Source organism: Lynx canadensis, chromosome B1 (assembly GCF_007474595.2).
Source record: "Lynx canadensis isolate LIC74 chromosome B1, mLynCan4.pri.v2, whole genome shotgun sequence".
Taxonomy (NCBI): domain Eukaryota; kingdom Metazoa; phylum Chordata; class Mammalia; order Carnivora; family Felidae; genus Lynx; species Lynx canadensis.
Genome location: NC_044306.2, coordinates 127,402,103 through 127,463,050, shown reverse-complemented (window position 1 = coordinate 127,463,050; position 60,948 = coordinate 127,402,103). Strand labels below are relative to the sequence as shown.

General features: G+C 38.5%; 1 protein-coding gene and 1 non-coding gene across 2 annotated transcripts; both read right to left on the bottom strand.

The window, feature by feature from the left end:
• Positions 1 to 290: 290 nt before the first annotated feature.
• On the bottom strand, positions 291 to 28,752 carry HPGDS (hematopoietic prostaglandin D synthase). Its single transcript, XM_030313426.1, has 6 exons — positions 28,718 to 28,752; positions 19,729 to 19,870; positions 11,471 to 11,563; positions 10,780 to 10,889; positions 5,197 to 5,295; positions 291 to 602 (listed from the first exon to the last, which is right to left on the bottom strand). The coding sequence occupies exons 2-6, from the start codon at positions 19,859 to 19,861 to the stop codon at positions 438 to 440; spliced, it is 600 nt and encodes a 199-aa protein (XP_030169286.1). The 5' UTR covers positions 19,862 to 19,870; positions 28,718 to 28,752; the 3' UTR covers positions 291 to 437.
• An 8,932-nt stretch (positions 28,753 to 37,684) lies between these two features.
• LOC115513139 lies at positions 37,685 to 37,792 on the bottom strand. Its single transcript, XR_003968565.1, has one exon. It is a non-coding gene; the product is annotated as a U6 spliceosomal RNA (small nuclear RNA).
• Positions 37,793 to 60,948: the final 23,156 nt, after the last annotated feature.

Genomic DNA, 60,948 nt, shown 5'->3' with positions numbered 1-60,948 from the left:
CCTACATAGTGATTTGTGGACTGAAGAGTTAGCAGCAAACTTAATACCTTATGCAATTACAGCAGAAGTCCAACCCATTTGTTTGGGAAATGTGTTACTTAACCATTGTGACTGAAATCCAATGCTTGTTGAAACTGATGCAAAGTGAGCCCTGCCTGGATTGTAAACTCTTCTTTCTCAGTTGTAAATGATGTGAAGTTATTCTGGGGAAAAGAAAAAAAAATGGATACTGGAAACTAAATGCTCTCCACCCCCCCCACCCCACTCCCACCCCCGCTGCTCTTTTTTCCTTGTTTGTTTGCTTAAGCAGAATATGGAAAGAGTGAAAGTCTTGATGGAGCTGGGGAAGGGAGTGTGTGGGTTACATGGCTGCTGTAGCTTATCTGATGGAAGCGATGCTGTGAAGAACAGTAAAGCTTGGAGGTAGCAATTGTCACCTAGAGTTTGGTTTGGGGCCTTCGTTGTATCCAGTCAGCGATGGCAGGAATGGCTTGAACTTTCTTCCTTAATGTTACCAATCTAGGATGGTTATCCAGCAAGTCAGGTTTAAAGACCAAAAGTGTGGTGCTGCAAATTTCCCAGTAGAAATCTGCCCAAGTTACCTAGTTGAAACAAAAATTGCCATTTGAACATAAAAGGCATGACTTCTTAAATCAAAAATAGTTTCTTTTGGGGGCACCTGGGTGGCTCAGTCAATTAAAGTGTCTGACTTCAACTCAGGTCATGATCTCACGGTTCATGAGTTTGAGTCCCGCATCAGGCTCTCTGCTGTCAGCACAGAGCCCACTTCGGATTCTCTGTCTCGCTCTCTCTCTCTGCCCTTACCCTGCTTCTCTGCTCTTTCTCTATCAAAAATAAACAACAACAACAAAAAGTTTCTTTTTAATTTAAAGTTCTCTTTTACTATGAAAGTGGAATGAGTATATGATAGAAAATAACAGATAACACTATACTCCCAATACCTAGAGGTTGCTAATATTAACACCTCTGGGTATAAGATATTTGTGTGTGCGTGCCCCTTCCAAAATGAGATCTTACAGGGGCACCTACATGGCTCTGTGGGGTTAAGAGTCCGATTCTTGGTTTCAGCTCAGGCCATGATCTCACGGTTGTTGAGTTCTAGCTCCTTGTCAGGCTCTGGGCTGACAGTGCAGAGCCTGCTATGGTTCTCTCTCCCTCTCTCTGCCCCTCCCTGTTCACGCTCTCTTTCTCTCTCAAAAGAAATAAAAACTTTCTGAAAAACACAAAAGGAGATTTTACAGTACATATTCTTGTAACTTGATTCACTCTCCACCTCTCTGTGACAATACATCTTTATCTTATACCCAATCAATACTTTTCATCTCTTTCAAAAATGTCCCTTACAGGACACAGCAGACCCATTTCAGGACATGCGTTTCATCTGGTTATGCCACTTAACTCCCTTTTACTGAAGAGTTCACACTAGTCCTGAATAATGTCCTATCTTCAGGATTTGTGTGATTATTTTGTCCTGTCGTTGACCTTGTTCCTTTATTCTGCAGAGTAAGAAGGGATAGAGTGCACGTTATCCCTAGAGAGTTCATAGTTGCAAGTCAAATATTTTTCACTAACACATTATATTGCATCACATCAAAAGACATAATGGGTACCTGAGCATTAGTGGAACCCTTAGAGTGATGGCAGCCTGGTCCTACCCTTGTACACTTTTTCTTTGTACACTTCCCCCGCCCTGCCCCTTTGTGACTAGAAATTAATCCGGCTGACATTACTTTCGCTCCAGATGAATGTCAAAAAGTGAAGTTTAAATGTGGACTATCCTTAGTTTTCTTTTTGTATGGAATTTAATAATGCTAATTCTAGTGTTTTACGAACATGGATACTAAAACCCTGTCAGCCAGGAGAGTTTTATGGGTTAGAGGATTCAGAGTTCAGGCAACAAATATTTATGGAGTACCTATTGTGTGTGATGCGCAGGTTTAGGTGCTGTGATGGGCTGGAAAGCAAAATGTGCTGCAAGCCCTTTCCTGGATGCAGTTTTTATGTAAGAAGCAGGAAGACAAGGGGCGCCTGGGTGGCGCAGTCGGTTAAGCGTCCGACTTCAGCCAGGTCACAATCTCGCGGTCCGGGAGTTCGAGCCCCGCGTCAGGCTCTGGGCTGATGGCTCAGAGCCTGGAGCCTGTTTCTGATTCTGTGTCTCCCTCTCTCTCTGCCCCTCCCCCGTTCATGCTCTGTCTCTCTCTGTCCCAAAAATAAATAAACGTTGAAAAAAAATTTTTTTAAAAGAAGCAGGAAGACAAACAGGTAACTGATAGGGACAGTGAAGAAAAAGTGAAGGACTTTCAGGTGGTCATGGAGGGAAGACCTTTGGCAGGTGACATTTAAGCCAGGCTTACATGATGATAGGATCCAGACAGGAAACATGCCGGAAATGAAGCATTCTAAGCTGAGGGGCCAGCAAGCGTAAAGGCTCTTAGGTGGAAGTGAGATTTGTGTCTGAGGAACAAACAAAACACGAGTGTGTGTGGAACACTGTGAGGAAGGGAGAGAGTGCTAAGAGATGGGGTCAGGAGGTAGTTTACCGAAGAGCTTTAAGAGAAAACAAGGGGAGCACATTTTAAGTCTTTAGAAAGTGTTCATTCAATAGGGCAGGGAGAGGAACATTATAGGAAAGTCTACTGGGGAGTCCATGGGAGGAAATGAAGAGGCATGTGGTGAGTTGCAAGTTGAGAATAAAGATGCGACAAGCTTGCTTCTGTGTCACCCAGAAGGATTCAACACACTGTGACCAGACTAAGTCACCAGAGTGCTGCGAAAAGCAATCTGTGTCTTGTCTCCTAGAATGTAGTCTCCTTGAAGGACCCCAACGTACCCCAGTACATGAATCGTATTTAGATCTGAGTTTTTGTCCATAGTACTTTATAGATGCCACTGCGCTCCTCTGTCAGTAGTGGGGCTGTAATATCTCGTTGTCTCACTTTTTGTGACATTAACAATTATTATTAGTCAATGCCTAGGTCCATTCCAATTATCAGGGGTTGGAAAACGGTAACAGTTTGTTTTAATCCCCCTTTTTACTTACTAACTGGAATACTTTGGTGAAAACAAACTTGGCCCATCGATTTTTGTTATCTTGAGGTGCAATTGGCATAGGAAAGGCAAGGTAAATTCTTTATTCAAACCCCCCAACCTTTTAAAGACCGTTTTCAGAACAATAATTTGACTCCGCATCATCTAAAAGTAACCAATGAAGCTCTATTTGGTTTGGGGGTTTACGTGTACATGTTTGTGTTTGGTTGTGGTGGTAGTTGCCATCATGTCTTCATTTTGATTTGTTTCAATCCACTGCCAGTAATATTCTCAGTGAAGCTTGAATTGTCCCATCTTTGGCCACTGGAAGCCTCTTCAAGTTAACTTTTGAGTCCTTGTGACACAACCCCAGTTGTCTTTGATAATTCATTTGCTTCCGGTGTGATGTGGTATTCCCAGCTCGTCTCTTACGTTTCCCTGCCCGAATTGAGAATGAGCTATTTCTCCAAGAACCCCTCATTCCTTTTAATATTTAATATTAAACCCTTTAATACTTAGACCCAAAATCTGGGTCCTGCAGGTGCCCAGGACAATTGGATTGGTCACTGTGTCCAGAAAAAGGGATACAACATGCTTTTTTCTTTACCCTGAGATAAAGTTCATCATGACTTCAGATATAGTTCACTTTCAGGAATAGGATGTTTACTTAGCTTCACGGATCTGACATCTCTATCTTCTTTCTCCCACACTGAAGGTCCTGGTTCTCAGTGACATCTACATATTTTTGTATTGCTTAACCCCAAAATATGATATACTAATATTAGAAGAAAATAATATGACTATACCCAGTACCACCAACAATATAATTACAAGAACACTCACTTTACTGTACTTTGCTTTATTGCATGTTGCAGATACTGAGGGGTTTTTTTTATTATTTAAGAGACAGAGAGAGGGGTGTGTGTGTGTGTGTATTTGTGTGAGTGGGGGAGGGGCAGAGAGAGAATCCCAAGCAGGCTCCACACTGTCAGTGCAGAGCCCAGCATGGGGCTCGAATTCATGAACTGTGAGATCATGACCTGAGCCAAAATCAAGAGTTGGACGCTTAACCGACTGAGACCTAGGAGCCCCACATAAACTGTGTTTTTTACAAAGGTTTGTGGCAAACCTGTGTTGAGGAAATCTGTTTTGTACTATTTTTCCAAGAGCATTTGCTCACTTTGTGTGTCTGTGTCACATTTTGGTAACTCCTGCAACATTGCAAGCTTTTTCATTATTATGGTGTCTGTGATCAGTGATTGCAATGTGCTGAAAGCTCAGATGATGGTTAACGTTTTTTTAGCAACAAAGTATTTTTTTAAATTTTTTAATGTTTATTCATTTTTGAGAGAGACAGAGTGTGAGTGGGGGAGGGCCAGAGAGAGACGGAGACAGAATCTGAAGCAGGCTCCAGGCTCTGAGCTGTCAGCACAGAGCCCGACACAGAGCTCGAACCCACGAACTATGTGATCATGACCTGAGCTGAAGTCCGGTGTTTAACGGACTGAGCCACCCAGGCGCCCGCAACAAAGTATTTTTTAATTAAGATATGTATATTGTTTTGTTTTGTTTTAGACAATACCATTGCATGCTTACCAGATTACAGTACAGTGTAAACATAACTGTATACTGGGAAACCAAAAATTCATTTGCTGTGATATTCGCATTGTTGCAGTGGTCCGGAACCGATCCCACAATATCTCCGAGGTATGCCCCTACTAACAACGGTGTACAATTTCTATTTTTTGTCCTGAGAGAATATTTATAATAAGATGTATAGTCAAATTACTGTGTTTTACTGTGATATTTCTTAAAACAGTTCTACCTCACTAATAAAGTACTTAGGTACTTTACACACTTCATGCATCAATTTGACACAGGTTTATTTGTTTCACTTTGCTTTTACTTTGCAGTGTTAGCTTTTTAAAATATTTTTGTTGTTTTTATATAATTATATAAAATATTTTAGTTGATGCTTTCAAAGTTAAGTCCACTAAAAAAATTCATTCAGAGAAGTTTAGCTTTTATCCCTGCGCTCTAACCTACTCTCTCCCGATGGGTAACTTTTTTTTTTCTCAATGACTCTTTGTAAGTTTTTGGTTGGGTGTGAGTGTGCTTGCGTTTTTTTATGATGTAAAAGGTACTCACAGAGTTACCAATGAGCCACTCTTTTTCCCCTAAGTATGTGTCCAAATCTTGCAGAAGATGAGGTCCATCATATGTAAGAAGCTCATTAAACATCTGATCCTAGGAGAGAGAGAAAAAGCTCACTTTAAGGATAATAGGAAGAAAAATAAATAATATGATTGGGAGAGGAAGTAGATTTTTCCATATTTATCCTCCCGTATGAGTTGAGAAAGGAAGAGAAGTAGCTTATGTGTTGTTGGTGGGGGTGGTTGCTGTTTTCAAATGTGTGACACGGAGATTGGGGTCTGATTCTTTATACTTAGTCATCCCTTTGTTACTCATGGATTAAAAAATAACTGTCACCGGTTCTTACAGCTTCTTTGTATATGATGACTAAATATTTCACCCACAAAAACTTTTCATGATTTTTATCTTAATTTTTACTGAGAAAAAACGATTCCATTATGTTTTTACATTTTTAAAATTAATCTTTTTTCTTAGGCTCACTCTTTTTGAAGTGAAATGACATAACTGAGGCTAAAGAAATGAATTTTAGTTTGTAAGGCTAGGTTCCTTTTGTTTGGCAGTCTTTTATTTCCCCATTGCACTTAACAGAAGTAAACGCTTTTATGCGTTTTTTCTTGTTGGCTTGACATGGTGCCTTAGTATGAGCCTTGTCTGCCTTGAATATCATCTACAAAACCATCATCTAGGTGCACTCTTTTGATATATTATGTAAGCTAACATTACAAACCAAATGTTCTTAGAAGAGACCATGGCCTCTTTCTTGGTAAGAAGTGTTTGTTTATATATGAAAATTCTGTCTGGTGTGTATCTTGGATATGAAATGTAAGCCAATCTCAAAAATATTATAAAATATGTGTGTACATGTGTTATTTGCTAATGATAAATGATGTATAATAAAATCCAGCCTTTATTAAGACAGGTCAGGTAGTGGATTAACTCCCTCACCAACTTGCCGATTCCTTTGTTATTATTATAACTGCTAGGTAATAGAGATTACTGTAACATAATGCCTTAGGTTTGTAGAGCACAGTTTGCAAAAGCATCATTACATATTTACATACATTGGCCAGATTTTATAAATGAAACATGGGAAGTTTGTCATTATTTTGCCTTTTTATTTTTTCCACTGTTCTATGCTACCTTCATTCATAAGGTTCTCTCTCTATAGTTAATATGTTCATAGTTTACAATAAAACAGTGTGAGTTCTGCCTCTTACACATCATGTGCAAGCTGAGAAGTAATGGACCCAGATCTATGTGGCACTTCCCAGAGCCCAGCCCAGCTCAGCATCAGTTGGAAAGGAATAATGGCCAACTTGACTCTCCTAGAATAGCTAGAAATGGGAAGGAGTCAAATGGAACAAGAGGTAGCTGCTGGACAGGTTTCCAAAACTTTTGTATTCTCATCTACATAATTTTGTTCCTTCTTCTAATGTGCATTTGCCACAACTTAAGGTCAGGTACACTGATGCTTGTGCATATGCAATGCCAAATAAAAATCTTTTCTCTGCACTAAAAGAACCTTTTATTGCAGGTTCTCTTTATATGTTTGGTGAATCATCTCAGTGATTCATCTCCTCGAATGACATGTAAATTATAACCAGCATAATTATTAGTATTTAAGAATCATTTTGAAGAATACTCGCTAAAATAACACAAAGAAGATGAAATTTCATTACACATCCTTTTTTCCAGATGTGTACTTTTAAAAATGTATTTCCTGATAAACCCTAGATAGCCACTCGGTAGACTCAGAAATTTCCTTCTTCCTCCAGAGCATTGTAAGTCAGGAGGTTTTTGAACCTGAGAACTGATTGCTATAGTATTCTATCAGATGACTTTTAGAGGAATTCTATTTCTCCAAAGCATTTATCTTTAAATCCACACTTCCTCAATCATTTAGTATTGGAAATGGGCCACTGGCATTCCTTCAACCCTGCTCATCTTTCATCTTCCCATTCCCATTCTTTAGGGGGAAACTGAAACAGATATGTTGAATAACCAGGGAAACACAAGTGGTAAATTCGAGGATTCTCAGGGTGACTAATGTCCAGAAACATATTTTGCCTTATAAATTTAATTTTTTAAAAGTTGGAAGTGGAATTTTTTAGCAACCAATACTGTAACATTTATAATTATGTGTGTTTGATAGATCTTTAGGGCTCATACAGTAAGAGGGCTATTTTCACTGTCCGTCCATCTTCACTGTATCAATATTCTGCTCTTGAAAATGGTACCTGACCACAAGGTGGCAGCAGTGCAACCTACTGCCGGGAGACTAGGCAATGGAATATACTGCCACTTTTGCCTGTTCATTATATACTAGCCAGATCCTGCTTATTAATCAGATGGTATGTAGCCAATTGCAATATTTCTGTAACATGTCCTCCTTTCATATGATTTATTTATAAACTTGGATTATGTCCTGTGAATTTTGTTTTTTTTTTTTTTAGCTAGAAGGTATGTAAGAGCATGGTTATTCTAATACAAAGGTAGGTTACTCTAATCATAAACATCCAAAGAATATTTTCCTCTGGGAGTTAGCTTCTATTATGGAGCCTCGGCCACAGAAAAGTACAAAATAGAGAAATAGAGAAGAACAAGCCCATTGATTGATAGATTGCCAATCAGTGGGGTCTTTAGCACATCGAAGGAAAAGTTTTAGATACATTTCTCTAAATTGGATATTATGTATCTACTTGTCTCTGCACTTATAAGGATGTGTTAAATATAGATGGCCATGTCTGACAAAAGGAAAAACAATGAGCAATGAACTATATAAGCACTATTAATTATATATCATAGAATAATTATAATATCTAATATTTCTCAAAACATTGCTACCTTGTCATAGGTACTCATGCTAACTTTTCATTAATCCTGCCAACACACTTCAAAGTAGATTCTGTGGTATCCCTACTTTACAGACAAAGAATTTGAACTATTGATAGGCAGTTATGTGACAACTAGTAAGAAGGGAATCAGAATTCAAGCCTGGCAGTGTGACTCCAGAGCCTGAAGGTAATTGCTATGAATCAAAGCTGAGCTTTTATTTTAAACTTTGTGCTGGTTAGGCAGCCATTACATTCAAGTCAAGGAATCAGGAAATGTGAATACTTTGATGTTCCAAATATCTCTATTGAAATCAAAAGTTCCTAGTTAAGTAAGTTGTATTTAGCATAAATATGTTTAAGCAAATTGATAAGACTGTCATTTCATGCTGTAACTTTTGGATACAAACCGTAAGCGATAAGACATACATAGTGACCAGCTGCTGGCATTAAAACCAGCGGTTGAGAACATGGAGTCTGAGTCTGAGTGGCTGGGATTTGAATTCCTTGTGTACTACTTACTAGCTAAATAACCATATACAAGTTACTTATGCTACATGAACCTCAGTTTCTCCATCTGGAAAAATGAACATCATAGTTTCTCCCTAAGGGAGGCCCTGGGTGTTAGTCACTAATTTAAAAGAAAGAATGCACAGGTGATGAGGCAACTCCATAACCACTCTATCTCTTAGTGTCTTCATGTGCAGAGTGAGCATGGTGATAGAAAGCACTTATCTCACGGGTGGATTGGGGGGACTGGCTGAGACCACGTGTGTGAAGGGGCTGGAGCCACACCCGCACGTGGTGTTTGAGAAGTTCAGCTCTTGCTGTCTCTCACGCATCACATATGTAGTGCCTGCTAAGTGAGAGGTGCAGTGCTAGGTGTGGGAACATGAGTGAGTAGCACGGACATAATTACTACCCTCATGGGTGCTCTACTGGAGGAGACAAACAAGTAAATATATTTTAAAATACGATTGTAATGAGGCCCTACAGGACACCACTAGGGGGCTGTAATGGAGAATAACCAGCAAGGTCTATTTAGAATTCTGGATAAAGATGATGGATGTGACACACATACATATTTTTCATCCAAAAACCACAGTAAATACGTATTTTTGAAAAGACAGAGCCCACAAAGAGGTGGAAAACAGGAGACAAGACAAAACAAAATTTGAAACCGTAAAGAAAATGGTTGAATGGTATCTGCAAAGGTAAAGCTGAAAACTTTAATATCTATCTCATAACACCCTCAAATGGTTCAGGAAGAGGCAAGATATGTCGAGAATTGGGGGTCAGGGGGTAAGAGAGAGGATAATGTGAGGACTGGTGGAAAGCTGTGGAAGAAGTCATTTTAGCATGAGATTTCCTCCTTCATTTTACACTTGACACGTGCCTCTGCCCCATCGTTAGCAGAAGGCTCGAGAGGGTGAAATAGATGGTTTGTGGGTTGGGAGTTGTCATTCATAATGTATTCAAAATAGGAGATTAAATGAATATATGCACACTGAACTCTAAGTTCTGAGATTCTTAGCCCTCTCTTTGCTGATTGTTTCCCAGAACACTGGCAGCCACAACTTTATTTCCAGGCAAAAGACTGGAAGTCCTCTCTTGGGACTCTTTCTAGTCCCTAAAGATAGTGCTATGGGGAAATACTCTGCAAATGGCCTGGTGATGCTCAAAATCAACGAACCCTGTCCACATGCCGAGGGCTTTGGGTAAACTTTTTAATATTCCTATTCTTTATCATGGATTATAAAGGGTGGTCTGGCTTGTGGGGAAAGACAGAGACCAAAAAAAGAGGAAAATTAGGGTAATAAAGATTTCAGGATGACAACTGTGCACCAGGTGTTTAGGGTGACCAAACCAGACTGAAGCAGTGTGGCACACAAGACAGACATATCCATGCTGTCTGTCATCATCACACCTCTTGTCATCAAGCCTTCATTTTAACTTTTGGAATCCTGGAGGATGCACCCCAAATAAAGAAGTAAGTAAAAGAGATGGCATTCAGGAAACAATAGGACTCCACTCAGGAGAAAGACATCCCTGGGATGACAGTGAAGGGAAGTCTGGTGAAGACAGATGTGCAGAAACCTAGACAGTTCAGCAAAAGAGAGAGGATCTTGGCCAGGTATCTCCAAGAAAATAGGGGACATAATAGATTATCTGGTATCATTGACCTTGTGGAAAATCGTATTGGCAGGCTACTGGATGGTGTGGGAAGGTTTAGTAGTAAGTGTAAAAGCAATTAGGCAAATGAAGGAAAGGCAATTAGTAACTTCGAGGAGGTAAAGTGAGAAAGGAAATAAAGTATAGTACAATTCACAGTTCTGTATAATATTTGCCTAGGAATACAAATGTAACAACCAAATATCAATTTGAACAAAACATTTTAATATCATTAAAATTGGGAAGAAGGGAAGCAGAGGTGATGATTACATAAGAGATAAATTCTTATTACCATAGTAATAAGTCCAGAGAAACTATCTAAAATTAGTGAATCAAAGAAAGCCATATGTACTTGTCTTAAAGAACTAGCTAAACGAGGGTTATGTCTGAGGAGGGGTTAATGTGAAGAGGTAAAGCAGGAAATCGCTGTACTTTGTTTTAAATTTGTTAATGTAACTTGATATTTTAAAACTATAGGTATGTCTTATTTTGATAGAAAGGCGATTTTAAAGCAAGCCACCTAATGCCTGGCAAGTGGATATGATTAATAGTAACAACGAACTGATCACATTACTTTTATGTCTTGTTTTTTCTCTGCCCAAGGAAAACGTGACATGAAATCATCCAATGTGTCCACAATCGCATCAGCTTGACATTGTTCCAGTTCTGTTTTTCCAGCCAGATCTATAAAATAAGACCATTTTAAGCCCAGAAATACACTGGATTTGATTGACTATATTAAAATGTTAATTTTTTAATAGGCAATATATTCTTATAGTTCAAAAATTCAAAATATAAAACTGTATCCAATGAAGACTAACTTCCACCCCCACTCCCATCCTCTCATTGTGCTCCCTTACCTACCATTCCGTTCGGAAGGGGGGGCGGGGGTTGGTATTCTTCTATTATTTCTTTATGAAAATAAATCTATATATCCCACTCAATATAAGCATCCCCCATATATCCTACAGATCTTTCCTCACAAGTTTGTTAAGGGCATCTTTGCTCCTTTTTCAGCTACATAGAAGCACCACTGTCTAGCCTCTGCTGATTGGGTTTGTTTCTTTCATGTCTTTTACTAATATTACAATAAATAACTCGTACAATAAATAACCTGCTTTATCATTGATACTTCTCTGGCATTTAGTTTCATTCTTCTTTACACTATAATGTTCAATAATAAAATTGTTTAATGAGTAGCAAATATATGTCCTGTATTTTTTTTTTTCGGTTATCAAAACTCTTCAACACAATAAACATATTACCTGTGTTTTTGGTCAGGTATCTTGCTATTGCTAGGCTCTGGTGAAGGTTAAGTCCATCGACTTCCAAAATGGGTATTTTACCGAATGGAAGAGCTTAAAATAAAAGAAGCAACAATAAAAAAAAAATCAACTTCCGTACCAAAATCAGTAATAATTCTTCCATTTTTACTGATAATTACAGAAATAAATCATGATTTGAAAGTTATAAAATGTTTGAATATTTATTCTAAAAGGGACAGTAATCACCAGAATCTTCATAAGTTTTATATTTTTATTTAAAAAAAATTCTTAATGTTTACTTTTGAAGGAGAGAGAGACAGAGACCGAGCATCAATGGGGGAGGGGCAACGAGAGAGGGAGACACAGAATCAGAAGCAGGCTCCAGACTCTGAGCTGTTGGCACAGAGCCCCACGCAGGGCTCGAACCCACAAACCGTGAGATCATGACCTGAGCTGAAGTTGGAAGCTCAACTGACCGAACCACCCAGGCGCCCCTTGATAAGATTTTTTTTTTTTTTTAAGTTGTCAGAAGACCTACTACAGAGTTAGTGGCCGCAGCAGGTCGAAAACCCAGGTTTACAGTGACACTACATATTAACCTGTGTATTACCTCATATATTACATAACATTACTTATCTTTTCAAAAACCTTTCTTTTAAAGCTTCATTAATTTTTGTGGCTTCCGTGAGCAATAACGTGAGTTATTCTTTAAAACCATAATCTAAGGAAATGGAGAGTTTGATTTACCTATCGAGTTATGGTAAGAAATTTAGCCAATTTTGATGAGAGACTATGTGAAGTATATAGTAAGGTAGTAAGTAAGCAATTTGTACAAATATTAGGGCAGACTCCTAGCAGATGTGTTATTTTATCTGTAGATCCTACTTTGTTTTATCTCAATCTATTATGTTTTGTCAGAAAGAAATATGTTTTTATAGAAAAATTCTAAGTTGTAGATAAATAATAACAACCATATAATTACAGCTATTTGAGTATTTTAATTGCTTACTCATATGTATTTAAAAACAACATCATAATGTATTTATAAACCACTTTTTTTATTTGATAACCTCTTTTTGAAATCTTTCCAAATCAATGACACATCAGCTTTTTTAAAAAAATTGTTTTTGGGGCACCTGGGTGGCTCAGTAGGTTAAGCGTCCGACTTCAGCTCAGGTCATGATCTCGCGATCTCGCGGTCCGTGAGTTCGAGCCCCGCGTCGGGCTCTGGGCTGATGGCTCAGAGCCTGGAGCCTGCTTCCGATTCTGTGTCTCCCTCTCTCTCTGCTCCTCCCCCGTTCATGCTCTGTCTCTCTCTCTGTCTCAAAAATAAATAAACGTTAAAAAAATTTAAAAAAAATTGTTTTTAATGGTTATTTTTGATAGAGAGAGCACAGTGCCACCCAGGCACCCTGAAACATCCCTTTTTAATGGCTGCATTATATTTTGTCACATGTATTGATCACAATATTCCCAACCAGTGCCTTAGTTTGGGAAATATCATTATTTTGGAAAGGGAGGAAAGAATAAAGTGCCACTCATAATCCCATGACCCTAATGCAACTAGAATCAACCTAGAATCAGCCTTCAAGTGTCTTCCATATGCACATTAAATAAGTACAAGATGGATTACAGTTCACATCAGGAATAAAAACATCCTTGAGTACTTACCTAAGGAGTGTGCTAAGTACAATTCTAGGTGCCTGAGATACTGCAGTGAGCTAAACAAAGTCCCAAATAAAGCTGACACAAATCGCGATGCCTTATTCGGAGCAAAGTATGTGATTAGAAATTAACATGCTTAACATTTAGAGGGCTGCCCCCTTTATGCTAGGCAGTGTGCTAAATATTTCATGTACCCATTAGGTCCTCTGGTACTTACAACAATCTTGTGAAGTAGGTATTATCTCATTTTATAAATGAGGAGATGAGGTGAAGAGAGGTTGTGTCAAGAGTCCAGCTCACCTACTTGGTAGAGGCTCAAACTGAGTTCAGTTGGAAACTTTGCTCAGCTGTTTTGCTAGTTCTAAGAGCTATATTTTGTGAAATACATTAAAAATCAGAGCAAACCCAGAGGACAGTAGCCAAGTTAGAGAAGGGTCTGAAAACCACTTTTTATAAGGATTGGCTGAAAAACTTGGCACTCTTCACTGGGGAGAACAAAACAAACGAAGTGTAACCTAATGGCCACCTTCATATATGGCACGGCAATCAAAAGGATGAAAAATTGTACTTATCCTGACTATCTCTAAAACGCAGAACTGGAACTAAAAAGTAATTTAAAAAGGGCAGATATTAACTCAAAATGAAGCATAATTTTTTAGCATTGGAACTATTGATGATGGAATGTGTTTTCCTGCGAGATGGTAGGCTTTCAGCTACTGGCAGCATTTGAGCCAAGCTCGTGATAATTGCCAACAGTGGGAATAAAGAAATTTAAGAAGATAAGTGCCAAGGCCTTCATTTGGTTCCAGAAAAAAAATAACTTTGGGGTTGTTGGAGATGTAACTAATCAGGAGCATCTGTCAAAAAGCTTTAAGGAATTTAGTGACGCTGAGTATAAGGCTGTGTGATATGGCTGCCAAAGTAAGCACTGTGATCTTGGTAAAATGTCCTTGGAGAGTCTCTCGGACTTATGCTAAGAGTGGTGGTCCCATTGTGCTCTGTGCTCTTCTAATGCCTGGAACATTGTGTTTCCCCACAGGCACCATGCATTAAATGGTGGACATAATCTAACAGTAGCTTGTCCTTCTTCAGTAGTGAGGAAATCCAAACTAGGGGACATAAATGGAACCCTCCAGGAAGAGAAGAGAGTTGTCCCTTGGACCCCCACCTCATATAACCCATGGGAAGCAGCATATAAATCAAGAAGTAGAGTCAGGGCTAGAAAGTTTGGACTGAAATTCACAATGATGATCAGAGAAACAAGCAAGGAAGTTCTAAAAGTTGATATCTATAGGAACAGATGTATGAGTTAGCTGGGACTCAGTTCTGAACTCAGCCGGTGAGCTTTATCTGCACTCAGAGTATTATCATTGAACTGACTACCCAGCAATGTCTTTTTTTCTCTATGATCTTAAAGATACTAAATTTCCTCAAATAATTGGATGTAATAGAAGGAATAATCTATTCTCCACAGATTAAAATGATAAGTCCAAGGCCAATGTATGAAAACCATGAGGAGATAGATTCTAATTTTGTGTAAAGAAGAGTCTTTTAAAAGTTTTCCTCCTTCAAAAATAAACATTAAATTTTTTTTTAAAAAGAACAAAAATAAATAAACATTAAAAAAAATTAAAAAGGTTTTCCTCCTTTTCTGTTTTCTGTTCTCTCTTCCCAGAATTTCACTGAGACATTAGACATCTTCAACTTGATTCTCAATTTTTCTAATCTTTTTTCTCCATTTTTTTATTTCTTTTTCCTCCTGTGCCTTCTGGAGGAGTTCTTACTTTTTTTTTTATCATTTTATCAATTTGACTTGTTTTGTCTATATCAAATTTTTAGTTTCAACACCTTTTTTGTCTCTGAACATTCCTTTTTGTAGCATATTTGTTCACAATGTATAGCATATCTGTTCTCTTTGAGGATTTTCTATTTTTGAATTTTTTTTCTTGCTATATCATCCTGATGCCCTCAGTTGATTTTTCCCCCACTACTTCTTCGTGTAGGTCTGTTTCATATTAGAGGCCTTCTAACAAATATCTATTAAATTTTGGTTTGCCATTCCTGTTTTAAATAAGTGAAAGGCATAAAAGCTAATTGGAACCTCAGTGGACATGGGGAGGGCTTACAAACAGACTGAGCTGGGCTGTGTCACTGAGATGCCCACCCGTTCAGTGTCTGCTAGACATATCTCTTGGACTGACCAGCTTCCCTGGAGACAACACTTCACATTTCCTGCCCGAGGGATACTCATTTGGTTGCAGCATTCTGATTGTAGAGCAGGGGATAAGGGCTTTGGGTCTCACTATTTAGTTTCTAGATTTTCATTGAATCCTACCTATAGTATTGTGTCCTCAGACATGACTGGTGTCCTAGAATCCTCTGGGTCGTCCTTGATTGAGAGTAATCTCCATCCTTCTTCCAGCGTGGGAAAAAGATCTTGTGGTCATGCTGCTGCCTCACATTCTTCCAGTCAATCCTCTGTCAGTTCAGTTTTTAGGGTTCTCGGTTGCTTCCAATTCCTGAGAATTTGGCGGGATCCCTGGAGTGATTCAGCTTGCCTCCTCCTCCTCTAGGCTTATATTTGAGCATCAGTAGCCTACTAAGTCACCTTACCATTCTGTTTTTGTTAATGTTTATTTATTGATTTTGAAACAGGCGGGGAGGGGGGAGAAAGAGAGAGAGAGAGAACAAGCAGGGGAGGGGCAGAGAGAGAGAGAGAGAGAGAGAGAGAGTCCCAAGCAGCCTCCAAGCCGTCAGTGCAGAGCCTGACACGGGGGTGAACTCACAAACCGTGAGATCATGACATGAGCTGAGATCAAGAGTTGGTCACTTAACTGACCGAGCCACCTAGATGCCCCATCATCTTACCATTCTTGGACCTGTTTTCCAGCTTTGAGAATTTTGTACTATTATATTCAAGCTTGATTTCTTTGTCCTTGTAGGGCTTTGACTTTTTATTTTTTTAAGAAGTACTTCAATGTTATTTAAAGAGAAAAAAAATGTCAACACCTGTGCGCAGTTTACCAGGTTTGACTTGGGAGAACTTCTTAATGGAAATACCCAATGATATTCTAGGTTATCACAGAGGGCAGGTCATAGAAGATTTCAAACACCAGCGAGCATTCCTAAGTCAGATGGGAGATGAGGCCAGCTAAAATATGTAATAAACTGCTTTTCAAATCTGCTCTTGCCTTTTTTTCTCAAAGCTATAAAATCCTGGATTTTTAGCTGAGCAAGTGATTATCCACAATAACGTCAGCATTTCCCAGCTTCCCCTGTAGTAATGTATGACCACATGAATAAGTTCTTACCAAGGGGCTACAAGCAGAAGTGAAATGTAAAACTTTCTGGTCATGCTGTTGAAAGAAAGAGATGTGCCCCTTTCCCTCTTACACTTCCTGTGAGCTGAAGTGTGGAAGGAGGGGGAGCTATCTTAACTATATAAATTAGACAATCAACAAGGGGTGGCAGATCAACAGAAAATAAGGAGCCTAATCTGTGACAAGTTCATGGAGCAGCACCACTATACCAGCTTGGGCTTTTATGCAAAAGAAATGAATTTCTATTCTCTTTAGGCCATTTTTGTGTTGGGTGTCTGTTAAAGCATCTGAAACTATGAATATATATATATATATATATATATATATATATATATGTATGTATCCTAACCACCATGAACTTTAAAATTCCTTTCAACTCTAAGAATCTGTGAAAATATTAAGAAAATGTAGCAATTCCATTTTTAATAACATAATGGAAAGTCAAGGTAGAAGAGGGTATGAGGCACTCACAGAACTTCTATCTAAAAACTAAAAGGCAGCATTTGTTATATGTAATGTCTGTGCAACTTGCTATCCATCTTGACTTCATTAATGAATAAAATTTAATTTCACCTATTTCATGTCCACAGAGTTAAAAATCCCATGTACAAATTCTGATGGCAGGGGGAGAGTTTGGATATCAATGAGAAAGTTTCATGATAAAAGGAAATGAAATATTCAAGCCCTCCAGGGAAGAGTTCTCTGATAAGAAAAAGAGTGATTACAGGGGCAATGAGTTTTAAAGAACTCATGTTTTTAAAAGGCATGTGGTGATATGTATTGTTAATATGCCAGTTATCCTGGTGTTGGTGGTTTTATTTATTTATATATTTATTTTAATATAATTTATTGTCAAGTTAGCTAGCATACAGAGCATACAGTGTGTCCTTGGTTTCTGAGGTAGATTCCCATGATTCATCACTTACATACAACACCCAGTGCTCATCCCAACAAGTGCCCTCCTCAGTGCCCATCACCCATTTTCCTTTCTCCCCCACCCCCATCAACCCTCAGTTTGTTCTCTGTATTTAAGAGTCTCTCGGGCACCTGGGTGGCTTGGTCGGTTAAACGTCCAACTTCGGCCCAGGTCATGATCTTGCGATCTGTGAGTTTGAGCCCTGCGTCAGGCTCTGTGCTGAGAGCTCAGAGCCTGGACTCCATTTCAGATTCTGTGTCTCCCTCTCTCTCTGCCCCTCCCCTGTTCATGCTCTGTCTCTCTCTCTCAAAAATAAATAAACGTTAAAAAAAATTAAAAAAAAAAAAAAAGAGTCTCTCATTGTTTGCCTTCCTCTCTATAACTACTTTTTTTCCTTCCCTTCCCCCATGGTCTTCTGTTAAGTTTCTCAAATTCCACACATGAGTGAAATCATATGATATCTGTCTTTCTCTGACTGATTTATTTCACTTAGCATAATACCCTCCTGTTCCATCCACGTTGTTGCAAATGGCAAGATTTCATTCTTTTTCATTGCTGACTAGTATCCCATTGTATACATAAACCACATCTTCTTTATCCATTCATCAGTTGACTGACATTTGGGCTCTTTCCATACTTTGGCTATTGTCGATAATGCTGCAATAAACATTGGGGTACTTGTGCCCCTATGAATCAACACTCCTATATCCTTTGGATAAATTCCTAGTAGTGCTATTGCTGGGTCGTAGGGTAGTTCTACTTTTAATTTTTTGAGGAACCTCCACATTGTTTTCCAGAGTGGCTGCAGTTATTGGCATCTAGTGCAAATAACTTGGGCCACTGTATGAAATTGACCTGTGTTTGAAAAACAATTCTACCCTGCTAGGACTGTGAATGTAGATTACATAAATTCTGTGTGCTATAGCTATCCCAGCTATAAAATAGAAACAATAATACATCCCATGAAGGCAGGCTGGAGAAATTAAATGAAATGAGTCTGGGGAGTACCTTCCAGGTGCCTGATAGTCTTCCAATACCCAGTAGTTGTTTTCTTCAACTTCATCTTTATGCAAATTTGTAATAACTTCATCACAAAAATGTGAATTTTAACCATACAACTAATATTTAGTTAGTATTTCTAGGTGGATTTCATGAACAAAAGAATTAGCTCATCTATTTTTTTCTTCATTCAGAAAAAAAAAAAAAAGCACCTAGGGGATGACTCACAATTTACTGGGAGCCACACACTTTTTAATGTAATAATATTTCTAATTCTTCCCCTTTGTCCTGAGTGCTAAGTAGCATGTTTTCATTTGGTTACCTGCCCAATTCGTCAATTTGCTCTTTCTTCAAACATCCTAGTTTTGCTCACATATCCATCCTTCTTTTGAATAGTCACATGCTGCATGAAAATAGATTCCACCCCCAACTTCAGAGGTAGACTAGATTGTTCAAGGTACTTCTTATCTGCTTTGTCGGTTCACACGCAGACACATAACCCAATTTGAGCCAGTGAGACATGACAAGTTTGCCAACGTCTTCTGGGAAAGATTTTCTTCACTCAATATTTATGGAAGCAGTGCTCTTTCTCTCTCTCACATATCTCTCGACATTCCTGTTCAAGGCTGTGGGGCTGGAACTGCAGTAACCTTATTGTTACTTGTTCCATGATGCCACAAACACACAGAAGAAAGTCATCTCTTGAAACCTGTCCTATTTCTGATTTTTGGTTATCTGAGACAACTAATTTCCTTGTTACCTAAGCGATTTTGAGGTCGGTTTTCTGTTAGAGCAGCATATCTGATCCCTTGTCAAAACATTATAGGTATCTGCCGTGAGCCCATCCAATTCCAATTGTCAAGAATAATGACTTTGGTATTCCCCATTTCAGCTCTTCTGACACAGCTTTGTATTGTTTATATATTCTTTCTATGAGGTTTGTGTTTTCACCTTGAATAGAAAATTTTGGGGGCTACCTAGCTTCTCAATGTAAAGCTAAATCAGATTTAAAAACCTCTATTTAAAAAAATAATAATAAATGGGACACCTGGGTGGCTCAGTCAAGTGTCCGGCTTCAGCTCAGGTCATGATCTCGTGGTTCATGAGTTCAAGCCCTGCATCAGGTTCTGTGCTGGCAGCTCTGAGCCTGGAGCCTGCTTCGGATTCTGTGTCTCCCTCTCTCTCTGCCTCTACCCCACTTGTGCTCTGTCTCTCAAAAATAAATAAGCATTAAAAAATTTTTTAATCAATAAATAAAAAAATTAAAACCTTTCTTTTTTTTCATTTCCCTGAGGAAACACAGAAAGTTCTGGAAATATATTTTCCCTACATTTTCATGAACTATTTGTGCCACTTACTTGATTTGACTTCAGGCCAATCAGCTTGTTCTATTCTGTGGTCTTCGTACTTTATGTCCAAATATGCAAATATATATCGAATAATTTCCGCTCTCCCCCTCATATTAAAATAAGTGAGTTTGTAGTTTGGCATGGTGGGATTCTGGAAAAAGAAAATTTGAAGATTATTTTAGCAGCCCTCTAGGGATGTTTTTATATTTTTCCTTGGGGATTTTTTCAAAACTTTATGGCATCTTTTGAAATAGTTGTAGATATTAGAGAATATTTCAAAACCTGAATTATAAATCACTATCCTAATAACATATGGGAAAGACTTGTTAGAAGATCATGACTACCTCTTTAAGAATTAGCTGGAACATTCCAGTGAAATAATCAAACTCAAATTTTACTTACAAAAAAAATTCAGTGTGAGAGGGTATCTATACACCAACCTTCAGAGGACAGAGTCTGAAACTTCCCATTTTTTCCATTTTAAGCTGTTTTTTTCCTGCCTTTACTCACTTGTAGACAGCAGGATAAGGATTTCACGAACAGGGTACATGCAAGGGGAATGTGAGCCAGCCTTGCCAACCTGAGCTGGCCATCGCCTCCCTTCTCTCGCCCATGGCATTTCCCTCTAGGAATCAAAGGCTTAGGGAAACACTGCTCTCTTTTCTCTTTTACTGCACGCATGCTGCTGGGTTTTATTGGGATGCTAGCACCCCGCAAACAGAACCCACCTTGGTGACCTTTGTTGGGAGGGGGCAACGGGAGGCATATTTCTCTGTACCTCCCGTAGAGGAGCAAGGGAGAAAGAAAGCAACTCTCTTACATTTCATAAAGTTTGCTAATACTGGCTACATTGGTTAGATGTAGGTCGTTATAATTTCATGAGTTTTCTGTGATTTGTATCATCTCATTTCCATTGTTTATAAACGATTAATGATTTCAAGCACTAATGGGAATGTCTTGTAATTTTTTAACGATCAGGTAACCTAGAAAGAAACATTTTCATTTGAAATTCAGCCCTTGCACTAAGTTGCTGTGTATCTTTGGACTAGTCAACAAAATCTCTCTGAATTTCAAAGTCCATTTTTTGGAAGTAGAGATACTAATATGGACTTGGAGATGTACTGAGATTGTACAGGTAAAGCGTTTCACACAATGCCAGACGCTTAATAATTATTAGCTATTGACGATAATAACTCTGAGTTAATTCTATAGTCAAAAATAACCACTGTGAATACAGTACACTAAAAACAAATAATGTTCATAGTAATTACATGAATAGAAGTCATAAAGAATAATTATTTTTTAACTTTTTATTTTTGAAAGAGAGAGCATGAGTGGGGGAGGGGCAGAGACAGAGGAGGACAAAAGATCCAAAGTGGTCTCTGTGCTGACAGCAGCGAGCCCCATGCGGAGCCTGAACTCATGAACCGTCAGATCATGATCTGAGCCAAAGTCACACACTCAACCAACTGAGTCACCTAGGTGCCCCAACAATTATTTATTTTAAGTGGTAAGTTTAAGTAGTTTATTTTCTGCTAGGGAAGTCTTTCAAGGATGTTAACGGAATAGTAAATAAAAAGAAAAGTTAGGCTGAAGTCTCAAAACAAAATTCTATCTGAAATCACACCACATAAACGGTCAAACACAAACCACAAAAATCTAGATTGCCAAGTTTATGCACTCCCAGTATCCCCCTGTGGTGCAGATGACCACAAACAGCTGTCTGGTTGCCTGTTGAGACCCCCTCAAGACCCAGGAAACAATGGTGACGGTAATTTCTGGTGAATCCATTTCTCTGGGCCTGGGTTTTCCCCGTCCAGGTATTGTGGGTGGAAGTGATGCTCCTTGCTAGAAACACAGTCACCCTGAACATTCCACACGCCAGCCTACTGTTGGCCAGTCCAGTCCGTGTCCAAGTGAAATGTGGCACATGCCTCGCATATCAGGTATGTGAGTTAAAAATTCACTGGAGTGAACTAATGAAAATTCCAAGGTACAGAGCCCCCAGTTCTTTGGGGGTGAAATATGCATACAAGGAGTTCAAATTTGGGGGACTAAGTTAAACTTAATGTTGAGCTTAGAAATAAATAGTGGGAAAAACATGAGAGTATAAAAATAGTAAAAAAGATAAAGTAATAAGCTTCCTTCTGAAAAAAAAAAGGAATAGTTTATGTAATCACAATAAAGGGAAAACTCTTTTTCTTTTAAGTTTATTTGTTTATTTTCAGAGAGAGAGAGACAGTGGGGGAGGGGCACAGAGAGAGGGTGACACAGAATCCCAAGCAGGTTTCGTGCCGTCAGCACGGAGCTCAATGTGGGGCTTGATCTCATGACCTGGGGATCAATACCTGAACCTAAGTCAAGAGTCGGTCACTCAACTGACGGACCCACCCAGGCGCCCCAAGGAAACATTCTTATCTAGGAAATAAAAAGCATAATTGTTACAACTCCTTGATCTAACAGTTCTAAATCTCAAAAGAACAAAATGAGTATTCAGAGTGGAAAAAATGTCATTCTTGGTCACAGTTTTTATTTGAAGAACATTGTATACTACTTTTTGTTATTGATTTTTGCTGTCGTGGGTCAATGTTTCCTCAGCAACAAAGAAATTATGTGTATTTTCCTTATGAGCATTATATGAATATGTAGATTCATATACATCCATTATGATCAATGTTAAAAAAAATAAACATGACTTTTTCTCATTTGGTCAAATGCTACGTAAATATCAGTGTCCACCTCCTAATTCTGCATGAAAACAAAGGCACTTGTTATTGTTCATTTGCAAAAATGTGCCATTTTATATTGTATTTCACTCAAGTAAAGAAAACATTTAAAAAAGTCCTTAGTATAAGTTGGCAGCTATCTACAGTTCTCTGCAAATATGTCTTTAAATCTAAGATTGGGCACAGGTCCATGAACAACTGACAAATGCTTATCTTTCAAGATAGAACATCCTTTCAACAGTTGTAACTCATTGATGAAGCTGTACTTACACAACACATTCCTGTAGTTAGTTGCATAATTATATTTTCTATTGAGTGAAAGTCTAGTTTTCTTGATTCTTACAGCTACAAAATTCCAAACTTGAAGACTTTTGTTTTTCAGGACATATGTGCACATTTTATAACATGAAAAATAAGTAAATGTAAATGCAATTGCAAACATCTACGAAGTTTAAAGGTCCTTTCTATATTTCATAAAGTTTTTGCATAAAAACTAACCGAAGAAATTCCAAGTAAATGTTTGTATGGTGAAAATAGACAAGGAAATTTACAATAGAAGCTAATGAGAACTATAGAGCATAGTGTCTGGAAGAGTTTTGTTCCTCGTACTGCACTCAGCAGTCTATTTCTGTTACAATAACCTCACTTTGTTAAAGCCTTTATTTCATAAGGATGATAGGCTAAAAGGATGAAGGTAAGATACCTCTCGCTCCCACAATGAGTGAGGAATGCGCTTAAGGGTTGAGTAGGTCAGTGTGGTTTGCAGGCACCGTGCTACTTAGTATCTAAATGGCCTTGGGCGAGTTACCTGTTCCTAGTTTTACTTTCCTCACCTGCCAAGTGGTAATGAAAATATTGTGTAGAAAGTACCAATACAATGCTTGGCACACGGTGTACATTCAGAAAGCAAAGCAGGAAGGATGAAAAGGGAGGGCGGGAGAGAGGAAGACAGGGAAGGACAGTTCCCACCCTAGTTGAGGTTCAAGCCCAGCTGTGTGTAATTTGATTGGACTCTGATCCTCAAAGCACATAAAAATAAAAGTAAGTTAAGGATAAAAAGAAAAATATAGTGTCAGGATTAAAAGCCAAGACAAACTTTGCCTGGATCAAAGCAAACAGACACCAAATATAGTAAGCAGGACCCTGAATTCTGAGAGAGGCAGTGACCATTGAGGAAGGTAGCTCCTTTGGAAAAAAAGAGAATAAAATCCCCCACACAAATGAGAGACTGTAGGGAAGCACTGCTTGAAACTAGGGCCTGGCAGGCTCTTACATACAATCTCTAAAAGGTCAAATTGTAAACCTCTAGTAAAAGTGAAAACAAGGAAAATATGTGAAAAGTCACAAAAAATTAATATTATAAGCAAAAAGGGTCATAATAGCAGATGAAATAGATCATTAAAAATCATAAGCTAATGGGACACCTGAGTGGCTGAGTCGGTTAAGTGACCGACTTCAGCTCAGGTCATCATCTTACAGTTCGTGGGTTCGAGCCCTGTCAGGCTCTGTGCTGGAGCCTGCTTCGGATTCTGTGTCTCCCTCTCTCTCTGTCTCCCCACCCCTGGCTCGAGCTCTGTCTCTCTCTCAAAAATTAAAAAAAAAAAAAATTTAAAAAAAAACAGTAAAAAAATCATAACATGACATGTAACACGACAAATAACTGAACACTTAAATGGAAAGATTTTGAGAAATACGTAAACTAACACAAGCAAATAAAAAAACTGAAAGCCTGCATTTAACACTAACCAGTGAAGAAATTGCTTGGTAATTACCCATTGGTAATTATCCATTATGTAATGAATGGAATTAGTTACATTCATGAAAGACACCAGACCCAGAAAAAAACTTCTTTAACCTATTAGAGTCTCTTTTTACAAAAAAAAAAAAACAAAAAAAAAACCCAAAACTTAGAGCAAACATACATAATGGGAAGCCAATAGAAGCATTTTCTTTAATGTCAGGAATATCGAGAGTCTCACTACTACTCTTACTGTTCAACATAGTCCCAGATGCCTAGCTACTCAGTAAGATAAGACAACAATAAACAACATATGTAAGGAATGGAAAGGCAGAGACAAAACTGTCCTTATTTGCAATCAAAGTTATTGTTTGTATTTAAAATTCAAGAGACTCTCTGGATAAACCTGAGCCTGAATTTCAAACAGAAATGCTAAGGACCAAAATAGCCAAGACAAATGAAAAGAGCAGAGGGAGAGGACTTGACCTACCAGACTGCAAGACTTACATAAAAAAAAAAAAAAAAAACAAAAAAAACAAAAAAAACTTGCAATTAGGGTAATGTGATCTTTGTTCAGGACCAGACACACAGAGGTGCGTAGAGCCTTTAACAGAATCTCAGATATATGACCAAGATGACATGACAGTGAGAACATAATGGGGCGAGACTGAAATGGTTCTGAGACAAAAGAAGAAAATATACAGAATTAGATCCCAATTTCACACAATACATAGAAAGAACACCGGATGGATTATACCCCTAAGTATGATTGGACTGGCCTAAGCAAATTCCAGTGTCATGCTGTTCCCTGTCAGTTTCATTTCTGAGCCTTTCCACTATCACTACATGTTAAGAATCCCATGTAGGAAGGGGCGCCTGGGTGGCTCAGTCAGTTGAGCATCTGACTTCCGCTCTGGTCATGATCTCACTGTTCGTGGGTTCAAGCTCCACATTGGGCTCTGTGCTGACAGCTCAGAGCCTGGAACCTGCTTTGGACTCTGTGTCTCTCTCTCTCTCTGTCCTTTCCCCACTCGTACTGTCTCTCTCTGTCTCTCAAAAAAGTGAATAAATGTTAAAAAATTAAAAAAAAAAAAAGAATCGTATGTAAGGAAAGCTGTATATATTTCCTGAAATGATACAGAAACAAGAAGGGAAAAGATAAGCTGATCATGCTTAAAGCTTTCCTTTATAACTGAAGCTAGCCACTGGCTTCCTTCCATTCTGAAGAGAGTTATTTAAAGTTACTGATTATCAGAAAAATAAAAAAACCACTTAGAGTTGTGTTTGAAAAACAAGATATGCTCAATGTCACTCCTCATCAGGGAAATACAAATCAAAACCACACTGAGATGTCACCTCACGCCAGTCAGAGTGGCCAAAATGAACAAATCAGGAGACTATAGATGCTGGAGAGGATGTGGAGAAACGGGAACCCTCTTGCACTGTTGGTGGGAATGCAAATTGGTGCAGCCACTCTGGAAAACAGTGTGGAGGTTCCTCAAAAAATTAAAAATAGACCTACCCTATGACCCAGCAATAGCACTGCTAGGAATTTATCCAAGGGATACAGGAGTACTGATGCATAGGGGCACTTGTACCCCAATGTTTATAGCAGCACTCTCAACTATAGCCAAATTATGGAAAGAGCCTAAATGTCCATCAACTAATGAATGGATAAAGAAATTGTGGTTTAGGGGCACCTGGGTGGCTCAGTCGGTTAAGCGGCTGACTTCGGCTCAGGTCATGATCTCACACTCAGTGAGTTCCAGCCCCGCGTCGGGCTCTGTGCTGACAGCTCAGAGCCTGGAGCCTGTTTCAGACTCTGTGACTCCCTCTCTCTGACCCTCCCCTGTTCATGCTCTGTCTCTCCCTGTCTCAAAAATAAATAAAACGTTAAAAAAAATTAAAAAAAAAAAAGAAATTGTGGTTTATATACACAATGGAGTACTACGTGGCAATGAGAAAGAATGAAATATGGCCCTTTGTAGCAACGTGGATGGAACTGGAGAGTGTGATGCTAAGTGAAATAAGCCATACAGAGACAGATACTGTATGGTTTCACTCTTATGTGGATCCTGAGAAACTTAACAGAAACCCATGGGGGAGGGGAAGGAAAAAAAAAAAAAAAAAGAGGTTAGAGTGGGAGAGAGCCAAAGCATAAGAGACTGTTAAAAACTGAGAACAAACTGAGGGTTGATGGGGGGTGGGAGGGAGGGGAGGGTGGGTGATGGGTATTGAGGAGGGCACCTTTTGGGATGAGCACTGGGTGTTGTATGGAAACCAATTTGTCAATAAATTTCATATATTGGAAAAAAATTAAAAAATAAAAATAAATTAAAAAAAAAGAAAAATAAGATATACAGTTTCTTAAAGAACATATAAATGATGACTAATACATACCCTGGATAGAAATTTTCACATATGAACTCACACAGATGTAGCCATTAAATTCAAAAGAAGATTTACCTTTTAATATATGCTAAACTTATTTAGAAAGTACACCTTTGATATGACAATAATAGTGTTTTTGAAAAGTTCTGTCTTGTGTACTTTCTTTCTTCCTCCTGGTTTATAGCTCTTTTTCCTTTTTTTCTTTTTTTTTTGTAATGTTTACTGATTTATTTTGAGAGAGAGATAGAGAGGCAGAGAGAGAGGGAGAGAGAGAATCCCAAGCAGGCTCCGCAATGTTAGCACAGAGCCCGACACTGAACTCAATCTCACAAACCGTGAGATCATGACCTGAACCAAAATGACGTGCAAGACACTTAACTGACTGAGCCACGCAGGTGCCCCTGCAGCTCTTTTTACTTTATGTAACACTGATACATTTCAGCTGATTAATAACCACAAAACACAGGCGCATTCAGTCCCAGAGGCAATTTTAATGCAGTCATTGATAAAATACAAACTGTAAAAAACCATTTCATTTTAACTAAGCTGATATCCTATTCTGTACATCGCTATAAGAGCCCAGTAAAACAGTATCAAAAATGCTAATGTCTGCACCAGAAAGGAGATAACAATCCAAACTCAACTCTGGCAAAAAAGGCTAATATTCAATTACTATGTTATGCACTTAAAAGATTTCAGCAGATAGTTGAAAAAAAGGAATTGAATTTTTGAAATAATTTCGATGGATAGAAAAACTTACAAATAGGGAATTAAGTATTAGCCATTTTCAAATTAATTCAAAACCTAAACACTATTTATTTTTATTTCACTCATAAAAGTGTTGGTCTACATGAGCTCTTACTCTTAAATAAAAGGAAAGTCAAGCATTCTTGAGAATAATGCAATAACCTACACATTTGAAGTATAAAAACACAAATTATTTGTGAATTTGCCAACAGTTCTTTGCTGTATCTCAACTTGACCAATGTTTAACCTGTACAAAATGTTCTGGCATAGAGTACATAGAGTAACAATTGTACTCCCATTATATAGACTGCAGTGTTTTGAAATGCGAAAATTGGATTCAGAGAGCAATCACATGAGATGCTATTGTCTACATAAGAACTTCTTGCACATTATGACCTTAAATAACAGTACTGCATTACCTACTAACAGTTGGTGGTAGAGAATGTTGATTTCCTTCACTCACAGAGTCCCTGAGCATTTCTAGTTCAGTTCTGGAAAAGTTGCCAGGTTGGAGTTAAATTGTACGACTACAGAGAAATATCAGCATTTTTGTTAACTGAGTATAATATTGATTTCAGTCAAACCCTGAATGTTTAATTTCACATTGGCAGGCCAGGATTTCTATTTTCCCATCAAAGACCAATGAAATATCATTTTAAATGGCTGCCTCACATTAAAGCCAAGGCAAGAGGAATAATTGAAATATCCTTTGGGAGCTGTGAGCCCAAATTCTTAGCCTGGAGTAAATGCCTTAAATTATCTTTGAAACCAAATGATGATAGAATGTAATTCTTGGCAAAACATGAAGACATTTCAACAAAATGAGCCTTAAAGTGACAGAAAATATTACAAAGAAAATCCAAGAGAAAGAAAGAAGAAAGAAAGAAAGAAGAAAGAAAGAAAGAAAGAAAGAGAGGAAGGAAGGAAGGAAGGAAGGAAGGAAGGAAGGAAGGAAGGAAGGAAGGAAGGAAAAGGGAGAAAGAGAGAGAAAGGGAGAAGAAAGAAAGGAAGAAAGAAAGAGAGAAAAGAAAGAGAGAAAGGGAGAAAGAAAGAAAGAACTTCCACTTCATACATTAAAAAACATCACTTGTACTGACTGTATTTTGTATGTTAAAGTCTACTTAAAGGATATTTTAAAATCTTTTAAAATCTTTAAAAATCTTTAAAAATCTCCAGTACCTATATTTCTCTTAGAAATTACTGTTTGATTTCTATTTGGCCACTAACATAGGGAGGATCTGAATGAGACCAGATCAGAGGGAGTGGCACAGTGAAAAGAGGTCATCAGAAAGTTGCTCAGTCACACACAGAATATGACAGTAATAAAAATAAGCACTAAGATGAAGAGAGAACACTCTCGTTTCATATCTTTATAGAGTTCAATCTTACCACTTACTTCTGCTATGTTTCCGTGGAGTCTCTAATATCTTCTATGCCTCATAAGTGACTGCATCTTGGGTTTATATGATGAGTAAGTCACAGTCACAAGCCAATGAGAGTCAAGACGACTTACTTCCACCCAAGTATCTTCCTTCATTTCTCAGATGAAATATGCTCACCAAACAGTCCCGCCTGCAAAGACTTCTGGTTATTCTTGGCATTTGATAGGCTCTCTGTGTGTAAATAATCTAATGTATTTGCATTCGATAGATAGAACCAAAGTTACAGGTGCTGACATGTGTCTATTGCTACATGCTCATTTATGTTTAAAGTTTTACACCGCAGGCTCCTGGAGAATGAGACAACTGGAATACAGGCAAGCCTTCTTTTCAGATACACAAGTGGCTTGCTTCCTCAATTCATTTGGTCTCGTTGGGGAGCCCTTGGCCGACCACATCCTCACCAGAACCCTCCTCCAACAGTCTTGTCGTTTACCTGCTGTGTGTTTCTTCATTACCATGTCTGACAATAGAGTGTATTTTCTTGGTTTGTTTTCACCCCCCTCCAGCAGAAGGTAAGCTCCATAAGAGCAGGTGCCTTGTTATTCAGTTTACTGTTATGCCCTCATTGTGGAAAGAAATGCCAGGCACATCATAGGTACTAATATATCTTTGATGAGTGAATGATCCCAATTTATATTTCCCAACCATTCACATTTTTTACAAGGACTCTTTACAGTTCTCATTACTGCGAGGATATTTCATTTACATTCCTTTTCTCAGAAGAGCCATAAAGCTGGAGTGGAAGATTCTAACACACCTTGTTGATAATCCTTATACAGATGAGTAACAAATGCCTAAATGTTCTAGAAATTTATTTTTTTCCACTCCAATTCATTACAGGTATAATATTAGGACAGCTCAGTGAAAGGATCCAGTGAAATACCTGCCTGTGCATTATAGGGCCTGCAGATTGTCCATGAAACATATTAATGACAGGTTGGCTTGCAACTTCTAGAAAATAACACTTATAGGCAGCAATAGCAACCTGTCAAATATTTCCTATTTATTAGCACTTTAAACGTTGAATAATATGTTTACACCCATTTATTGTATACATTAGAAATGAAGAAAAATATAAATATTAAGTCTGCAGGAAGCTTAAGATATAAATCCAGCCCCTTATTCACCAAAGAGATCTATGTAAATCAAAATCAAGTGCAAAGGAAATAGGAGCTATACAAAATTAGCATATTGTATTTTTTATCTTTCACTGAGTTTTAACTTGCACTCAAAAAAACCTTTTTGTCCTCACCTCAATCACTTCTAATTCCCACTTTATAGATGATGAAACAGACATAGGGAAATTAGGTAAATTGCCTAGGAATTTCGGGTGGGACAAGCTAAGATCAAAGCTTACACCTTCTGATGACGCATTTAATATTCGCTTCCTACGTTATGCTTGGGTTTAAAAAAATCAAATATACAAGATATAGCACTTGCCTCATTTTCTATAATAATAGTCTGCTTTACAGCCCATTTTTCTTGGTTGTAGGAAAACAAAGCAACCAATCATCTCTCAGGGGAGGAATGCCATTCAATTCTTGGTCATCCATCTACAGCAGCTGTCCTGGAGGCTGCCGCCATTCACGTGTGCATGGCCTTCCCACCAGCAGCTCTCTGCTGCTTCTGCAGTGTCCTCATTCTGCCACTCTCTTGCCCAAATGTGGCAGCCTAGCCACTTCGAATGCTTTCTCAAGTTCCAACTCTACACCCTCCAACACAGCCATTTCTTCAAAGTGGTCTTGCCACCTCCCTGGCAGCACAATATGGCCCCGGGGCCCCTCTGCTGTCTAGAACTACACATTTCCCCTCCTTTTGCTTCTCCCATCCCTGGCCCAGGTGGGTATGCTTTAACTCTTCTCATCCACGACCAGCCTTGGGATTTTGCACAGGTTATTAACCTCTCTGTGCTTCAGTTCCTCCATCTTTAGATGGGCATTTATTCTACAATAAATATTAGTGAGTACCTAATCTTTGCCAGGTACTATTCTGGATAGTAGAGGTTAAACAGTAAATAAAAACAGAGAAAAATCCTTGCCCTCATGGAGCATTCTTAACAATATTAGTAACAACAACCTTATAAGGCTCTGAGAGCATTCAATGAGTGCATCCAGTGAATGCATGGAGGTCGATGAGTATTAGTGATGGTTAATGCAGTCAGCAATCCATCCAAAGGGGATCCATCCATCGTGTCCCTTCACCAGTCCATGCTGAAACATCCTTGCCCTCTTTGTAGTTAGACCTTGGAGCGAAAAGCCAGAAAGAGGAGCAGTTGCCAACTTTTATTTTTTACCCTGCTTCATCCTCTCTTGAGGAGATGAACTCAGAGTCAGCTATCTGCTTGAGTGTGGGGAAGGTAAAGGAGGAAATGCAGGGTGAATACCCTTCATAGATTACCTCAATTCTCTCTTAGCTAGTGCCATTTTCTACATGCTCCATGCCCCTCATGAACACCCTGTGCATCGGATTGGACCAAGTGAGAAATAAGTATGAATAAATGTGACCATCTGTATGATAGTGTCTCCATAAGCATTTGAAGGACGATTATAACTTAATTGAATATACTTTCATTTTCTCTGGCAGCTCCAGAATCGGAGCACGCTTACTTCTTAGCAAGTTCCTAACTGCTATTGACTCAGAGTCCAAATTTGTTATTGTTTTTCTTATTTTCCAACCTATGTAGTAATGCGATCATACAAGGTGCTGATGAAGACTTCCAGCCTGGAGTCCTGACTGCTTACCTAAAATTGGAACCTGAACCCTACCACTTTGAGCTCTGGAAATTCAGGCAGAACTCTACCATCCATTGGCATCAGTTTCCTCATCTGTAAAATGGTAAAATAATGGAAAAATAAATATAAAAAAATATGACATATAACATAAAAGTAGCCCACATATTAGTTCCTCTTCATTTATTTATTTTTTATTTCGGTAAAGGGGAAGTGTTCAAACAAACCCATTTCTACTTTTCCAGCTGCTCTGTTGATGGAGAAAGAAGGAAGTCTCTAGGAGAAGCCCACAGAGCTTCCTTTACCCAGCTTCCAGATTTCCTCTTCACAGTTAGTTATTTAAGTAACTAAAAACATCAGAAACTAAAGCATTTAAACTTGGGATGGAGAAATAGGGAAATGAAGAATGTGTTTCTCTTTCTGCTTCTAACCTTTTGGGTAATTGAAATGTGCTTGTAAATCTTTAGTGTCTATGTTTTCCCAGAATTCAACAGGGATAACACTATGCTTCTTGCCTGACTTTTCAGATACTGTGAAGAATAATACAATAATTATCTCCAAGATGGTGAGTAAATATTTTTCTGCCCAGCCTTTTGGCTGAAAGAGGATTCCCAGAGGTAAGCAAATAATAGTCATACAATAGCTAATATTTGTTAATTCCTTCCTGTGAGCAAGACTTTGAACAAAGTGCTTTAACATGTATTATGTCATTTAATGCCCCTAAAATAACATCACAAATGTCATGCTTATCCTTGAGTATGGTTATAACTGCTTGGGGCATGTCATGAAAGCATTTCTAGATATAAAATTCCTCAAATATTTTAATCTTATTCTTGAGTTTTCATGTTTAGTCTTCTGCCACAAATGGGGAAAATAAGCATTACAATAGAGGAAGCTACCTTCCTTTTTAAGATTTTTCCAGAATGAATTACTGTCTCTATGTATCATTACAACATACTCTGTAAGGGAAAGGCATTCATTAAATCCACCTCTGCCTTAACCTTGTCCTGTTCCCCAAAAGCATCTTGTCTCATCTTAGAATTCCTGTTCTCAGAAGATAAAAGAATTCGGGGCGCCTGGGTGGCTCAGCTGGTTTAGTGTCCGACTCAGTTTGGGCTCAGGTTGTGATCTCATGATTCACAAAATCAAGACTTGTGTTGGGCTCTGCAATGACAGTATGGAGCCTGCTTGTGATTCTCTCTCTCTCTCTCTCTGTCTCTCTCTTTCTCAGAATAAATAAATAAATTTTTAAAAAAAGAAAAAAAAAGAATTGGTCTGGTGACTTCTGAAATCATTTCTGCTCTATTATTCAATAACATAATTTACCTCCTAAACACTTTTTCTTTTTCTTACATGAAACCTAAGTCCAAAGGGGCACAGAGTTCATGGACTGAAAGTTACAGGGGCACAAACCATCTTTGTTCCCAAAATTAGCAACAAAAAAGGTACTAAGGTCAGAATAAGGTCACCTTCTCTGATAATCCCAGGTCACAGGATGGATTTACTATTTACAGCCTCTAAAGTAATGCAGAGAGTAATTTAGAGAGAATTTCTTGGTAAGATTAAAACACTTTCCTAGAATTTATCAAGAAGCAGGCAAGCAAAATGTATTTATTAGAATAATTTGTATATTTGGATTTTTTACATATTTTGAAAAATATATTAATCTAGAGAGGTGTGTTTTCCTCATGAAATCTAGAAAAAGGAGATTGCAGGTTTTTTTTAAGTTTCAATTTAAATTCCAGTTAACATACAGTGTAATTTTTTAAATTAAATTTGATTTTTTTTAAATTTATACCCAATTTAGTTACTATATAGTGCAACAATGATTTCAGGGGTAGATTCCTTAATGCCCCTTATCCATTTAGCCTATCCCTCCTCCTACAACGCCTCCAGTAACCCTCTGTTTGTTCTCCATATTTAAGAGTCTCTTATGTTTTGTCCCCCTCCCTGTTTTTATATTATTTTTGCTTCCCTTACCTTGTGTTCGTCTGTTCTGTGTTTTAAAGTCCTCATATGAGTGAAGTTATATGATATTTTTCTTTCTCTGACTAATTTTGCTTAACATAACACTCTCTAATTCCATCCACGTAGTTGCAAATGGCAAGATTTCATTCTGTTTGATCACCGAGTAATACTCCATTTTATATATATACCACATCTTCTTTATCCATCCACCCATCAATGGACATTTGGGCTCTTTCCATACTTTGGCTATTGTTGATAGTGTTGCTATAAACATTGGGGTGCGTGTGCTCCTTTGAAACAGTATACCTGTATCCCTTGGATAAATACCTAGTAGTGCAATTGCTGGGTCATAGGGTAGTTCTATTTTTAATTTTTTGAGGAACCTTGATACTGTTTTCCAGAGTGGCTCCACCAGTTTGCATTCCCACAGGCAATGCAAAAGAGATCCTCTCTCTCTGCATCCTCGCCAACATCTGTTGTTGCCTGAGTTGTTAATGTGAGCCATTCTGATAGCTATGAGGTGGTATCTCATTGTGGTTTTGATTTGTATTTCCCTGATGATGAGCAATGTTGAGCATTTTTTCATGTGTCTGTTGGCCATCTGGATATCTTCCTTGGAGAAGTGTCTATTCATGTCTTTTGCCCATTTTTTCACTGGGTTATTTGTTTTTTGGATGTTGAGTTTGATAAGTTCTTTATAGATTTTGGATACTAACCCTTTGTCTGATAGGTCATTTGCAAATATCTTCTCTCATTCCGTCGGTTGCCTTTTAGTTTTGCTGATTGTTTCCTTCGCTGTGCAGAAGTTTTTATTTTGATGAGGTCCCAGTAGTTCATTTTTGCTTTTGTTTCCCTTGCCTCTGGAAACGTGTTGAGTAAGAAGTTGCTTCGGCCAAGATCAAAGAGGTTTTTGCCTGCTTTCTCCTTGAGGATTTTGATGGCTTCCTGTCTTACATTTAGGTCTTTCATCCATTTTGAATTTATTTTTGTGTTGGGGTAAGAAAGTGGTCCAGGTTCATTCTTCTGCATGTCACTGTCCAGTTTTCCCCACACCATTTGCTGAAGAGACTGTCTTTATTACACTGGATATTCTTTCCTGCATTGTCAAAGATTAGTTGACCATGTGTTTGTGGGTCCATTTGTGGGTTCTCTATTCTGTTCCATATCTGAGTGTCTGTTCTTGTGCCAGTACCATACTGTCTTGATGATTACAGCTTTGTAATATGTCTTGAAGTCTGGGATTGTGATGTCTCCCACTTCGGTTTTCTTTTTCAAGATTGCTTTGGCTATTTGGGATCTTTTCTGGTTCCATACAAATTTTAGGATTGTTTGTTCTAGTGAAGAATGTTGGTGTTATTTTGATAGGGATTGCATTGAATATGTAGATTGCTTTGGATAATATTGACATTTTAACAATATTTGTTCTTCTGATCCAGAAGCATGGAATATTTTTCCATTTTTTTGTGTCTTCTTCAATTTCTTTCATAAGCTTTCTATAGTTTTCAACATATAGTGTAATATTAGTTTCAGGTATACATATTAGAATAGTAGAATATTAGAATCAGGTGTAATATAACGATTCAACACTTCCATACAACACCCAATGTTCATCACAAGTGCACTCCTAGTAAAAGGAGATTTTGGAGAATAAGAATGTGTCAGAAAACTTCCCAGACTATACAAAGGACTAATAATAGCAAACACTGACACCTATGCCTACCATGTACCTGGTACTCAGTGTTTTAATTTGCCAAGGTCTTGAGGTCAACAAACAGAAATCCAGTATTTGAGTCAGCCTGTGTACCTTCAGAGTTTTTGCTATTAATCACTACATTCAATTGTCTCATAAATATATCACTAAAGTGATACATATTTACATACCTATGTTTCTCAGTCTATCAGGCTTCTACCCTTTGTTGACACCATTTCTTAGGATTCTTCAACTTCCTTTAGCCTGACTATACACATCAAGTAAATTTTTGATCTAAATTCTTTCTCCCAAGCAGGTTTTTTCATCATTTCATTCTAAAAGTTGATTTTGCATGCCTTTATATAAAACATTGAAGATTTCTGGCAGAATTCTTTCAGACTAGGCTGTAATGCAGAGAGGAAATTGCTTAGAAGAAAGGAAATCAGGAAATCTTGGTTCTGCTGATACCACTAACATCTGCTGCCTTGTGTCTATAAGGGAAAAAGTGCTCTAATGGAAGAAAAATTCTATGTGATGACCACAGAAATTAGATGAAGCTTCAAATCTTAAAGCACACTCTTATACAAGAATATTTTTTAAAGTTTTTATAAGCAAAGGAAAAGCCGTTTTCATCTATTGCAAAGTAACAAGAAGGTCCAGAAAACAATAAGCAAAGTGATGCTAGAAAAAACTTTTTTGGCCTCCAATATGCAGTTTTGCTATATAAGTACTTTGGTTCTTCATGAGCCTTAGCCATATGGAGAGAAAAGATCAGTTGTTTCCAAAATGCTGGGACCTAATCCATGAAGGATGGAAATGGTATGTTTTCTAGTACATACATTTGTTTTTAGTATGTACATTTTTTGATATAGCAGTTTTAATAGCTCATGGGAAGCTATGGGCCTCAATTAGGATGAACCACCATAGTCTGGGGAAAAGGTCCAGAATTATCAGCATCAGTCTGGGTTTTGGAGCCATTTATAGAAATGGTTAACTTGTCGTCTATGGGCACCAACTGAAAGAAGATGTGTAAATGTAATTCTGCAAAGAATTGCTTTCTAAATATTAACACAGTCCCTGTGGCTTATGTAACAAATATTAGACACAACAGTGCTGTGATCACAGGATCTTTGTACAATTGCTTGCTAGGCATGTTGCCCATTTGGCTATTCCTTTTCTTCCTCAAAATCCATTTGGTTTCCTCTCAAAGTGCTTTGTTCTTTCAAAGGGAGAAACCTGCCACAATTAAATACTTCAATTAAATTAAGAAATTAAAAATATACACATAAATGAGTAATTACCATGAGAATAGCACTCAATTAAGATTCATGCAACCAACATGTAATGCACACTGGTCACCAGCACTGTAAGATGTCTCCTATGAAGATTTGTTCTTATGATCTGTGCTTTTTGGTATCTAGTAAGAATACTTGCAAAGAAAAAAACCAAATGAGACAATTTTCAGGTTTCCATCACTATCTAAGTTAAAAGATTCTTTGATAGGCAGATGCAAGTATTCCCTTTTCTATGCAGATCTATCCCTTTATTTATTAGGTTTTTTTGTTAAAATGTTCTCTAAATTTGATGCAACACTTGAAAGCAGATTCACTAATGTTTGGCAGATGTATTCTTGTATTTCTTGTTTCGCAAAATGTATATTCTAATGAATTTATATTTTGGGGGTTTTAGTGATTCATGAAATATTGAGCGACCTAATTAAATTTCTGAAATAAACCAGACTGAGGAGCAGATCTTAGCTTCATGGAGGCTTGCTTACTCATTGCAGACATTTTGTAAGATCTAATTTGGAAAGACAGGCTTTCTTTTCTGCAAATAAATAGAAATGCATATGAAACCTTATGTTATATTGACTTAAACTTCATGTTAAAATGTTACTATGTTTTTGTAAATGTTCCAAATCAAATCTTTGTTTTTCATTCTGTTTCTTTGGATGTGGTGGTAGTCCTACAACAATTTTGAATCTCTACTTTTTTCCTGTTTGAAAACAGCTGATGAGAGAGAAACACACTTTGGACCTCAGCAAAGCCTCTTCAGTTACACAGCTTGAGTCAAGCAGTCTTCTGACACATGTCAACCGCCCAGATGAAGTCACTGTTCGTGGTCCATTTTTTCCGTTTTAGCAAATGCAAAGCATTACATTCTTTTCGGAAAATCAAAGGCATCTTTTATCAAAGTCAAACACCTCTTCTAACAGCCTTTGAATTCCAAAAAGTGAAGTTTGAACTTGAAGCCAGTGTTTAGTTTTTAGTTCTTATTCTCTGGATTCTGTTTATTAAGCCCTGTTTACAAATTCCAAGAGTAAGGATAGCAAAATTCCTGAAAAATGTGCTTTAAAAAATACATGTTCAAGCTCCTTCCTGTCTTCTCTTAGGAGTTATATGATGAAAATGCTCAAGTTAAACATGTGGCTCTTTCTCCAGAAAAATTGCAATTCTTATATGTCCTTTACTTCAAGTTCTAAAAATTGCTTTCTGTTTGTTTATTATTCATATCTAGTTTAAATCCTATAGTTAACATTTCCCAACTTGTTCTTTCCACTTGCATGTCATCCTTGCACAGGGGCCATGCTAATCTTCTCTGTATCGTTCCAATTTTACTATATGTGTTGCCGAAGGGAGCACCCAACTTGTTCTTTCCAAAGAGCTGGGTAAGCATGACATATTCACAGCACATGTTAGTAGCCCAAGCCCCACTGAAGGGACAGTAGAAGTATGTAAAAGGTATAGTCAGCAAGGACAAAGAGAAAGGGGAGAAGCAGAGTCTAGGAAACATTTCAAAAAACGTTTTGGCAGACAGTGAGCAAATGGAGGAGTGACACCTCATCAAACCCATGGAATCAGTTATGACCCAAGGTTCCCTAAAAGTGAGGAGGAGGGCGTATACTAAGGAGATGCCATCTCAGTAACTGTGAGGAACCCAGGAGACACCAGGACTCCAAGACCCAGAGAAGTGGACTTGTGATTCAGGACTGAAAACAAGGGGATTGGTTAAAAGTCAGTAGAGACCTGGTGGCCCTACCCTTCTCAACCCCCAGACTCCTGCCCACCTACCACCCCTCAGTCTTAAAAAGAAAAGGAGTGGGGAGAATCTTGGGAAAACAGAGACCATGTAGGATATGGGATATGAAATTGAGTATTCTGTTCGCTGAATAATTTTCTTACAGATATGTAGTTTTGGAAAACAATTTTCATTAAAATTTAAATAAAGTGAGAAAATTGTAGTCAGTTCAAATATTTAGTGTGCTTATTTCATAATAATGATAGTTGTGGAGCTGTTTAATGCACATGGCAAATTTGTAATGCAGATATAATTTAGACCCATTGTACAAATGAGAAAATTATGGCTTGTAGTGTAAGTTTGCCCAAGGTCATACAGCTATTAGGACGTAGCTAGCACTCAAACTCAGCTCTGTTGATTAAAAGCCTATACTTTTACAATGCCACCAAAATGCTTCACAGAGTTTTGGTTTATAACCACAGAGAGAAGATTCTTCAGGATAAGGAAAAAAGTGTTGTGGAACATTCCCTACAAGCTTAGAACTTCCCATTACTTCATTATTTAACTAAGTTAATCAACTTGAATGTTTATTTATTTTGAAAGAGCGAGAGAGAGAGAGGAGAGAGAGTGAACATACATGCCTGAGGTGGGGGAGGGGCAGAGAGAGAAGGAAAGAGAGAATCCCAAGCAGGCTCTGAGGCCTGACACGGGGCTCAATCTCACAAACTGTGAGATCATGACCTGAGCCAAAATCAAGCCACCCAGGCACCCCAAGGCACCTCAAGAATCAACTTGAAATCTAAAGGTTTAGTATAAATACTTTCAAATATTAGTTTTTCCTAAAGCTGAAAATACACGAAATTAAATTTAGAAATACAAATCAAACTGAACTATGTGAGTCAATCTTATCAAGTGCTTCTTTTTTCTGTCATTTCCTCTGAGACTATTTGTCTCTGTGCCTAAAGTGTTCTGGACTTATTGTCCCCTGATCAAAGTTGTGCTCTGGCTAATAGTTGGGACCAAAGTATTTATTTATTTATTTATTTATTTATTTATTTTATTTAAAAAAAAATTTTTTTTTTCAACGTTTATTTATTTTTGGGACAGCGAGAGACAGAGCATGAACGGGGGAGGGGCAGAGAGAGAGAGAGACACAGAATCGGAAACAGGCTCCAGGCTCTGAGCCATCAGCCCAGAGCCTGACGCGGGGCTCGAACTCACGGACCGCGAGATCGTGACCTGGCTGAAATCGGACGCTTAACCGACTGCGCCACCCAGGCGCCCCATGGGACCAAAGTATTTAATGTGATGTCTACCCATTTACATATTATCTTAAGATATTTTAAAAATCTTTTACCAACTTTTATTATTCTTCGTCAGGTAGTCCAAATAGCAATTTGTATGTTCACCTATTGATTTGAGAGGTTCCTGTTTTCTCTATATGAACGGTTGGGCAGAGCCATCCCTCGGGAGAGTTGAGCTGAGGTGAGGGGTAGAGAATTGGGTAAGAAAGGTGAGAACATGGATGGATTTGTGGAAAGATCTAGAAGGGAAAGATCTTACATTTTGCTTTTGTCCACCTCCCACACCCAGCAGGTTTTAGCTGGTTAAATAAAATGAAAAGTATAGCAAGCATACTAGTAAAGAGGGGGAAAAATCTTCATAACAAAATGCTTTGTGAAGATAACATGCAAACGGAGGAGGGGCAGTGTCACCCGGTGATGTTAAGGAGGGAGGTGAAGTCCCTGAATGTATTCTAGTCTTACAGCCTATTAGCAGCAACTGAGAAGCTGTTCCTTCACCATGTCACCATGTGCTTTCCCAATTGGGAAGACCCTCAAAATTATCAGCCTGGGCTGACCACCCCAGGCCACTCTTTACTAGAAACTGCTTAAAAATACTCTACGTCAATTATGATGCACATCTTTTCCTTCCTTTCCAGCTTCATAGTATCCGCTCAACAGATTCCTGACAAAGTGTGTTAGGTGTTAAGGTACACAGTCTGTATGTAAGATGCTGTAAAATTCAACCTTTTAAAAGACCAACAGTGAAACCCAGAAAGCATGTTACAATGCATTGCGTGATAACCATTCTTTTCAAATTTTTTCTGCGCTATCTTTCTTTTTCTATCTCATTTTCTCCTTCCTGTAGAGATATTTTTTAACATTTCACAGTAAAAGTACATTTTTTTTAGTGCGAAAAAGAAATTCATTATGCTGGTGGTGGTAAATTTGTTACTTTATCAGCAAAATACTTAATCTACAATGTCACTGTGAAAAATTTGTGATTACATGCCACAGATGAAGTGATTAATTTAGCTCTGTTACGTATGCAATAAATATTCAGGCAAAACGAGAGAACAGAGAGCTTTCTTCGATTCATCTGTCATTTTTCTTTTTTACCCACAGTAAATATTTTGTACATAGATCTTGGCACAACCTTTATTTTTTTGTGGGGTATAAATTCCTGAAAAAGAATTCCTGAGTAATTGGTTATGTAAATTTTAAATAATACCCATTGCCAGACTGACATACAGAAAGTTTTCACAAATTTATTCTGTGGCTAATTTGAACTAATGCTATTATTTTATTCTTTTCCTATCTCATGGATACAAAATATTTCACAGTGCTTTTGTTTGTTTGTTTGTTTGTTTGTTTTGTTTTGAGAGAGAGAGAGGGAGAGAGAGAACACGCACGCACGAGCTGCAGAGAAAATCTTAAGCAGGCTCCACGCTAGTACAGAGTCCTATTCAGGGCTCAGTCCCACGACTCTGGAATCATGACCTGAGCCAAAATCAAGAGTCAGGCAAACGCTCAACCGACAGACCCACCCAGGCACCCCCATCACAGTGTTTTAAATTTGCATGTCTTTGGTCACAGATAAGGTTGAACATAGGTGAGCATCCTATTTTTTTCACTGTTTTTATTTATTCTTTTGTAAATTCCCTGCATTTTTTTTCTATGGGGGTTTTTGTCTTTTCTTCTTATTGATTTTCAAGACTCCCTTTATATGTGTTATAGACACACTGTAGAATTACTCTTTCCCATCTTTGTTGTGGGTTCACAGCAGACAGCGTGCTCTATTCTACCATTTGACTTACGGCTTGGCCATGTGATATCCTGTGTCCAATATAATAAGAGCAGATGGGATACAACCAGAAGCTTTAAATACGCTCACACATTTGGATTTCCCTTTTGTATTCCTGTGCTCTGCCCCAGAAAACAACGCACCCTGGGTAGCCACTGGTCCCAGAATGAAAACACAGGAAGCCTGAAACATAACTACCCCAGCTACGCTGTAGACCTCTGAATGTCTAACACGTTTGTTGTAAGCCACTAAGAATTTGATATGTAGCATTTTGGCAGCACTACCTGACTAATATAGTGCTGTGAGGTCCTTCTCTAAATGCCAGGGTGATCCTGTCAAAAAATGACAAAAAGAAAAGAAATCTTGAAGTAAAAAATAAAATCACACATAGAAAATGTACTGCTTTTTTTCAACAAAATAGGTATCCTAGGAATACCTTGCCCAGAAATAGTTGTCAAGGTTGGCCAGAGAAGTGACAGCTTCCAGCAAACCAGCCAATGTAGCAGAGTATATAAGAGGCGAAGTCAGATCAATATTTTTTCAAGAAATATGTAGGAGGTATTGCATTGGTTAGGGTTCTCCAGAGAAACAGAACTAATAAGACATACATATCGAAATTTATTAGAAGGAATTGGCTCATGCAGTTATGGAGAGTGCAAAGTACAGAGTCTTCAGGGTGGTCTGGCAGGCTAGAGAGTCAAGAGAATAGGTGTTACACTTACAGTTCAAAGGCCATCTGCTGTAGAACCAGAAAAAACCAATGCTGCAGATGAAACCCAAAGGCCATCTTCTGGAGAATTCTCTCTTGCTCAAGGAAGCTGGTTTTTTTGGTCAGACCTTCAACTGATTGGATGAACACAGCCACTAATGTGGTCATTAGGGCAATTCACTCTACTCAAAGTCCATGGGTTTACATGTTAATTGCAGAAATACCCAGAATAATGTTTGACCAGATATCTAGGCACCCCATGGCCCAGTCAAGGTGACACACAAAATTAACCATCACAATCATTTTCAGATTAATATTGACTATAAGGCCAAACATGGTATTTTAAGGTCAACATGAATCCAGGGTAACCAGGGTCTATAGCAAGACAAGCATGATATAAGGGCATTGAAATCATGGACATGAGGGAGACTGGGTCAGCCTGAGTCCAATCAGACCACACACACAAGTTATTTTAACAAAGAGAACTTAAGAAAAAGAAATACTGGGGCACCAGAGTGGCTCAGTCAGTTAAGCATCCAACTCTTGATTTTGGCTCAGGTCATGATCTCGTGGCTTGTGAGTTGGAGCCCCACGTGGGGCTCTGCACAATCATTCTCTACTTGGGATTCTCTCTCTCTCTTTCTCTGCCCCTCCACTGCTCACGCGCTCTCTCAAACTAAATAAATAAACTTAAAAAAATAGAAAAAAATACTAACTAGGTTTTGAAGTACTGAAAGGGCAAACAAAATTACCTTAAGATGCCATGGATTTAGCATAGCAAGAAGCAGTTACCATCTCTGGCCTGGAAGAACAAAGGGAAAGGGGTTGAAGTTATTTAAACTTACAAGCTTGAAGCAAATGCCCATACTGCTGAAACTCAGACCCCCGAGTCCACTAAAATGCAGACCTCTACAGAGGGACACTAGTCAGCTGGTGTTAGTGTACCTGCGAGGACAAGTGAGCCTGATCCTCTGAGTGTTGGAAAAACCGAGAACTAGAATCCAGGGCTATACTGGGAGGAACTGCCACCTCCAGGATGAAGTGTTGCTAGGTGACGCGCAGAAATACAGCAAGCAAACAGAAATAACAGCAAAGTGTAAGCTCCTCTTGGCTCCTCCCACGTGAGGTCTCTCTCTAGCGCCCTCTCTCTGCAGAGCCTAGATAGGCGGCTAGCTGGCCAAGGGAAAAGGTATTTCGCAGAATCCCAGCCCAGTTCCAGCTCAGTCGATGAGGGAGGGTTGTAGCTGGGAGACATTAGCTTAATAACATGCACAGAGTAGTCCTTGAGAGCCATGATCTCGAAAGTGGAGTACGTATACTGGGGGTATGCATAAGACAACACTAGGAAATGGAAAGAAATCAATTTATATTTTGTATCTAAAAACAAGAAAGAAGAAGAAAGAAAAGAAAGAAAGAAAGAAAGAAAGAAAGAAAGAAAGAAAGAAAGAAAGAGAAAGAAAGAAAAAGAAGAAAGAAAGGAAGTGAGAAAGAAAAAGAAAAAAACTATTAATATTTAAATCACAGATTGCTAGTGAAAACTCTCTTTGGGAATATTAAGATGGGGGAAAATGAATATAAAGAGGAAAAGAATCTAAACAAAACAGCAGGAGGGAAACAGGTCTTGCTCAAATACAATACTCATGTGTGCATGGGGGCACCTGGGTGGCTCAGTCAGTTAAGCATCTGACTTTGGCTCAGGTCATGAATTGGAGCCGCACATCAGGCATCGTGCTGATAGTGCAGAGCCTGCTTGAGATTCTCTCTCTCTTTCTGCCCCTCCCCCACTCACGCTTTCTCTGTCTTCAAATAAATGAATAAACTTAAGAAAAATACTTATGTGTGCAGTGGCAAAGGAAAAGAATAGCAGTAATTGAGAACTTCTTGTACAAGTAGGACACATTTGGATTAGATTTGTATTAGAGTCTTTGAATTATTTTTTGGATTTGAGAATCATATGACCTGCCCCAGTCTCAAATATGCTAGTTATTTTTCTAATCTTGTCTACTATTGTAGTAGCAGTTAAAAGATAAAGGACAACAGAGAGAAAGGTGATGGGCTGCTAGGGACAGAAGGAAGACTTTCCTAAGAAAAACACTTTTGTATTAAGTTAATCTCTATCAGAGCTAGAGTCCTAGAGATGATCATCAGTACACGAGCTTGAAGTAGGACAGAGGCCAAACCACAAAAGGTCTCACATGGCTTGATGGAAAGAAAATAAAGACGCCTGTAAAGACTGCAAGTATCCCTTTTTCCTTGAGAACTCTCCCAGGTGCTAGTATCATGCTCTGCCAATGTTTCTTATGTATGTACATAGAACTATACATAGAATTAAGCGTTGGTGGTATATTTAAGGACAAGCACATACCCATCAGTGGTCTTCAAGAGCAACTAAGAGATCCCTTTAGATTCTGTCTTTAAGAATTTAGACATAAACCAAGTTGATAACCCTTTACTGAACACAACTAGCCAAAGTTCAAGATGAGAAGGTAAGGGGAAAAAGAAAAGTATTCCAGGCAAAAGGGAAGGTTTGAGTGAAGACTTTAATATGCAAAACACAGGAGGCTGGCAGGGTGGAGAGGAGGGATGGTGGTGGAGAGACACCTGTCTGAGAGGGCCTAACCCACCTGACAGAAATGCTAGGGAGTTTATTCCCCACGGCAGGAGGAATCTCTGAAGGATTCTAAGGAGCTGACAGGAGTACATTTTTGTGTGTGTGAAAAATCACTCTGGCCAGTATGGATTGGAGGAATAAGAGAACTAGGTGGAGGAAAAACCAGTGAAATTGTAAAGGCTGAACAGCATTATGGAGTCTCTTCCATAACACCACGTCTCTATATGAATCTACCGGGCCTATGGTAACAGCATAAGCGAAGTATTTGTTCACTTGGCTTTTAAGGTGTTGATCAGGCAGTTTGGCTTCAGGGAGTATCTTTTATACAGAAACCTCAAATTACACAGGCTTATGGGAGAAAAAGAATTATATGGGTCCGCCAGTAGTTCTGCTTCAGAGGCTACTTGACCCAGTGCTGAGTGATATCAAATCTATCCCCAGCTCTGCTTCCTCTAAGTGAGCTCCATTCTTAGGCTCCCAGCTGTTCCCAGATTCCCCTTCTGGGTGAAAATATCTGGGCAGGTATAAGCCAAAAGGTCTTTTGCCACCAAATTCAGCAGAATTGAGGCTTTTGTTTCTCAGAAGCCTAGCAAACACTTTCTAGAACTTGCTGGATGACTGCAGGACCAACTCTTCCATTAGGGGCAGCAAGGGCCAGTGCCTAGGGCCCACAGCACTTTCCTGCCCCCATGAAAATGTTTAATATCCTTTAGAATCAGATAGAAATAAACTTCTGGTTCAAAGAAAATGTTTGATAGATTATCTTAATATATTCATCTTTATACCAGTGCAAGAATTAAATATAGTTGTTAATTTTTTTTTTTATAGAAGAAAGAGTCCACAAAAATCATAATGCAGTAAAGGCTGACTGGCTTATGTGCTCATCTCTGAACCAATCACTGAGGCTAGAATGGCGGCATATGATGATCAGGGGAAAATCAATAAAGGCTCACTTGACTGCTATGGATCAATCCTTCTCCAACCGCTTGGCTGGAAAACCATGCTTGGGTACAGTTTCAGGCCATTCCCAGAAAGGAGAAGATGATGCTGGGTAGCAAATAACAGATGCCCAACATAGCTGGGTAATGAATTTTACTTTCTGATGACACAAGGATTTGGATCATTCTTTCCTGCTGCCTCTGAAAGCTCCAGACAACGTCTGAGATACTTCCCATTATGCACGGTGCTGTATTTTATTGTTCTCTTAGCAATTCCAAATTTTTAGTGTCAGATCTTTGAGAAAAGAAATTTCCCAAGCATAGTTTCAGTGATTATATGATATCAGGCCTGTTAGATGTGAAAGCAATGCTTTTTTAGTTTATCATAAAAATAATTTTAATTGAAGAAGGTAATGGGCTTTGCTATTTCTCATCTATCCAGTACTCCCTTTTCCCATTCCATGGACTTCTTTTTTTTTTACTTATTTATTTTGAGAGACAGACAGAGAGGCAGAGAGATATATAGAAAGAGAAGTCCAAGCAGGATTCATGCTTCTAGTGCAGAGCCCAATACAGGGCTCGAACTCATGAAGCATGAGATCATGACCTGAGCTGAAACCAGGAGTCAGATGCTTAACTGACTGAGCCACCCAAGTGCCCTTCATTCCATGAATTTCTGGTTGGGTTCCCACCCCATTGCTCCACCTTCCCCAACACAGAGGCAGATATATGAATTGTGTGAAGTCAATCTGAATTGTTAGCTTTTCTATAAATGATTATTCTAATTCATTTAATGAAAATAAGTGGCTCTACAACTGTGCTGGGACATCTTAGCTGAACCCAAGCTAGGATTCAGAGTCTGACTGTAGGCTGTTGGGTCATTGAGCCTGGCCGTCATCTGAGATACTGATCTCAATGATTTCAGAAGCTTGGGAGGAGAATGTTTTTGTATCAATCTATCAGTGAATGACAGTAGACACTTGGGAAGATGGAGAATACAACCTGGTTCTTTATTCTCCTTGCTTTGCCCAGATCCAGATCTATGGGACTGTGGGAAGCAGCGAACAGGACTATTTTCATAAACAGCCTTGTGAGTACACTCTGGATTCCTGTCTGGATTCCTAGTGTCAAAGTATAATACTGAATTGGGATGAAGGAAGGATTCTCCCTATTTCTTTGTGGGATGCAACATGGCTCCAGTGCCCAGAAAACTGAAATATACACTATGCAATGTGCTAGACTCAAGATTTTTCAATCATAGGACCATCAGGACAGGCACTCTTGTCCAGGGTAGCATCATGCTCACGTTCTTCCACTGCTTTAGCCACAGCAATGAGAATGAGGAGATGCTCCCTCAATTTGGTTTGGGCCAGAGGCAGCAGCACAAGAAAACTAGGTCAGCAGAATAGGAGCAGACTTGTTCTTTCACACAACTGAGACACATTTGGAGGGTATCTACAAAACACTGTAGAAGATTTGGAGAAAGGAAGTCTAATAACCATCAGTCAGGCAGATAGGCCTAGAGCCTGTTAAATTTGAGTAATTGATGTTAACATGATCTTATTTGTACCTTGTTACTGGTAGAAACAAGAATGTGTGTGTGTGTGTGTGTGTGTGTGTGTGTGTGTGTGTGTAGAAGGGTAGGGGTTATACTTTCATTCTAAAAATATTTTTTGAGTGCCTTCTCTATGCCAGGCACTATTCCAGAAATCAGTGGTATAAGGGTGAACATGATTAACAAAGATCCTTTCCCTCAAGGGTTACACAGCTGAGTCCCTGGGAAGTAGTAATGACCTGGAATGTCATTTTTTCAATGTTCTTGAGCCCCATAGATGTTATAATTCATGTCATCCAAAGATTCTCAATCTTTGCTAACCAGCCCCTAATTCAATTCAGAATCAACTCTACAGCCTAAGCAGTGAGATTACAATACCTGTTTCCAACTAAACTCAAAGCACAAAGCATTCCTCTAAACACAAGAAATCATAAATTATTAGCTCTATTTATTCTATTATATACATAATATTTGGAGGCCAGCTGTCATCTTGAAATGAAAAGTACAGTTTTCCAGGTTGGTTAGAGAGATGGAGACTGAAATCTTGGCATCGAGCTATTGGTGTTTTCTTTTATTCAATTACCTAGATGTACCTTAAAAAATTAGAACCACCATGATAGTAGATCCAAAAATTATTTCCTAAGTGGAATACTGATCATTCATGTGTGTAAATGCCATCACTATTATTGAATTTTCACACTACTTTACCTGGGATGGAAATATAATCCAAGGTAATTTTTTGCCCAGTAGGGTTATTTTCTAGTGCTCCCAAGCAGAGAATTAAAAAACAGAAATAGCAAAGCATGCATTTTAATAAATTGAACTCACTGGATAAACTCAAATACACATTCTTTTAAGGAACTGTGAAGTAACCAAAAGTTTCTTTAAAAAACATTTTTAGGGAACCAATGTTTTAAAAAGCCAAACCTGTATGTATGCAAATAACATATTGGATAAAACTTGCATAAAACTACTCATCTGTTGATATGAGAAAGTTCTGGAAATAGTAATGATGGCTGCACAAGGTGAATGTACTTATACCACTGAAATGTATACTTTAAAATGGCTAAAATGGAGCATTTTTAATTACATATATATATTTTTTTTTTTAGTTTAGTTTATTTATTTTTTGAGTATAGTTGACACATGATGTTACATTAGTTTCAGGCACACAACATAGTGGTTCATCAACTCTATACCTTATGCTATGCTCACCACAAGTGTAGCTACATCTGTCACCATGCAACACTATTACAATATCATTGACTATATTCCATATGCTGAACCTTTTATTCCCATGATTAATTTATCCCATAACTGGAAGCCTATATCTCCACTCCGCTTCACCCATTTTTCCCATCCCTCTATTTCCCTCCCCTCTGGCAACCATCAGTTCGTTCTCTGTATTATAGGTCTGATTTTTGCTTTTTGTTTATTTATTCATTTGTTTTGTTTTTTTAGATTCCACATATAAGTGAAATCAGATGGTGTTTGTTTTTCTCTGACTTATTTCACTTAGCATTATACCCTCTCAGTACACCCATGTTGTCACAAATGGCAAGATCTCATCCTTTTCACGGCTGAGTAATATTCCATTATATATATAATATATATGCATATATGTATATGCATATGTATATATGCATATATCTTACATATATTATATATGCATATGTATTATGTATAATATATTATATATGCATATGTATTATGTGCATATGCATATATAATATATATTATATATGCATATGTATTATATGCATATGTATATATGCATATATATTATATATATGATATATATATAATATATGCATAATATATATATACACCAAATCTTCTTTTTTTTTTTTTATGAAATTTATTGACAAATTGGTTTCCATACAACACCCAGTGCTCATCCCAAAAGGTGCCCTCCTCAATACCCATCACCCACCCTCCCCTCCCTCCCACCCCCCATCAACCCTCAGTTTGTTCTCAGTTTTTAAGAGTCTCTTATGCTTTGGCTCTCTCCCACTCTAACCTCTTTTTTTTTTTTTTTTCCTTCCCCTCCCCCATGGGTTCCTGTTAAGTTTCTCAAGATCCACATAAGAGTGAAACCATATGGTATCTGTCTTTCTCTGTATGGCTTATTTCACTTAGCATTACACTCTCCAGTTCCATCCACGTTGCTACAAAGGGCCATATTTCATTTTTTCTCATTGCCACATAGTACTCCATTGTGTATATATACCACAATTTCTTTATCCATTCATCAGTTGATGGACATTTAGGCTCTTTCCATAATTTGGCTATTGTTGAGAGTGCTGCTATGAACATTGGGGTACAAGTGCCCCTATGCATCAGTACTCCTGTATCCCTTGGATAAATTCCTAGCAGTGCTATTGCTGGGTCATAGGGTAGGTCTATTTTTAATTTTCTGAGGAACCTCCACACTGCTTTCCAGAGCGGCTGCACCAATTTGCATTCCCACCAACAGTGCAAGAGGGTTCCCGTTTCTCCACATCCTCTCCAGCATCTATAGTCTCCTGATTTGTTCATTTTGGCCACTCTGACTGGCGTGAGGTGATACCTGAGTGTGGTTTTGATTTGTATTTCCCTGATAAGGAGCGACGCTGAACATCTTTTCATGTGCCTGTTGGCCATCTGGATGTCTTCTTTAGAGAAGTGTCTATTCATGTTTTCTGCCCATTTCTTCACTGGGTTATTTGTTTTTCAGGTGTGGAGTTTGGTGAGCTCTTTATAGATTTTAGATACTAGCCCTTTGTCCGATATGTCATTTGCAAATATCTTTTCCCATTCCGTTGGTTGCCTTTTAGTTTTGTTGGTTGTTTCCTTTGCTGTGCAGAAGCTTTTTATCTTCATAAGGTCCCAGTAATTCACTTTTGCTTTTAATTCCCTTGCCTTTGGGGATGTGTCGAATAAGAGATTGCTACGGCTGAGGTCAGAGAGATCTTTTCCTGCTTTCTCCTCTAAGGTTTTGATGGTTTCCTGTCTCACATTTAGGTCCTTTATCCATTTTGAGTTTATTTTTGTAAATGGTGTGAGAAAGTGGTCTAGTTTCAACCTTCTGCATGTTGCTGTCCAGTTCTCCCAGCACCATTTGTTAAAGAGGCTGTCTTTTTTCCATTGGATGTTCTTTCCTGCTTTGTCAAAGATGAGTTGGCCATACGTTTGTGGGTCTAGTTCTGGGGTTTCTATTCTATTCCATTGGTCTGTGTGTCTGTTTTTGTGCCAATTACATATATTTTACCTCAATAAAATATTATTTTATTTTTATTAGTTTCAGGAGTAGAATTTAGTGATTCATCACTTACATACAACACCCAGTGCTCATCACAAGTGCTTCCTTAATACCCATCACCCATTTAGCTCATCCCCAGCCCACCTACCCTCCAGCAACCCTCAGTTTATTCTCTATAGTTAAGAGTCTCTTATGGTTTGCCTTCCTCTCTGTTTTTATCTTATTTTATTTTTCCTCCCCTTCCCCTATTTTCATCTTTTTTGTTTCTTAAATTCCACAGATGAGTGAAATCATATGGCATTTCTCTTTCTCTGACCTATTTCGCTTAGCATAATGCACTCTAGCTCCACCCATGCCATTGCAAATGGCAAGATTTCATTCTTTTTGATCACTGAGTAATATTCCATTGTATATATATACCACTTCTTCTTTATCCATTCATCAGTCATTGGGACATTTGGGCTATTTCCATAATTTGGCTATTGTTGATAATACTCCTATAAACATTTGGCTATTGTTGATAATGCATGTGCTCCTTTGAATCTGTATTTTTGTATCCTTTGGATAAATACCTAGTAGTGAAGTTGCCGCATTGTAGGATAGTTCTATTTTTAACTGTTTAAAGAACTTCCATACTGTTCTCCAGAATGGCTGTTCCAGTTTGCATTCCCACCAACAGTATAAAAGGGTCCTCCTTTCTCTGCATCCTCTCCATCATCTGTTGTTTCCTGAGTTGTTAATTTTAGCCATTTTGTCAGGTGTGAGGTGGTATCTCATTGTGGTTTTGATTTGTATTTTCCTGATGATGAGTGATATGAACATTTTTTAATGTGCCTGTTAGCCATTTGTGTGTCTTTGGAGAAATGGCTGTTCGTGTCTTCTGTGCATTTCTTATCTGGGTTATTTATTTTTTGGGTGTTGATTTTGGTAAGTTCTTTATAGATTTTGGATACTAACCTTTTATCCAATATGTCATTTGCAAATATCTTCTCCCATTCCATAGTCTGCCTTTTAGTTTTGTTGATTGTTTCCTTCACTGTGCAGAAACTTTTCATCTTGATGAGGTCCCAATAGTTCATTTTTGCTTTTGTTTCTCTTGTTGCTATAGATGTATCTAGTAAGAAGTTGCTATGGCTGAGGTCAAAGAGGTTGCTGCCTGTGTTCATGTATAGGATTTTGATGGTTTCCTGTCTCACATTTAGGTCTTTCATCCAATTCAAATTTATTTTTGTGTGTGGTGTAAGAAAGTGGTCCAGGTTCATTCTTTGCATGTCAATGTCCAGTTTTCCCAATAGCATTTGTTGAAAAGACTGTCTTTTGCCATTGGATATTCTTTCCTGCTTTATTGAAGATTAGTTGACCATATAGTTGTGGGTCCATTTCTGGGTCCCCTATTTTGTTCTATAGATCTATGTGTCTGGTTTTTGTGTCTTGATGATTTCAGCTTTGTAATACAGCTTGAAATCTGGAATTGTCATGTCTTCCACTTTGCTTTTCTTTTTCAACGTTTATTTATTTTTGGGACAGAGAGAGACAGAGCATGAACGGGGGAGGGGCAGAGAGAGAGGGAGACACAGAATCGGAAACAGGCTCCAGGCTCTGAGCCATCAGCCCAGAGCCCGACGCGGGGCTCGAACCCATGGACCGCGAGATCGTGACCTGGCTGAAGTCGGACGCTTAACCGACTGAGCCACCCAGGCGCCCCTGCTTTTCTTTTTCAACATTAGTTTGGCTATTTGGGGTCTTTTCTGGTTCCATAAAAATTTTAGGATTGCTTTTTCTAGCTCAGTGAAAAATGTACATGGTTTTTTGATAAGGATTGTATTGAATGTGTAGATTGCTTTGGGTGGTATAGACATTTTAACAATATTTGTTCTTACAATCCATGAGCCTGGAATCCTTTTCCATTTCTTTGTGTCTTCTTCAGTTTTTTTCATAAGTGTTCTACAGTTTTCAGACTGCAGATCTTTTACCTCTTCGGTGAGGTTTATTCCTAGGTATCTTATGGCTTTTGGTGCAATGATGGGATTGATTCCTTCATTTCTCTTTCTGCTGCTTCATTTTTGGTGTATAGAAATGCAGCCATTTTCTATACATTGATTTTATATCTTGCAATTCTGCTGATTTCAGGTATCAGTTCTAGCAATTTTTTGGTGGAGTCTTTTGGATTTTCTACATAGAGTACCATGGTGTCTCTGAAGAGTGAAAGTTCTTCCTTGTTGATTTAGATGCCTTTTACTTTTTGTTGTTGTTGTTGTTGTTTGATTGCTGAGGTGAAGATTTCCAGTACTATGTTGAACAACAGTGGTAAGGGTGGACATCCTGTCATCTTCCTGACCTTAGGAGAAAAGTTCTCAGTTTTTCCACATTGAGAATAATATTACCTGTGGGTCATTCATATATGGCCTTTATGATGTTGAGGTATGTTCCTTCTATCCCACTTTCTTGTGTGTGTGTGTGTGTGTGTGTGTGTGTGTGTGTGTGTGTTTTATCAAGAAAGGATGCTGTGTTTTGTCAAATGCTTTTTCTGCATCTATTGAGAAGAGCATATGGTTCTTATTCTTTCTTTTATTAGTGTAGTGTATCACATTGATTGATTTGCAGATATTGAACCACTTCTGCAGTCCAGGAATAAATCCCACTTGATCATGATGAATAATTCTTTTAATGTACTGTTGGATCCAGTTTGCTAGTTTCTTGTTGACAATACTTGCATCCATGTTCATCAAAGATATCATCCTGCAATTCTCCTTTTTAGTGGGGTCTATGTCTGGTTTTGGAATCAAGGTAATGCTGGCTTCATGGAATGAGTTTGGAAGTTTCCTTTCCATTTCTATTTTTTTTTTAAAGTTTGAGAAGAATAGATATTAACTTTTCTTTAAATGTCTGGTAGAATTCCTCTGGGAAACCATCTGGCATTGAATATTTGCTTGTTGGGAGATTTTTGATTACTAATTCAATTTCTTTGCTGTTATTGATCTGTTCAAATTTTCTATTTCTTCCTGTTTCAGTTTTGGTAGTTTATATGTTTCTAGGAATTTGTCCATTTCTTCCAGATTGCCCAATTTGTTGGCATAGAATTGCTCGTAATATTCTCTAATAATTGTTTGTATTTCTATTATGTTGGTTGTAATCTCTTCTCTTTCATTCATGACTTTATTTACTTGGGTCTTTTCTGTTTTCTTTTTGATAAGTCTCATTAGGGGTTTATCAATTGTGTTAATTCTTTCAGAGAACCAGCTTCTAGTTTTGTTAATCTGTTCTACTGTTTTGATTTCCATATCACTTATTTCTGCTCTGATTTTCATTATTTCCCTTCTTCTGCTGGTCTTAGGCTTTATTTGCTGTTCTTCTTCCAGCTCCTTTAGATGCAACATTAGGTTGTGTATTTGAGACTTTTCTTGCTTTTTTGAGGTAGGTCTGTATTGCTATATACCTCCCTTCTATATGACCACCTTTGCTGCATTGCAAAGGTATTGGACTGTCATGACTTCATTTTCATTTGTTTCCATGCATTTTTTTCTTTCTTCTTTAATTTCCTGGTTAATCCATTCATTCTTTAGTAGGATGTTCTTTAACCTCCATGTATTTGGGGTCTTTCCAAACTTTTTCTTGTGCTTGACTTCAAGTTTCATAGTATTGTGGTCTGAAAATAATGCATGGTATGATATTGATCTTTTTGTGTTGGTTGAGGCTGATATGTGACCCAATGTGTGATTTATTCTGGAGAATGTTCCACGTGCACTCAAAAAGAATGTGTATTCTACTGCTTTAAGATGAAATGCTCTGGGGGCGCCTGGGTGGCGCAGTCGGTTAAGCGTCCGACTTCAGCCAGGTCACGATCTCGCGGTCCGTGAGTTCGAGCCCCGCGTCAGGCTCTGGGCTGATGGCTCAGAGCCTGGAGCCTGTTTCCCATTCTGTGTCTCCCTCTCTCTCTGCCCCTCCCCCGTTCATGCTCTGTCTCTCGCTGTCCCAAAAATAAATAAACGTTGAAAAAAAAAATTAAAAAAAAAAAAAAGATGAAATGCTCTGAATAAATCTGCTATATTCTGGTCCAGTGTGTCATTCAAAGCCATTGTTTCCTTATTGATCTTCCTCTTAGATGATCTGTCCATTGCTGTAAGTGGGGTGTTGAAGTCCCCAACTATTATTGTATTATTGTTAATGAGTTTCTTTATGTTTGTTATTAATTGTTTTATATATTTGGGTGTACCAAGTTGGGAGCATAAATATTTACAATGCTTAGAACTTTTTGTTGGATAGACTCCTTTATTATGATACAGTGCCCTTCTTCATCTTTTTAAAAATCTGATTTGTCTGGGGGCATCTGTGTGACTCAGTCAGTTGAGTGTACAACTTTGGCTCAGGTCATGATCTTGCAGTTCATGAGTTCAAGCCACATATCGGGCTTGCTGCTGTCAGCTTGTCAGTGTAGAGCCTGCTTCAGATCCTCTGTCCCCCTCTCGCTGCCCTTTCCCCACTTGTGCTCTCCCAAAAATAAATAAATATTTTTAAAAAATAAAATAAAATAAAATCTAGTTTGTCTGATATAAGTATGGCTACTCCAGCTTTCTTTCAATGTGCATTACCATGACAAATTGTTCTCCATCCTCTCACTTTCAATCTGGAGGTGACTTTGGGTCTACGATAAATCTCTCATAGGCAGTATATCAATGAGTTTTGGTTTTTTTTATCCATTCTGAAACCCTATGTCTTTTTAAAAAAATGTTTATTATGTGTTTTGAGAGAGAGAGAGCTGGGGAGGGTCAGAGAGAGAGAGGATAGAGGGATACAGTGAGAGAATCTCAAGCAGGTTCCTCACTGTCAGCCTGGAACCTGATGCAGGGCTTGATTCCATGAACCATGAGATCATGACCTGTGCCAAAATCAAGAGTCAGACGTTTAACCAACTAAGCCACCCAGGCAGCCCACCCTATGTCCTTTGATTGGATCATTTAGTCCATTTACATTCAGAGTAATTATTGATAGATATCAGTTTAGTGCCATTGTATTACCTGTATAGTTGCGGTAGGTTGTTTTTGTTCTTTTCTGGTCTTTGATGGTTTTGGTCTCTCTTTTCCACTCAGAGGGTCACATTTAATATTATTTAAGAGCTGCTATAATGTTCATGAAATCCTTTAGTTGTTTTTTGTTTTTTTTGTTTTTTTTGTTTTTGTTTTTTGTCTAGGAACTCTTTATCTTTTCTTCTATTCTGAATGACAGCCTTGCTGGATAGAGTATTCTTGGCTGCATATTTTTCCCATTGAGCATATTGAATATATCATGCCACTCCCTTTCGGCCTGACAAGTTTCTGTGGACAAGTCTGCTGCTAACTTTATGTGTTTACCCCTGTAGGTTAAGGACCTTTTGTCCCTAGTTGCTTCCAGAATCTGTTTTTATCTTTGTATTTTTTTAATTTTCACTATGGTATGTCTTGGTGTTGACCTGTTTTTGTGGATTTTGAGGGGAGTTCTCTGTGCCTCTTAGACTTGGAATGTCTGTTTTCTTCCCCAGCTTAGGGAAGTTCTCAGGTATAATTTGTTCAAATAAATCTCCTGCCCCTTTTCCCCTCACTTTTCTCCTTCTGGAATTCCTACAATATGGATATTATTGCACTTTATGGAATTGCTGAGCTCCCTTTGTCTATATTTGTGACTTAATAGTTTTCTTTCCCTCTTCTTTTCAGCTCTATTATTTTCCATAATCTTATCTTCTATATCACGTATTCTCTATTCTGCTTCTTCCACCTTTGGTGTGACTATATCCAGTCAGTTTTGCATCTCAGTTATAGCATTTTTTACTTCAGCTTGACCTGTTTTTAGGTCTCTCATCTCTACAGCAAAGCTTTCTCTTGTGTCTTCTATGCTTCATTCAACCTCAGCTAGTATTCTTATGACTGTTGTTCTAAATTCTTATTCAGATATATTGTTTATATCTGTTTTGAGTAAATTCCTGGCTGTGATTTCTTCTTGATCTTTCTTTTGGGGAGAATTCCTCCATCTTGTCATTTTTGTCTAGGTTTCTGTCTGTTGTGTGTTAGGAAATCTTGTTATGTTTCCTGCTCCTGAGGGTAGCGCTTTATTAAGGAAGGGTCATACACTGTCCAGGGCCTGGCACTTCAGGGAATGTTTATGCTGGATGCTCTGTGCACTCTGGTGTTGTGTTTTGGCTGCTCTTTTGCACAGGTCGGTCCTCTGTAGAGTTCCTCCTTGCTTGCAGTGGGGAGTGTTTGGACCTTTAATTAGGTGTGTTTTATTTGTTTATTAAAATAAGCTTGATAAAAAAAAAAGCTTGATCCAAAATAAGAAAAAAAGAAAAGGAAAAACAAAAAAAACTATAAGCCTCATTTCAAAGAAAAAGAAAGAAAGCCTGCTTAAAAAAAAAAAAAGAGGAAAAAGAATAGAAGAAACAAACAACAAACAAAAAAACTATAAGCTTGATTCCAAAGAGAAAAAGAAGAAGAAGAAGAAGCAGCAGCAGCCTATGGTTCTATTTCCACCAGAACTGATGCTGATGCTCTGGAGCATTCTGTGTCAGTAAGCTTGGTGCATGTGGGGGCCTGTGTTGATCCTCTAGGGGAGAAGTCCACTGTGCGGGCTCACAGTCAGACCTGCCCTGATAAAAATGTCCCTGCAGCGAGCAGGGAGGCAAAATTTGGTGTAAGCGGCCCCAGCCTCCACTGGGGACACTGTGTTACTCACTGAAGCCCAACAGTGCTGGTGCAGGGGTTGGAGGGGAATGGCGTCACCCCACTCACTCTCTTTCCATCTCAGAGAGGGGTGCTCACACCCACTACTGTTCAGGAAACCCTCTTGTGTTCCAGTCTTCCCTTAGATCCCCGCCCTCATCCTGTCTGTGCATGGGTCATTGGCACACCCAGCACCATAGGTCTTCTGCGTTTTATCTCTGGCATCCAGGTGGGATTCAAAACTCCAAATCTTAAAGGACCTGCCCTGGTGCATACCTGCTCTTCTGAGGAGGAGAGCCTTTCCATGCTGTGTCTGATGCTGGTTTGTACGTAAAAAGCAGTCACATCGCAACAGGTGCTTGGAGTTTATGGTGAATCACAGCGAAAGGCAGCAATGAGGCTACCTGCCCTCTGCGCACACATCTGTCCCCTGCTGTTGAACAGCTGCTCAATAGCACCCACCAGATCTTTTGTCCTTGGAGAGGCAATATACCCTCTTTCAAGTGTACTCCAGGAAGGGGAACATTCTCTCCCAGTGAAACCCAGGGGATCCCGACACCACACTGTCCATTGTCTTCTCTCATGCCTCTGCCTTCCTTCTCCCCAGGAGCACCACTGCCTGCCCAGCTTGACTCCCCTGAATAGTGTGAACTTCTAAAATCTTACAATTTGAGCTCCACTGTTTGCAAAAACTTGGGATAGTCAGTTCTTCCCGATTCCCCAGTCAATGGTATTGGGAGAGTGTTTTCTTACAAGAACCTGACACTCTGCTCTCTCCGCCCCCCCTCTTTCTCTCTCTCTGCAAAAAGGGCTCCCACCCGTCCACAACACTGATGCTTTTTTCTCTCCCAGTTCACATCTCTGCACCTTGTACCTGCCACATATTCTGCTTCTAATTTGCAGATTGTTCTCTTAATCCTCAGATCCATTTCCTAGGTATTGGGTTGTCTGAGTGGCTCAGTCAGTTAAGCATCTGACTCTTGATTTTTCTTCAGGTCATGATCTCATGGGTTCATGAGATTGAGCCCCAAGCCAGGCTCTGCACTGACAGCACAGAGCCTGCCTGACATTCTCTCTCTCTCCCTCTGCTGCCTCCTCTGCTTGTACTCTCTCCCAGTCTCTCTTGATCTCAAAATAAATAAATATATTTTTTTTAATGATTTGATGTTAATCTAGCTGTGTTTGAGGGACAAGGCAAGCCCAGGGTCCCCCTACTACTCCATCTTAACTCTGCTCCAATAAAAAATATTTAAAAAAAAACAGTTTGTCCTGAATAAAACCAAACTTGAAAATATTCTTCAGATTGAGCTTGACCTTTCATTATATGTTATTTGGTTTAAAGTCTTGAGTGACTACCATACCAGTGGTTCTTAGGTTCCTGCCAAAATCTTTCTGAGTTTATTTGGCTTGGTTTTGAAGGATAACATTTATATTGGATACACAAAACATAGCTCATGTCCTTACTGATTCATTTAAACAAACAAACAGACAGACAAACATGCTGTCCAAATTGAGCACAGTTTTGAATTCAAACTTAGATCCCTAGTTCCAAGAAAATGCCTATTGCTCTTCTAGCATATGGGTTCAATGTATTGTTCACTTGTATTTCTGTTTGCCAAGCAATCATCCCTCCAGGGATACCATGTGACTGCTTTTAATTGAAATATGTTAGACTGTTTTATGTCATGTCAAAACCTTGCCGAACATATTTGTATGGAAAACGGGTTATTGGTTCATTGTCCACATTTTCAGGCCAAGGTATGTACATAGCTCGAATGATGTTCAATTCTAGTCCATTGAGATCAATGCTCATTACATAGTTGATGGTCCTATGACCCAGGAGGTTATCATCAAATATCTCAAGTAGGATCCTTAAGCAAAAAGGCTGTGTGTTTTTAATGTAAAACTGACCCGGGTTTATGTTTGACATAGACTCCAGACACAGTTTTCCAAGATCTTTTCATGATAGAAGAGAAGCTGTTCTGCAGTAAGTCTGGGTATATATCACTGAAAATTTTGGTTTGCTTTTGTTTTTATCTGAACAATTTTCTGTAAATTGTGAACAATTTACTGTAATTCCAGCTCATTGGAATTAAATTAACACACATTTATTCAAATGTGTATTTAATTCTGATCATACATAAAGTGATTACTATGCTACTAAATTCAAAGGGCTTGTTGCAAAAGTAATGTTTCAATTCTTGGTCAGTGATGCTTATCTTAAAGGTTTTTCTTTAATTCTTTTTTCTTCTTTTCTTTTTCTTTTCAAAAATATCTCATGTTCTTCTCCAATGTAGCTCATGGCATATAATTAGTGGCACACTGTGTAGAATACCACCATTGATGATGATTCTAGTTAATATATCAGTCAGTTACCAAATAATGATCTCTGATTCAAAAGAGCAATTCTTCAGAACATCCTGTTTGGCGTTTTGTTTTGAAATACAGTGGCCACATTTATGGTCTGATTGTTACTGCTCTTTACTTCCTCAGAATAATACTCATATTTTACATAACTTACATGCATTAAGCATTTTATAGGCATTTCATATGAATGCATTAATTTAATCCTCACAACACCATTAGGGGTATTATTATTATTTGCCCTATTTTAGAACTAAGAAAGCGAACTCACCCACATTCACAGAGCAAAGAATTGAAAGGGTTAGGATTTCAACCCAGGCAGTCTGTCTTTAAATGTGTTGCTCTTAATCTCTAAAGTATAACACAAGCATATCCTGAGAAATTTCATCTCTTGGCTCTGTGTCTTTGCACCCTATGCTCATATATTATAAGACTTTTGACTGGCTTTGCTTTTTTTTTTTTTTTTTTTTTGCTTTTATGATTCTTATTTTAGTCAGTGAAAAGTATATGCCAGGGGGCAGAAGAATGTTCCTGATTCCATTGCTGTGATCCAAGAGGCTGGGTCTCGGTCTCTTCGTCAATTGTGACTAGCAGTCAGTAAGAATTGCTAAAGTGACTTTGTCATATGGAAATCAGCTTTTGCAGAAAAGCAATAGAATAAAATATGTGACAGGTATATTTTTAAAGCAGTCCCTATGGAATCATTAAGCTTCCATGTAAAGATAATCTCAGTGAGCACGGTAATAAACAAAAGAGAAAAAAAACCCAAAAAACTTGAAGTCCGGTATGCATGATGAGACTGAGACCTGTATGGTGAGACTGAGACCCGGCAGCAAGGCTGAGGATAGAGGCTCCCTCTTCTGACTTCCCATTTAGTGGTCTTGCTACACCGCCCTCAAGAATTCATAGTCTAACAGTGGGTGCAGGGAATAAAGACAGCTAAAAACCGGGAACGCGTGGAAGGGCACACAAATGGAAAATGGGTTCCAAATGGAGAGAGTAGACATGTTTCCAAAAGGAGATGACACACAACTTTAGAGCTGACCAGGTAAAATGAAGGGAAGAATGTCCCAGGCATATTTAGAAATCCCAGATCTTGGGGCACCTGGGTGGCTTAGTTGGTTAAATGTCTAACTTGGGCTCAGGTCATGATCTAATGGTTGGTGCGTTCGAGCCGGGCGTCAGGCTCTGCTGACAGTCCAGGGCTTGGAGCCTGCTTTCATTCTGTGTCTCCCTCTCTCTCTGCCCCTCCTCCACTCACACTCGGTCTCTCACTCTCTCAAAAATAAATAAACATTAAAAGAATTAAAAATAAATAAATAAAAATCCCAGATCTGAGAGGATAGAACCTATTCAGAGACTGCAGCTCACCCAGACATCTGAGTGAGCTGGAGTGTGGCACAGAGGAGGCTGGACAGATAGGAGAAAAGAGTGCCTGCTGCGTCACACTGAAGAGTTAAAATTTTAGGCAAACTTTTTGGGATGATATTGGAAGATTTTATACAAAGTAGTGTTGTGATTAGATTTGCATTTTAGAAAGAGTGCTCTGACAGGAGAATGTCTAGACGCATGAGTGGGGAGAGAGG

Coding starts and splice junctions, on each gene's coding strand:
- HPGDS (XM_030313426.1), bottom strand. CDS start 19,861: ATGCCAAACTACAAACTCACTTATTTTAATATGAGGGGGAGAGCGGAA. Junction 10,890..11,470: donor ATACCTGACCAAAAACACAG/GTAATATGTTTA, acceptor CTTATTTTATAG/ATCTGGCTGGAAAAACAGAA. Junction 603..5,196: donor AGTGGCTCATTGGTAACTCT/GTGAGTACCTTT, acceptor TGTTTCAACTAG/GTAACTTGGGCAGATTTCTA.